Source organism: Camelina sativa, chromosome 16, assembly GCF_030686135.1.
Source record: "Camelina sativa cultivar CO46 ecotype springtype chromosome 16, ASM3068613v1".
NCBI lineage: Eukaryota > Viridiplantae > Streptophyta > Magnoliopsida > Brassicales > Brassicaceae > Camelina > Camelina sativa.
In genome coordinates, this window is record NC_141895.1 from 9,115,151 (window position 1) to 9,176,098 (window position 60,948).

General features: G+C 34.5%; 8 protein-coding genes, 1 long non-coding RNA gene and 1 pseudogene across 20 annotated transcripts in view; 5 read left to right on the top strand and 5 right to left on the bottom strand.

The window, feature by feature from the left end:
• The window catches only part of LOC104759021 (putative disease resistance protein RPP1), a 6,451-nt gene extending 2,709 nt beyond the window's left edge, over positions 1-3,742 (bottom strand). For 4 of the 6 annotated variants that reach the window (XM_087493094.1, XM_087493093.1, XM_087493091.1 and 1 more), the window contains exons 1-4: positions 3,069-3,691; positions 1,859-2,981; positions 1,540-1,767; positions 1-457 (exon numbers count right to left, since the gene is read on the bottom strand). The exon at positions 1-457 is cut by the window's left edge. In XM_087493094.1, the coding sequence (XP_087349220.1) occupies positions 1-457; positions 1,540-1,767; positions 1,859-2,981; positions 3,069-3,664 (2,404 nt within the window). In that variant the 5' untranslated portion in view covers positions 3,665-3,691. Of the gene's footprint in view, positions 458-1,539; positions 1,768-1,858; positions 2,982-3,068 lie in introns of all 6 variants that reach the window. The other 2 variants (XM_087493092.1, XM_087493090.1) reach the window with 2 other exon arrangements.
• A 1,797-nt stretch (positions 3,743-5,539) lies between these two features.
• Positions 5,540-7,655, bottom strand: LOC104759020 (transmembrane emp24 domain-containing protein p24delta4). The gene is made up of 4 exons (XM_010481996.3): positions 7,215-7,655; positions 6,094-6,306; positions 5,902-5,978; positions 5,540-5,816 (listed from the first exon to the last, which is right to left on the bottom strand). Exons 1-4 carry the CDS (start codon positions 7,425-7,427, stop codon positions 5,672-5,674), a joined length of 648 nt encoding a protein of 215 aa, XP_010480298.2. The 5' UTR covers positions 7,428-7,655; the 3' UTR covers positions 5,540-5,671.
• Positions 7,656-15,833: 8,178 nt separating this feature from the next.
• On the bottom strand, positions 15,834-16,957 carry LOC147925334 (uncharacterized). Its single transcript, XR_015583514.1, has 2 exons — positions 16,828-16,957; positions 15,834-16,524 (listed from the first exon to the last, which is right to left on the bottom strand). It is a non-coding gene; the product is annotated as an uncharacterized LOC147925334 (long non-coding RNA).
• LOC104759018 (calcium uniporter protein 2, mitochondrial) lies at positions 16,174-17,904 on the top strand. Its single transcript, XM_010481995.2, has 2 exons — positions 16,174-16,962; positions 17,052-17,904. The coding sequence occupies exons 1-2, from the start codon at positions 16,591-16,593 to the stop codon at positions 17,562-17,564; spliced, it is 885 nt and encodes a 294-aa protein (XP_010480297.2). The 5' UTR covers positions 16,174-16,590; the 3' UTR covers positions 17,565-17,904.
• Positions 17,905-21,862: 3,958 nt separating this feature from the next.
• LOC104759017 (membrane-bound O-acyltransferase gup1) lies at positions 21,863-26,127 on the top strand. 4 transcript variants are annotated; one of them, XM_010481992.3, is made up of 19 exons: positions 21,863-22,177; positions 22,263-22,321; positions 22,414-22,595; positions 22,697-22,745; positions 22,904-23,007; positions 23,105-23,169; positions 23,261-23,331; positions 23,609-23,668; positions 23,755-23,868; positions 24,057-24,181; positions 24,281-24,332; positions 24,435-24,497; positions 24,750-24,859; positions 24,939-25,031; positions 25,121-25,202; positions 25,462-25,539; positions 25,626-25,701; positions 25,792-25,841; positions 25,942-26,127. In XM_010481992.3, exons 1-19 carry the CDS (start codon positions 22,060-22,062, stop codon positions 25,990-25,992), a joined length of 1,602 nt encoding a protein of 533 aa, XP_010480294.2. In that variant the 5' UTR covers positions 21,863-22,059; the 3' UTR covers positions 25,993-26,127. The 4 variants fall into 4 exon arrangements, with proteins under 4 accessions (XP_010480294.2, XP_087349222.1, XP_087349221.1 ...); XM_087493096.1 differs by having other exon boundaries at positions 21,869-22,177; positions 23,112-23,169; XM_087493095.1 differs by lacking the exon at positions 22,263-22,321 and having other exon boundaries at positions 21,903-22,177.
• A 924-nt stretch (positions 26,128-27,051) lies between these two features.
• LOC104759016 (pectin acetylesterase 2-like) lies at positions 27,052-29,751 on the top strand. 2 transcript variants are annotated; one of them, XM_087493098.1, is made up of 12 exons: positions 27,052-27,252; positions 27,421-27,675; positions 27,757-27,839; positions 27,913-28,042; positions 28,121-28,194; positions 28,278-28,489; positions 28,583-28,643; positions 28,792-28,845; positions 28,946-29,023; positions 29,115-29,220; positions 29,314-29,459; positions 29,533-29,751. In XM_087493098.1, exons 2-12 carry the CDS (start codon positions 27,453-27,455, stop codon positions 29,641-29,643), a joined length of 1,278 nt encoding a protein of 425 aa, XP_087349224.1. In that variant the 5' UTR covers positions 27,052-27,252; positions 27,421-27,452; the 3' UTR covers positions 29,644-29,751. The 2 variants fall into 2 exon arrangements, with proteins under 2 accessions (XP_087349224.1, XP_087349225.1); XM_087493099.1 differs by lacking the exon at positions 27,052-27,252 and having other exon boundaries at positions 27,288-27,675.
• A 4,691-nt stretch (positions 29,752-34,442) lies between these two features.
• On the top strand, positions 34,443-36,700 carry LOC147925335 (uncharacterized; annotated as a pseudogene).
• Positions 36,701-38,224: 1,524 nt separating this feature from the next.
• On the top strand, positions 38,225-41,189 carry LOC104759015 (alpha-humulene/(-)-(E)-beta-caryophyllene synthase-like). Of its 3 annotated transcripts, none has more exons than XM_010481991.2 (6): positions 38,225-38,489; positions 38,597-38,876; positions 39,333-39,705; positions 39,794-40,151; positions 40,242-40,490; positions 40,658-41,189. In XM_010481991.2, the coding sequence occupies exons 1-6, from the start codon at positions 38,367-38,369 to the stop codon at positions 40,949-40,951; spliced, it is 1,677 nt and encodes a 558-aa protein (XP_010480293.2). In that variant the 5' UTR covers positions 38,225-38,366; the 3' UTR covers positions 40,952-41,189. The 3 variants fall into 3 exon arrangements, 2 of the variants coding, with proteins under 2 accessions (XP_010480293.2, XP_087349226.1); XR_015585150.1 differs by having other exon boundaries at positions 38,290-38,489; positions 39,333-39,649; XM_087493100.1 differs by lacking the exons at positions 38,225-38,489; positions 38,597-38,876; positions 39,333-39,705 and having other exon boundaries at positions 39,779-40,151.
• Positions 41,190-46,950: 5,761 nt separating this feature from the next.
• Positions 46,951-48,059, bottom strand: LOC104760094 (putative F-box protein At1g57580). The gene has a single exon (XM_087490564.1). It carries the CDS (start codon positions 47,447-47,449, stop codon positions 46,952-46,954), a length of 498 nt encoding a protein of 165 aa, XP_087346690.1. The 5' UTR covers positions 47,450-48,059; the 3' UTR covers position 46,951.
• Positions 48,060-50,728: 2,669 nt separating this feature from the next.
• On the bottom strand, positions 50,729-52,196 carry LOC104759014 (transcription factor MYB61-like). The gene is made up of 3 exons (XM_010481990.3): positions 51,859-52,196; positions 51,635-51,764; positions 50,729-51,562 (listed from the first exon to the last, which is right to left on the bottom strand). Exons 1-3 carry the CDS (start codon positions 51,989-51,991, stop codon positions 50,890-50,892), a joined length of 936 nt encoding a protein of 311 aa, XP_010480292.1. The 5' UTR covers positions 51,992-52,196; the 3' UTR covers positions 50,729-50,889.
• Between the last annotated feature and the right edge of the window lie 8,752 nt (positions 52,197-60,948).

Below are 60,948 nucleotides of genomic sequence, written 5' to 3' on the forward strand. Positions count from 1 at the left end.
ATAAGTACCAGAGTCTAGTTAAATTCCCAATAGAGGAAGGGAGCTCCAGTAGACTTGAACACCCACGAAGATTTAATTCGAAGAGATTAGTTGCATTCCCAATAGAGGGAGGGAGCTCCACCAGACTTGAACATTTACTGAGATTTAACTCTTCGAGATTAGTTGCATTCCCAATAGAGGGAGAGAGCTCCACCAGACTTGAACAGCCACTAAGATCTAAATTATGGAGATTAGTTGCATTCCCAATAGAGGGAGGGAGCTTTACCAGACTTGAACAGTTACAGAGATTTAACTTCTCGAGGTTAGTTGCATTTCCAATAGAGGGAGGGAGCTTTACCAGACTTGAACAACCAATAAGAGATAAGTTCTTGAGATTAGTTGCATTTCCAATAGAGGGAGAGAGCTCCTTCAGGTTTTTGGAAGAGGACAAATCCATCAGCTTGAGATTTGGAAGCAGCTGTAAAGACAAATACACAATTACGTTGATACACTTAGAAGTTGAACACATAAATTAAATGAATACGTATAAAAATTTACATATCCATGCTAAAAACGGAGGGGCAAGTAAAATATATTCCTTCTGTTTCTTTTTAATTGTCGATTTAGAGTTAGATTTTTGTTTCATACTGTAACTTGTGGTTTTGTATTTAGGATGCAATTTTATGAATCAAAGTTATCCTAATTTTTAGCTTATTAATTACTTACAGTAAACCATCTATAAATTAATAATCTCTTAAAATTAATAAATTTTGTTTGTCCCGTTGGATCAATGTAAAAAATAACAAAATTTGATAAGATAATAAAATATTTTTTTTTCTGAAGTCTCCATGTAAAATATGATCACAATAATATCATAAATTAAAATCATGTATATATATATATATATATATGTATGCTTTAAAATTTTGAATTTTCTTATAGAACTCATATCTATAAAATAATTGTTATATTGTATTTTCAAACTATAATGATAAAGAGTACTCTATAACATGTCATAAATATAGCTAAGTTTTTAAAAAGTTTTCAATTTCTACATAAGTACCATTTTCATTTTGATAGTTTTATAGAGTATTTGTAATTTATTGTTAACAAAGTTTTCTAAATATTAAAAAATCAATTCTAATTAAACTGATAACATCCTAAAGTCTAATCTTATTTTGCTAAGATTATCTCAATTCATAATTTTTAAAAAATTTAAACAATTTTAAATATATATCTACAAATTAATAATTATTAATTTACAATATAAAAATTATTAATTTATCGACAAAATAATATTACTATAAATTAGTAAAATGTAAAAATTATTAATTTATAGAGGTTTTAGTGTATATCAAATGATAGTGTATTAATAAGGAGTAAAAGGAGAGTTTTAATTGTTTTCTTTACTATGTGTGAAATTGACTACAAGAATAAGTAATATAAACAGAGGGACTCATAACTAAAGTTAATTTTATGTACAAATTAACAGCCCAATGATTCACTTACTCTATACCATTGAACTAAAAACTGAAAAAAAAAAAATATCAAATGACTTACTTTAGTTTCGTCCCACAGCTTTTCAAGCTTGCTGCCTATCATCCTTATCTCAACAAGGAACTCCAGGTTATGTGTAAAATGCAAACATGTCATCGGGAAATCCGACCAATAAAGTAATCGTAGCTTTGGAGATACAAAGTTCAGATCAGATCCAGGAGAAGAAATAACGTCTAGATGATTGTTGTTGACGTTTAAGTACTGGAGATTATACATTTCTTCAAAGGCTTTCTGAAAAAAAAGACCCAAAACTAAGTAGAGATAATAAGATAAATTCACGTTGTATATAAAAAGTGCATGAAATAAAAGTGCCAAAACTTACCGTTGTATATACTTCACAACTATCCTCAACGCTAAAAAAAATCTGACGTTCAGTGGCAGATTGTTTACAAACGATTTCCTTACCTAGTTGGACAAGCAAATTATGCATATTTATATACGCATTATATTCTTCTCCAAACTCGCCTGACCAAGAATCGACAATAGATATGAGGGATTTCATCTCTAAACTGTAAAGCCTTTGACTCAAATACTTGAATTTTTCCGCAAGATATGTTTTCACTATCTCTATATCTCTATCGTTGAAAAAGCAAGCTATATGAAGGAATAAATCTTGATCTTCAGCACATAAAGCATCATAACTGAACTTCAAAATGCTCATAATATCCCCATTAAGGTTAGTTCTTAACTTTGATACTTCCATTGGCCACTCCTCCTTGGACAATCCTCGAAAGTGGGATCCAATAACCTTTAGTCCTAAAGGAAGTTCACCGACAAGATATGTAATTTTACGAGCAAGTGCATCGAAACCATCTTCAGGGGTTTTTTGGTTAAAAGCATACATGCAGAACATTTGAAGAGCCTCATCATTTGATGGAAAATCCACCTTGTATATATGCTCGATCCCGTGTGCCTTCAAAAGTCTTAGATCTTCTGTTGTGATGATAATCCGACTTCTAGGACCAAACCACTCAACATTTTTTGCCAAGGCTTCTAGTTGTGCTAACCGATCAACATCATCGAGAACGAGAAGCCCTGTAATGTGTCTTAACCGTTGTTCTGCAACTCCTAAATGAGAAATCACGATATCTTTCTGGTATATCATCTGAGACAACATTTCTCCTTGTAGTTTCAATTTTGCACTGTACTCATCAAGACATGGTCTTGGATAGTTTACTCTGATATTCACCATGAATGCGCTATTTTGGAAACTGCCAGAGAGTTGGTTAAACAGAAACCTCGCGATGGTGGTCTTCCCAATCCCGGCCGGACCCCAAATCCCAATCATCCTCACTTCATGCAAATCTAGACGCAAATACCCATTCATCCTTTCCTTATGTGCTCCCATCCCAATTAAATGGTCAAAATCACGTGATGGTGTCAAATGGTTAAGCATTTTCGAAATATCAGTAGCAATATTTTCAATCATGGTTGCTTCATCATTCCTAACAAAAAGAAAGATCAACTTATACAGTTCGAATGCTACAAAGATATATTAAAATAAAAAATGAAATTAAGTCAAGAACACGAACCAGTTGTTTGAATGGTAACCTGCGATTGTGGCCACATCCTTTAAAGCTTTGGTCCATGTCTGAATCTTCTCCTCAGTTTTACCTTGACAAGTTTCTTTGAAGGCCTTCCCAAAATCTCCCTTCTGCTTCTTTACATCAGTTGGATCTACTTCATAGAAAATGGTAATCACCGTTTGACCCAACTTTTTTTTGTACTTCATAATCTTCACCAATTCGTCAAGACACCACGACGAAGAAGCATAATTCTTGGAGAGCAAGACAACAGCAATCTTAGATCCTCTGATCGCCTGTTTGAGTTCAGGACCAATGAACTTGCCTCTCTCCATCTCGTTATCAAGAAAAAACTTGATTGCTTTCTTTTTGAATTCCTTGAGAACGTGGCTGAGAAAGGATTTTCGTACATCTTTCCCATGGAAGCTCGTAAAGACATCGTGTTCCCAGGTTGGTAACAAAGAAGATGAAGTAAATGAAAGAGATAAAGAATAAGAAGAAGAAGCCATTACTGCGATAGAGAGAAGATTTGAGATCAGAGATCTAATAATAGAGCTATGAGGGAAGTATGGACTAACAAAGAGACTTTGTATGTGTAATGACATAGAACGTTGACTCCATTGACTCAGATGGTTCACACAATTTTGGATAAGAGATAACTTAAGCTTAATTACTGTAAAATAAAGTTTATATTTTCACAGTCTTAGCTGTCTAGTAGTTTGTAGGTTCCACCATTCTTGCAATTTCTCTGATATTTCCTCTCATAAATTTTATTGGTCCTTCAATTTTTCAACCGAAATTTCTTTGTAAAGTTCATAGAAGAAGACATACCCTACCGTCTCTTTCAAGTCTCTCACTTGTAGAAGAAGTATAGGCTTTGATTGGTAACATGAGTTACCATTGAGTTAAGTTGAGTTATGGACTTAACTCATAGATTATTCAAAAATGTTACCAATCAACAACAAAACTAAAAAAATTAAAGTTGAGTTTGAGTTACAATGTGTTATGGTTGACTTACAATTTTGAGTTATATCCTTTGTAAAATTGTTAACTCAAAACATTATTCAACATCATGGAAATTTCTATGAGTTAAGATGTGGTAAGTTGAGTTATCTTTTTTTTGTTAATTAAAAACGAAAATTCAGTTATATAATACAAAAAGTATTGTTTTTGTTTTTATTTAATTCATATATCAATAAAAATAATTTTTACTGTTTTTCTTTTATTTAATAACTTTTTTTAATTAGTTATATTATATTTTTCCTAAATTATAATTTTTATTATCATTTGAAATGAAAATAGGCATAGACCTAACTATGATAAGATTGTAAATATTATGGCATGCATGTAATTAATTTTTTAATTAAAATTATTTTATTATTTATTTATTTTTCTAATAAATTTGTGAAATATATTCAATAATATTTTTAATAATTATAATCAAATAATACATACTGCAACATCTATCACAAAAATGTCACCAGTCAGTAATTTTGATAAGATTAATAAATCATATTTTTACAGCGATGCATTACATCAAACTGTTGTTTTTACCTCATAATTTTTACTGCAACTTACATCGAATTATAATATTCTCTGCAACTCAACTTCAATAAATCATGTTACCAATCAGAGCCATAGTAACTCAGAAAAATGGTTGTGGCACTCTAGTTCTAAGAAGGAAATAGTAATGATATGAAATACACAAGCAAATTCATTGAAAGTCTCCATCAAAATTCGAAGTCACACATATTCAGTTTCAATGTTTGGACTCAGTCAGAGCAAAAAAGTTTCCATAGACTAGTCTAAGTTCACACGTACACGGTTTCTACTTCACATCCGCCGACGAGATACTGCATCAGACTGTTTTGTATGGAGGATATATATTCATGTCGTTATGAAAAAATCCAAAGAGTATAAAGATCCAATTTTGTGTTTTGTGTTTTATAATGAACAATGGGAGACACATGGAGAAGGTGAATAAATGGTCTGATATTGACCTAACTGAGTAAAGAACACAATTATATCTTGCGTCCCAGGAAATCTCCTTATTTCATCAATGTTGTCAGATAAATTTATATTTCAAATAATACAACAACGTGTTTTAAAGATTCGTGTACGAAAGGATTGATTTCTTCAGATTCTTTTTTTTTTCACACAGTCCTCTGTTTATACTATGAGACTTCATACCAACAGAGTGCTCTGTTTTTCACAACTGTCAGTTGAATGTTCATAGTTTGCAATACAATAAACACGCGTACCACCAGGAGTTTATAGCCAGGCATCTTACAGCACAGTAAGTTTAATTTTATTCGATTGCATTCATCCTTATTCCTGTATGAAAATTTCATATTTACTCGATTGCATTCATCCTTGAAAAAAGTCAAAAATGCCAAAGAAATTTAGTTTGATTTTTATCAAATGAATTTTTAGGTCAGATTCTTATAATTAGAGTCTACTTAATAAAGTCTACGTAGAAAGAGACAAATTACAAGTTAAATAAGTGAACAAAAATTTTACACTAACAGTTCCAAAGAGAGTAAGAGAAAGAAAGCAGAGAGAAGTGTTTGGTTCTAGTAGTAATATTCTTCAACAAGAAACTAATCCATGATCTAAATAAGCTTCTTCTTTTCAAAGTACTGCTTCAAGTACAATATCTGTAAACCAGAGACCACAATGCAAATCCCCAGCGACATTATACTATACCATGCCACTCTCGAGTTTGTTTTTTCGCTCACAATCCTCATTTCTGCTTCTCTGCGATTGTGAAAACAATAGAATGTGTTATTTGTATATCTTTTCAGTCTCTTCAAAGAATGTAGCACTTAATGAAAGCTTTTACTTGTTTCTGAGGTAAATTAGATTTTCATGGATGGCCTCAACTGCACCTTCAAGTTTCTTAAGCTCCAGCTCTACACCCTACGGATTGAAGGCATAATCGGGTGTCATATAGAGAGACTAACTTTGTTGCGAAAACACTTTTTAAGTAATTTGAAGACTATTATCTCAGAGACATGAAAAATAGAGAGCTGACCTCGATCTTCTCTTTTCTAGCAATGGAGTCCCAGTCTTTGGCTGCGATTCCGGTTTTCCAGTCAAGGTTGATGCTAAAATCTTTGTTACCATGACTATGGCCATCGGCCTCAAAACACGCCAAGTAGGTTCCTGATTCTTGGGTTGTAAACGCAAACTGACCATTCGTTGTGTTTTCCTTGTGGTGCAAAACGCTGCCATAAGGTGCTGTAACCTGCAATTACAACATATAAATTTCTGGTCATTTTCCTCTTCAAGGAGTTGAGATCCCTCATCAACCTATATGCATATACTTGGTACACATCTTCATAACAAATGTGATTAAATTTTCTACAACAATCTATCAAGCTATGTCAATAGCTACAATCTAACTAATAAAGCATGGAAGAATAGAAGCCTATCAAGCATCTTTGCAAGAATATAGAGAACTTGAGGTCGTAAGTAATAATCCTCTGTAACAAACATATTTACTCTTTTTCTCTCACACCTCCTTAACGTACCAAGCTATTGACACGAGAAATACGTCTACGTTAAACACTCAAAAACATATGAACATTACTAAACAATACGTTCGTTGACATAACACACATGTGAGTAAACTTTTTACACCAATCTATCAAGCAGTGTAGTAGCCGGCTAGCCTCAAGAGTCAATGGCTACCATCTAAACCGTAAAGTATCAGAGAGAGTTGAATTTAGATAAGATTACATAAACATTTCCATACGAAGTCATCAAGATAATATCTTTGTAAGCAAATAGAGAACATCAACTCCTTAACACACCAAGCTTATTGACAATGTCTCTTCTCATTCAATTAGCTCTGAATCAATGCTTAAGATCCAAAACTTGAGTATACATAACAACAACCTCTTACCAGTTACCACATCCCTTTGTGCCAAAATCTATTACTCTTTATCACATTCACAAAACATATCTTCAATTCTATGAATCAGCTACTCATCTGTAACATTGAATGCACTCGAGCATCAATGCTTCAATCAATGCTATACCCAAAATCCAAATGTGGTAACATTGACAAATTTAGAAAGTTTCCAGATTTCCAAATCTACAGGACAAGGCGAAGAAACCAAAAAAACGATTCGAATCCAAAATAGTTTATACCTTAATGGAGACAGTAGGGAAGATTGAATGTTCATCGGAGATAACGAGGTAATCAGCTAAAACGACGATGTTGCTTTGTATCTCTTCGGAGACGCATTTTGATCCGGTGTGAGGTATGGTAAGCCATACAGCTTCACAGATCGGTGATAGGAAGATAATTAGAGCTGAGAGTATGAACGTCGTCGGAAAGCTTCGATTCATCTTCTTCTTCATCGACCTTTTTTTTTTTGAACTTTTTTTTTGCTTCCGATTTGTGTATTTCGTCGAGATCGCTCTCTAGTCTCTCAGTCTCTCAGATCTTGTTAATTGTAAATGTGGCTAAAGTAGAGAGTGAAATTGGTTTAATTCAGACAACAAGATTTATATATAATTTATTAATTTGGATCATTTGATAGACCAGTTAGCATAATTTGATCAACGAAGTGAAATGAATGGTTTGTTGTGATTATGTGGTTTAAAAAAAATGTAATCTAGTGTGATTTTAAAAATATTATATTAGTATAGAACAAAATAAAATAAAATTTTGAGATGCTAGAGATTTTTAGATTTGTTAATGATTTATGATACTAGTTAAAGTTTGATTGACTTTGTTCAAAAAAAAAAAGTTTGAATGCTATGTTATCGGTCATTTATATTAACTCTGAATATTTCACCTTCTTAGTTAAAATTAGTTGTTGTTTTAGAAGTTATTTTTTATTTCAAACTAGGATAGTAAGATTGTTAACTACACTGCAAGATTGTTTTTGGTTTTTTTATATTACTTTTTAGATTTTTTTTGTATGGTGTTGTCTGTAATTAAAAATTATTATTAGTATAGTTTTTGACAAAATGTTAATTGATTATTTTTTATGTTGTCTTGCTTTTTTGTTATTATTTTTAGCTGTTTTTTATTATTATTATTGTCATGGAATTGTAAAATATAATCAATTTTGTTTTTTCTTGTATTAGGATTTATTGAGACCATTAGTATTGTTAGTTGTTTTGTTTTGTTTTAATTTTGATTTTAATATAATGACATCTACTATGTGGGTTTTTTTTGTTTATGCTTTTTATTATTGGTAGAATAGCTAAATCGCATTGTTTATGTAACGTAAAATATCTTTTTGGATTTAGAATAACTATTTGTTTTTTTAGAAATTCCTCAAAATACCACTAAAAATGTTTTTCTGAAAATAGATTTTAGTGTTATTTTTGGAAAAAACTAAAGTATGATATTTTTTGGAAAATACCAGTTGAGAATTGCCATTGTTTTTTTTACATAAGACCGTAAATTATGAAATAATTTTTATAATCAAAAATAGTTGTTTGGAAAAGGTGAGATTTTATTTTTTTCCGACTTAATTTTTTCTTTCATGGTTATTTTCACCTGCATTATATTTTTGTTTCATTTTGGTTAGTATTAGATATATTTAATGGATAAAGTATTACTATTATGTTTGTTTTTTCGGAAATACATGTGTCTGTGTAGTGGAGATTGTTGAATACCTCTTTATAAATGACATTTTGGATTGATGTCTTCTTTTTTTGAGTGATTCTTGATAATTATCCCTATACATGTGAAATGATCCGACCCGTTTTTTTAAATAATAAATAATAATAAAAATATTAATAATAATAATAATAAATACTCTACAACTATTGGTCTCATACCCACTAGTCATCTAACCACAACACACAACCGTGAATAACATAAACCATAACAATAAACCAATCATATCCAATAAATAAATAACCAATAACCAAGACATATCAATTCTAATATCAAACAACAAGAAACAAAGAACGAGCAACCTAGAAAGTCCTAAAGACTCAACTCTAGCAACCTAACAATGTCAGACAACATCCAATCAAGTCCCTAGAACATCCTCTTCTCCATTCCCTTGATTTCACGATCACACTTTGTTTTTACCTGCACCACATACACAAATTGAGATGAATGAGTATTTGATAAACACTCAGTGAGGCAATCCTCCCATGTACTGGGCTATATAAACAAGCAATAAGATCTCTCATGCCACAAACAACAACAATAAAACAAACCAGGAACATGCAAAAGCGACCCGACACAATCCAGTTACTGTCAGAAGGGTGTCGACCGATACCCGAAGGTGTCGACCGACACTGGACATCTGGTGTCGACCGACACCTGCTCGACACTCCCGAAACCCCAACGGTGTCGACCGACACCTCCACATGGTATCGACCGACTCTCGTTAAGTCCCCGATTCGTCCTCGCGTTGGTGTCGGTCGACACCAACAGAACCTCCGAATCTCGCCTCCAAACTTCTCATTTTCGTCCCACACGATCCCATGAACGAATCCAAGCCTCATGAGCTATGAAAACTCACAAACAACCAAAAGAAACAACCAAACAACACACACTGTCATAGAAACAAAGATCTTAGCTTAGATAAGCTATGGTCATGCACTCACCTTAGCCAAACAACGAGATCTAAGCCCAAACAATGAAGCTACCACCACAACAACCTTCCCACCACGTCCTTAGCCTTGGATCTCTCAAGAACAACCAACAAAACTCACTCAAAAACGCCTTGAAATCTCACAAACTCTCATAAAAACCTTTAGAAAATGTTTCCCCTCCTTTTCTCTCTGTTAAGCGGCCAAAACAACAAAACTCCAAGACCTAGGTCGACTTGCCACTTAAATAATCCGGTTGTATGGTTTTCCTTAAACCAAACTGACCAAAATCGACAATTAAATCAATCTGGCCGAATCAGAAATAAGTGGTGTCAACAGATACCACCTTGGTGTCGATCGACACCCTCCCCCAAAACGCACAGTTTTGGTTTGCGGGTGTTACAATTCTCCCCCACCAACATAGATTCGTCCTCGAATCTCGAACAACCATCAGTCAAGGACTCCCGTGCAACCGTCTCTCGACCCGCACTCCTCTGACAGATCTACAATATACCACCTTGGTGTCGATCGACACCCGTTTGCGGGTGTTACAACATGTGTCTTGTTGGGAGGCACCTTGTAATCATCTATATATACATTTTTGAAGTACATTTTGGGTTCTATCCTTTTATTTGTACTTATTTACTAAGTTAATCCCTAAAAAATTCCAAAAAAGCATTACTTCATATTTTGTTTCCTAAATATTTTACATACCATTCCAACTAAAAAAAATACAGTAGAATCAATATGAAAACATAAACTATGATATATTTAACCACACATTCTATTGTATATCGAAGATATTTTATCTCTGAATCATTTGCAAACAAAGAAAACAACAATTTGATTCCTATTTTTTTTAATGAACTTCGCAATATCATCATCCATATTATATGAATAGCTCAAACAAAAATCTAGAAAAATTTGGTATTAACACGAACCGAAAACACAATTAATTCAATCAAATCGAAGACCCCTTTAAAAAGGGAAATAAAAACAAAGCCTAAACCCTAGAAAGAATAATATGAAGAAAAGACAAAAAGGCCTCAAATTGAACAAAACCCAACTCTGGAAACTAATCATCAAAGACGAATCTGGATAAAAATCAAACATCAAAATGGAATTAAACAGAAACACAGACAAGTAAACGAACCCATTCTCGATTCGTTTGGTGAATTGTGTAAAAGAGAATCAAAAAGAGCAAAACAAAATAGGTAAGAAATAAGAAATTGGATCAACTTAATGAAATTGAGAACTAACCTGGTAAATGAGGGTGTCAGATTGGAGGTGAGCTTGCTGTTGTTCTCTGCGAGCGGTTCGCTCGTCCAAACCAATGCAGAAGAAGAGCTCAAAAATTTATTTTTTAATTTGAAATCTTGAATATTTCATAATGTTGCCAAGTAAGAAAAACCTAGGCTACACAATATTAATTGTTTTATTTAATTGATCACATGATTTAACTGATGATTTGTCACCTCTATAATTGTTCTCAATGCTGATGTGTCAGGCTCGCGAGAGAAACCAAAGACTATTATTGTAGTGATTAGTTGTACTTTTATGTTTTTAATACCGTTTTCACAAACTTTCCAATTATATCCATATTATTTTAGCTTATTATTTGATGTTATTAGAAAGATTAACACAATAGCTAGGGATTTAAGAAAAACAGAAAAATAATATATGTAAAAAGCTTAAAAAATAACTAATTTGAAGTATTAGTTACTTAAACCATTAATGGTTAATGTTGAGCAAGGCTCTATATGTTTACTTTTAGTAAAAGTAAAATGATGTCACTTTGGACAATTTGTAATCGAGGTAAGAAGATAGCAAAACCACTTAGTTTTGTTATTTTTAAAAAATATTAGGAACCAAAACTACACTTGACTCGTTTGTTCCCGTCACAGAATAATCCATTCATTTTGCGGTAACTACAATTTATAAATGAGTTAAGCTATTTTTTTTCTTGAGAACTTGGTAGTTTCGGTTTGCCTTTATATGATTTTGGTACATTGTTTCTTTGTTGAGCTTTATACCAAAATTTTTTTTGATAGTCAGATAAAAAATGTGTGTTTAGATGGATATTATTAAAAAAAAAATCAAAAAAATATTACTACTAATAAAAGTTATTAGGGACAATTTGAGGCTTCTAAAGCCATCCACATCATCAAGTTAAAGACTCCTTAGGAGAAGCCACCTCAGCTAATTAAAATTTCTCTTTTCCTTCTAATTTATTAGAAATTTTTCCCAAAAATATCTATAAGCATACATACAAATCGACACTTTCGGCAAAAAAAAAAATTGAAAAAAAAAACTAACCTCTTCACATATCACATGTTAAGATTCTTCTTAAAAACGTTTTGTCCTCGCCTTCTTGCATCTCTCTCAAATCCGGCTGAGTTTGTATCCAAGGTTGAGGATTGGAATAATTCAGTTTTTTTTGTAGAATTTGAAATCAGGTCCGATTGGTATTACTATTTTCTCACAAGTTGATTGTCAAATGAGAGCAGGAAACGTTTTGTTAAGATGTTACCAAAATTTGAGATCTGACGACAAGAGAAGTGCGTACTAAAGTAGAAACAAGTGAGAAGGCCGTTACCATCATGAAGCCTTGATGACCAGGAAACTACTATAGAGATCGACATGGTAAGGTTACCATCATGAAGCATTTTAGCCGAATCCGAAACCCGAACCCGAACCCAACCCGAAATAAGCAGTTCGGTTCGGATTCGGATAGTATTAAATACCCGATCGGATTTAGTTTATTTGAAATTCGGATACCCGATCGGGTTCGGGTATTACCCGATATCCGAAGTAGATCCGAATCAACCCGAAATAAATACAAAAATGCATCTAAGTGGATTTGAACCCAGTATCTTAGACATTAATTGATGCATCATAAACCATTTTGCTTCCTTAATTATTCTGTCGTAGAATAAAAACATTAAGTATTTATATATATTCATATATTCTAAAATTGACTTATTTTTTTCTTTCTCAATCAACATCAACAGAATCGATAATTGTTTTATCTTTTTCCATACCCAGATCAATTTTACTAGAAACATGACAAACAAATCTAAAAAAAATATAGTGATATTTTGTGGGGTTTGAGGAATGAGTGAATGAGTGAGGTTGGAAGATAAATATAAATCATAACATATAATTTGGTATAGATATTGTTAGATTTGGTTGAGAAAGTAAATGATTTGATTATTGAAGTGGTGGCAATGGATAAACAAAATTAGGGTTTTTGATTGAAGTAAAGAGAGATGAAGAAGAAGGAGACAAGAAGAGGGAGGTAGAAAGTTTTTTTTTTTTAATGAATTCGGGTATACCCGAAATTACCCGAATCCGAAGCCAAATTACCCGAACCCGACCCGATATCATAAAATACCCGATCGGATTTTATATCTCTATATCCGAAAATCCAAAAATCCGAACATCCGAACCCGAATGCCCAGGGCTAGTTTCCCTCTCTGTTTTCAGTGTGATTTGAATTAGTAGAGACTTTGTTACTTGCTTCGTATGTTTAGCACTACTGTAAACAATTTACGAATGCAGGCCTTAAAACTTTTGACAAAACCCTTCCTACTTTTAAGAAGGACCAACTATTATAAAGGTAACATTTACTCTGCTTTAGCTCTTAGGGTTCATTTAGGTTGGTAGAAGTTATATTCTAAATCAAAATAGCCTATGTGGTTGTACACACTTGAGATAACCTATGAATACTATTACTTACAAATTGGTAAAAACTTGGTGGTCGCCAGACCATGTAACTAACCTATGAATACTATTACTTACAAATTGGTAAAAACTTGGTGGTCGCCAGACCATGTGAGTTACATTTGGTTGTTAGTGCGCCTACATCTTGAACGTTTTCTAATTTGGAATATGACCAAAAGTATACTCGATTATTCAGATTACTTATGTTCTCTAACTGTTATGTTATTTGGAAATGTCATATTTGAACTTTTATCCAAGATTTTCAATGTCAAACTTTGTCATCTCTGAACTTCTCAAGCTGTTGGCAAAAGATATATTAATTAAAGTGATGGTGGGATTAATTTACATCACTGCCAAGTATGAGGTACTTCTCTGATATTAATTGCTGAAGACTATTATTAGAAAACATTAAGTTTGATTCTAAATATGAACGTCGGGTTTTCACAGCTTCATGAACGAGATAGGCAATTTTTCAAGTATATGTAGAGGATGGAATCGCCAGCACGGCTAGAGACAATATATTTCATAATTTCAATGTATGTTTTTCCAATTCATATACTAAAATCATGTAGGTCTAAACTCTAAATACAGTGATTGGTTCTTGCACAACATTATGAAATTATTTGCATATAAAATAGGCCTCAAAACAATGACTGGGATTTGCCCTTTTTCTTTTGCCGCCCATGATATATTTCAGAGATTCATACGAACGACAGAATTTTTCCAATGTATTGGTGGCATCATCATTAGTTCAAAGGTTTTGCATTGTTCAATCTATATTGATTTTACGTTCGGAGTATAGTTTATGACTAATGATAGGATCATCAGATCATTTATATACTTATTTTATATATGGACCACCTACTTGATAATGTAAATGTAAGTTTACATAATGCTGAACACACAAGGTTATATATCGTAGCGAGACGCATCAATCTGTAATGTCCAGAATATTCGTCGACCACGATTATATGTAATCTTAGATAACTATTTTTTTTTTGTTTAGCTTATGTTTTATTTCCAGGTTTATGCTTTTTGGAGAATACACTTAAAGTGACTATATGGCATTTTCCAATATTCTAGCCTAACAACTAACAAATAATTATGTTGATGGGGTAGTAAGCACTATGGGCAAGACTGTGTGACTTCTGTTTCCAACCAAGGAATAATCACGTTGGTTTTTTTAGCAACAAGTTTATTACACATACGTTGATATGTTGATAACAATAAAATTATCAATTGTCAAATCTGTAAAAGGAATAAGATGAGAAAAATTATACAAATAAACATTCAACATTTAAAAAAACATTTAGTACAATACCATACATACTTTTAAAGTTAAAATGTTAAATACAACATCACATGTAGCATGTATGTAAGAATTTATTTTTAAAAACTAAGTTAACTAATTTTAAAATATATCAATTATTAAAATACCCGGGCGTAGCCCGGATCTGTCCCTAGTTGTACAGTAAAAAATCTTAAATTTAAAAGATAAAGGAAGTTTCTCCCAACTATGACACATCACCATTTAATAGTTATTAATCAGTTTAACGCAACTAATACATTTTTTTAATGTGTGTCATTATTTATACAAGTTACACCCTAATCTCTTCCGCGCTTATAAAAAGGTTAATATATTAACAAATCCCAGTTACAACTTGCAAGCATACTTACAAAATATTCTTGAACAATTATTGGAATTTTGCTAGCAATCGGTGATTTTGATGTTTTTGTTCCTCTTGAATTAATAGGAACTTAGGAAGCTTAAGTTAATTAGTTGAAATTAAATGTTAAATCGTCATGTAATTTAGTTAACGTTTCTTTAGTTGCAGTCAAAAGTTTATTAGTAGCTGAAAAGACGTTAAACTCATGTCAGTGTGAACTTTATAATATCAACACTTTTTGATTGGAATATTCATAAATGTTACGTGCAATTTTTTTTGTCTTTGTTAACGTTTCCGTTATTTTTGAGATTTGACTGTAAGAAACTGACTATCCACTACACACATTATCGTGATTCGTGCTAAACATTTCATAAGCTGTTCTGATTCTTATATTTCCTTTGTCAGCTTGCATATTTCTCTCTTGTCTCATAGCATCTACAAATCGAACACAACCAAAGTTCTCACCCTCACAATTTTATGTCGGCAATGACCATTACTAATGATCCAAATCAGATTCCAAAATTCGACAATTCTCATTGCTTCTCTTTCTTAATTCGAACAAGTTCTTGCATCGCTTTCTCGGGTTTATCCTAATAGACTTACCACTTTATACGCGTCTATTTTGAAATTTTTGACTATCATTAAAAAGTCAAAAACCAAGTTCAATTTTGACTTGTCTTTTTCGGTTTAGCTAAAACCGAACCAAATCAATTTTACTTTGTTGTATTAAGAGAATTTGAGAAATTTTTCTTCTCTCTATTCTCTTTTGTACGACAAACATAAAATACAAAGAGGAATGAATCCTCAAAAAGGCAAAAACCCAAGCTCCAAATTTGAATTAATAAAAAAAAAAGTCAAAAACAAAACAATTTCTCCAGTTTAGCTAAAAGCCTAAAACCAAACTAGATCAATTTTACTTCGGTGTTTAAGAGAATATAAGAAATTTTACATTTCTCTATTCACTTATGTACGACAAACCAAAGAGGAATCAACCTTCAAAAAGGCAAAAACCAAAGAGGAATCAACCTTCAAAAAGGCAAAAACCAAACTCTAAGATTTGAGTAAAAAAGTCAAAAACCAACCAATTTATCCGGTTAAGCTAAACCGAACCAAATCCTTTATTTACATTTTCTGAAATTTTCTTCTTCCCCAGGCCGGCCTGCCCTAAGTGCCCCTCTCCTCTCAAACCTCTCTCTGACTCGACTCTCTCCTTTATTTTGTATTTAAGGAGAACCAAAAATAAACGAAGAAAAATAAGAATTAGGGATTTCGAAAAGCCATGGCTCTTAAATTGTCAACAATGGCTACCCAACTTTTCTGATTCCTGAAAGTTAGCAACTTTAAGCTTCTTCCTCCTCCTTTTTCTCTATTACATTACCATTTTTTAAAATCAGTGCGTCAGAATCGAATCTCACACCTTTTGTTTTGGTTTCTTCCTCTTAACCCTTCTTCACCACTATCTTCAAAAAACCCACCTTTTTGATTTTCACAAAACACCAGATCTGGTTTCATATTAGAAACAAATTTAGTGGGTCACTTTAAAAATTCGATTTTTTTGATCAAAAACGATGTGGTCGGTGGTGGGTTTAGTGAGATGTACGGCTATGTCCTCAACCGTGAGTAAAGCTTCTCCGGTTAGGACTTTGCTTGGTGGGTATAGGTGTCTCAACGTTGAATCTAAGGAAGATGATGAGAAAAAGGTGGATATGACTGTTTCTGAAGCTAAGAAGCTAATGAGATTAGTGAATGTTGAAGATATGAAGAAGAAGCTTATTGGTATGGGTGATAAAGAGATGGTTACTTACAGTACACTCATTGAAGCTTCTCAAGGTTTAGGTATCGCTAGATCTCTTGATGAAGCTCATGCTTTTGCTCGTGTTCTTGATGATGCTGGTGTGATTTTGATTTTTCGTGATAAAGTCTATCTTCATCCTGATAAGGTTCGTGAAAGGAAAAAAAAAGACCTTTTCTTTTTGTTTAGTCTCTTGATGTTTCGTTGTTGAATCTGTTTTTGTGGATTTGTTTGTAGGTGGTGGATTTGATTAAAAAGGCATTACCTTTAGGTTTGAATCCAGATGCTGGTTCGATTAGAGATGAGTTTGATAAGATGAGAAGTATGAAAGAAGAGATTGATGTGTTGGCTCATCAACAAGTGAGGAAGATTCTTTGGTGTGGTCTTGGTTACTCTGTGGTCCAGATTGGAATATTCATTAGGCTAACTTTTTGGGAGTTTTCTTGGGATGTGATGGAACCAATCACTTTTTTCACTACAGCTACTGGGATTATTGTGGGTTACGCTTACTTCTTGATGACTTCAAGAGACCCAACGTATCAAGATTTCATGAAAAGGCTGTTTCTTTCTAGGCAGAGGAAGTTGCTCAAGAGTCATAAGTTTGATGTTGAGAGGTTTAAGGAACTTGAGAACAAGTGGAAGGTAACGTCTTGCTCTTCTTCTTCGTGCCACGCAAACGCATCGATTCGGAATCGTGTTGGTGTTGATCTTGATTTGGAGGATTCTTTGCAGAGTCGTCACAGAGATTGATTTGGCTTTAATCATCCCATCAGTTTCTGGTTTTCCTAACCATTTTTCACTTTTGATTTACATACTTAACCAAAGATTTCTTCTCTCTTGGAGGTTTTATCAAGTTTGATTATTTGGTGTTAATTGAGAGCCAAAGAATAGAAGGAAGTAGTCATTTGATAATCTTCAGCTACTGTTATCTAAATCAGCTGATGTTTTAATCTTTTTTTTTTTTTTTTTTTTATGGTTATAAGGATTTTGATGGATTATAATAGTCTAGTTAACTATGATTTGGAGGCTTAGATGATTCTAAGGAATTTTTGTTATCATACAATCAATGAACCAACAAAGCAATTTCGTAGCTTAGTTTAATATCGATTTGAATTCTCGTTTCAAAGGTTTAAGCATTTGAGGATAAAATGGTACAAAGAAGAGTGAAGGTGAATAATATTATTGAATGTCCAACTCCAACACATGGGTCGATTATTCAATTCCTAATTACTACCTCGTGTCCACTAAAAAATGCACGCCACAGCTCTTCGGTCAATGTGACATTTGACCGACCACAAAAATAAACAAACTGAAAAAACCTTTTAAGAATTATTTTTATTTTATTTTATTTAAACGTTTAAATTCTGAAGTACTTTTTTTTTTGGTCGTGTGAATTTTATTATTGAACACAAGAAAGTTAAAATTACAAGAGGTGATGGACAACTTGATGTTCTCGTGGTCATTAGACGACAAACTACTGAATGTCCCCGCAATTTTAGCCTACAAGAGGGAAACAAACCTCAAGAAACGAGTATACATATTAAGAACAAACACAAATCTAAAAAGCAAACTCATGGGAAACTAAAACCTAAGCCTAATAATTGAACAATGGCACGAGAGACTCTCACAAAAATTTCTTATAGAACCACTAAACGTCGGGAGCACCAATAAAGTCGGATAGACCTCACACCGAAGCCAAACCAGAAGCAAAGCGATAGGGAGGAAATCAAGATACCAACGCGACCAAAGACACAAATACAACTCCCATAGCACCTCACCAGCCAGACGGAGAGAGCATGAAACCCTAGAGTCAAAGAAAAAACTTTGATATCGACCAGAGACAAACCACGCAAGATCAGCTGTTCTTACACGCGGATACTCGTCTACCACAGTTTCAGCCACCTACAGACATAAAACTGGTGATGTTCTTGCAAGAGAAGAACTAAAGACCGATTCTACTGCTTCCACTAAAACCTGACTCGAAAGATTCCAAAGAACTTAAAGAGAGGCTAGTACGTGACTCAACAACAAAATCCCTCCAAATGGCTCACACCAAGAACGAATCTAGAGCAAACACACAACCACAACCAGTAAGAGGACTTGAAGGAGAGGTAGAGCAAAGATCCAATTTCAAACCCAACAACAAAGCCATATCCATCAATTTAAGCCTCACATAAAACAAACAACCCTAAATATGAAACCATGGTCACACCACACAAACCCGCTAAAATATTAAAGCCACCATCAAGCAAACATGGGATATACCAGACACGCTTAACTTGATGAAATTGACATCGATTACCAGTAAGAGAATCAACCACACCTCCCCATAAGAAGAAAGCCCTTGAACATACAACCACCGAGCATCACAAAGACCAGATCTGGATCTTCAAAGGAGAGGCGAGACTCTTCCGAAACAGCAAAAGAAACCGATCGATGGCCAGAGATAGAGATACACAAGAAAAAAACACAAATAAAATGACAAAGAAGGCACAACGCCGGACCTATAAAGCCACCAGACGTTGGTCGAAGAGCGGCGCTGTTTTGTGTTTTTAGAGAGGAGAGAGGTGGGAGAGAATTAGGACAACAAACTGCCTTTGAATTTATACCGATTTTACATCAAATTAATACGGAAGTACTAATTGTGTGATTTAATATGTAAAAAGTAGGGGTGGGCATTTCGGTTTAAGTTTGGGTTGGGTTCGGTTTGGTTTATTCGGTTTTGGTAAAACTCTAACCAAACTCAACCGAAGTTAGTTTGGTTTGGTTTGTGTTCAGATCGGTTTATGTTTGGTTTGGTTTGGTTCGGCTTTAATTCGGTTTAAAAAACAAATAATGTAACAAAATAATTATAATAGTTAATTAATCAAATAAATTAGAAAAGCTAAAAAAATAAAATTAATACCTAATATTAAATGTAATTAAATATATATTTAAATTTAGTTAATTTTATTAGCAAATTTAAAATAAAGTAAAATAGAAACCAAATGCAAGTGGTAATAGGTAAGATCACATATTTATAATTTTCATAATATTATTAATTAATTTAAGAAACACATTGGATTATAAAACCGAACCGAACTGAACTATTTGGGTTGAGAATAAACATAACCGAATGGTTGGAGTGTATAATTGAGTTCGGTTGGTTCGGTTTGCTAATGCCCACCCTAGTAAAAAGTAAATACTGCACTTTCTAGTTTATATACTCACGACTTCATAAGAAAACTAACATTTTGATTTTCTCTTTATTATTTAAGTTAGCAATTAATTTAAATGACGTGGCGTTCATTTTAATTTTATTTGGAAAACAAAAATATTTTAATTATTTTGTGTTTAAATATAAGTGTTAAAAAAAAACTTGGATTCGCTCTTTGTTCACCTCCTCCTTGCTAAACCATTGAAAAGATGACAAGTAATGCTATATTAAAAAAAAATATTAAAATTAAAATCATAAAATCAGAAGAAAGTAAAAAAAACAAAATATGTAGACTTTACAATAAATTTAGTGCATTTTAAATATCAATTGAATTTAAAAATAATACTAATATCTTATTGATTTTCGATTTATTAGGTTCTATGCCAGTTTAGATTTATAAACAAAGTTAAATTTTACGATTAAACGAAATTATATGGCAGTTTGGATTAACAATGAAAGTTAGGGTTTAGATTTTATAATCAAAGAAATTACAAATCGGTTTGAGTTGATAAATGAAAATATTCAAACTACACTAAATTAAAAATATAACAAAATTACAGAGAACATCATTCATTAGGAGTGAAAGAGTATTCATTAGCAATAAAAAATATAACATCAAGTCATTTTAACATCTCGACTGAATGGTATGCAAATCTACACATAATCTTTAACAAAATATTATATAAATAAGTTAATAAATTACTGTCAAAAATTATAATAACAATAGGTTTATAAATAATTAAGCATAGTGAATATATTACACCTACACATCGTTTGAAAATCTCTAAATTGAGGATGCAATCATCTAAGCTCATGTATTTTGGTTGATTTAAAGAAAAACAGATATCATATATTCGAACTTACAAGGATCTTTGTCCGAAATCCACCATTTGGCCTTATTGTTTCGATAACATATTTGAATTTCAAGTAGAAAACAATTTTCATAAATAAATTATTGTTGATTTCATGAAAAATCTTGGTTGTATTCACATAATTTAATTATCGCTTTTTCTAGTAAACATAATAAAAAAAATATTTATTACTTAGTCATGGAAGTAGTCTAAACAGACATCAAAAATGTTCTTAGCGTTTTAGAACTTTTATTTTAACTTTGATTTAACATTATACATAAATAAAAAAAATTTGAAAATAGTTCATATACGTCCACACATAGAGCGTTCTTTATATGGTTGATGAAACATTGGGTTGAGACTTTTTTTTATATGAGTTAATTTATACCCTTTATTCAAAACATTCAACAGTTGGTTAAATAATGGTTAAATAAAGGTAGTTGTCCATCAAAATACTTTGCAATCAATTTCTAATCTTAGTTGGTTACTAAAAGTAAATCATTGACTCAAAAATTACACATTTCTTTTATGAATTTATTATTATTTTTAAATTATTGATATCAATTTTCAAAGTGTACAAAAACTGCTTGAAGCTCATAAAGACCATTGAAAGGACCAACATCTATTTGGAAGAAAAAACAAAACTAGGATTAATTGTAATTCAAAACCAAACCAAGCCTGAAAAAAAAAAAACAAGAATAACTTTTAGTTCATTTGTTGAAATAGCTTCAATTTTGAGACAACCAAAAAATATTATATGTGTTATACTTGGAATCATTCTTAGTAGTAGCCTTGTAAAATTATGTATTATATTATTAAGCTTTATTCTTGTAACCTAACAAAATATATTATTATACAATTATGTGATTAAACATTTTTTTGAAAAGTAAAATTAATTTGATTTTAAGAAAAAAAATAATTGGGCTTTGATGACTAAACATAATTGGGTTTGGGCCTATGTGGCTAAACATTAAGAAACCAAATAACATACAAACAAAAAAAAACCTAAAACGCACGTGGAGAGAATCAGTCGTCTTCTTCGTTTAGATCTCGTTTTATGAACCCACCGGAAGAACCCAACTACGTTTCTGTTTCCGATTGGAGCTTCACCGGCGCTTCAGTGCTCGCTTCTCTTGTCGGTTAAAAACAAATTTTTGAGAGCTTCATTTCTGGGGTTTGATTCAATTACAGAGAAGCCATGAACACTCACAATAGTCGAAACGCAAAATGGAAACAGAGAGAGCTTGTTCTTCTACTCTTATACGCTATTGCCTTCTATGCTTATGTCGTATGGAGATCGCTTCGTCTCTCTCACGGTAACTCCAATTTTTTTATTTGTAAATTTCTAAAATCTGGGTCATGTGATTGTGATTTTGGTTGATAAGAGTTTTGAATTTTTAGATCATTACTTCAAGCTCTATGGCTTAGCTCCTGGCTGGCTCATTCCTAATCGACGTAATGTAATGTGTGATTCCTTAAATTATCATTTTTTTTTGTTTTTCCAAATTATTCTTATTGCTTTGAAGTTCATTATCTGTGTTTTTGGCTGTAGGATGTTTCTGATGCTCAATGGAGAAATTTTCGTGGGAATTTGCCGATTCTAAGCTTTGTTTTCGCGGGATTCACTGTGATTGCAAATGGGGTTAGGTCTTTTTTCCAATTGAAAGCTAAAGGAATGGCCATCTTGTGGCTTTCATTGTCGTTCATATACTTGATTTACTTACATGGAGCTTGGTAAGTGCTGATTTCCATATCTTTGTTGTTTGCTTCCTAGCATCACATTGTTTCTTTAGTTTTCTGAATCTAAGCTGAGTTGTTTCCGCATTCACTTCCAGCGTCATTTACATTCTCTCGATTGCAACAGCCAATTTCCTTCTTGCTAAGGTATGTTTTCCTTTCAATATATCTCCCTATAGTAATCTTGGTATATTGGTAGTTTCGATCGTAAGAGTATGTTAATGAAGGGTAGAGCATATCTTCGATTCTTGTGGCATATACTCATAATGTCTACTTCTCAGTTCAGTTGATATACATTAATGCAGGTTTTTGCACGGACAAAATACTTTCCTTACATGCTTTGGACATTCAATATATTTTTTCTCTTCTGCAATCGCATTTATGAAGGATATTCGTTCTCCATTTTCGGGTGAGTAATGTACATCTCATATTTGACATGTACAGTTGGAGTTATTGTATGGTTGCTGTGAAGTCTAACTCTTTGATTGTTCCTCTCTTTGTCCAAGGCAACAGTTTGAATTCCTGGACAACTTTAGGGGCACATTTAGATGGCATATATGCTTCAACTTTGGTATCTAGTTACCCTTGATTACATTTTTGCTCTCTATCTAGAAAAACAAAGTCTGATTGCAGTATGTTGCCCACTTATAATTTTGTCGCAGTTGTTCTGCGCATGATAAGTTTTGGATACGATTATCACTGGGGCCAACTGGACTCTCATTTTGATGAGGAGGTGTGTTGCCTTTCTTGATATTTATTTTCTTCCTTCTCGTAGTAGTTTTGGAATAGGTGTTCGTGGTAATTTTGCATTCTCTTCGAGAAATAAAATATCACCCACAAAATCATGTCCGTATGTTCTCCTGACACATATAGAAAAGAGCTGCTGATATTCGTAGCTGCTTGTTAATTTTTCTAAGTTTTACATCTTGTGTATTTATACTGTTTCCCTTGATCAATGGTTAACAGCATATGGTGTAGCCATCTCTTAGTTTGTTATTTTGTTATTGCAGAAACATGTAACACGCTGTTCCTTATGTAAGTTGGGGAAGACATGCTACGTACTTCGACAGGTTGACTGCATGACACCACTGTTTAACTTCTATAATTAATCTCTTTCTCTTGCATAACTCATCTCTAACATTGTATAACCTATTAGGAGAGAGGTCTTGCAAGTGACAGCTGCAGCTTTTCTCTATACCTTTGTTATTTGGTGTATGCACCCTTGTACCTTGCGGGGCCAATCATAAGCTTTAATGCATTTGCTTCTCAGGTCTGTGGTTCTTGCCATGCCTTCACTTTTGTATTCCTTTCATGTCTTTGTTTGTTTTTAGAATCCGAACTCTGGTTCTCTTGTATAAACTTCCATTTACTGTAGAAAAGAGTTCACAAAGAATCAACACCGTTTTTTCATAGTGGGTCGTCTTCATGATCTCTCACTACAAACCTATATTTTTACAGCTAGATATGCCACAGAATACTCATTCATTCAAAGATGTTGCTCGGTATGGAGTGCGTTGGTTATTCAGCTTCTTGCTGATTGAACTTATGACACACTTATTTTATTACAATGCCTTTGTGATCAGGTGAAACTCTTTCAGACTAGGATAATAATTACACTTCATCGTTCTGTTTTTCAAATCTTTTAATTATACAAAATGCTAACTTCGTTGTGTTTGTGACAGTGGTCTGTGGAGAGAACTATCTCCTGTGGAAATATTTATTGTCGGATATGGAGTAAGAGGCTCTTGGAAATTTTAGTCGTGTGCTTTGACTTTTTTTATTGTAGAGAACGAGAATACCTGAAACTGATCTGTAGTGCTATTTGTACTGCTGCAGGTGTTAAACTTCATGTGGCTTAAGTTCCTTCTTTTATGGAGATATTTCCGCTTTTGGTCTCTGGTATGCCCCTTCAAAGTCTTGAGATCGTTTTATTATTCTATGATCGTTTAATGGAATAAAATTCTAGCAATTCTATGGTAGTTAACTTATTCCTTTGTACTGATGACATTCTGGTCTATGAAATTTCAATAGCAAGCAATTTTCAAATTGTTGCTGCGATCATGGCTACAAAGCTAGAAATTCGGAGAAATATGGCCGGATGAAAAATTAGTATGCAGTTCTGAATGTAATATTGTAAACATTTTCTTTTAGGTGAATGACATTGAAACTGTAGAGAACATGCCAAATTGCATTAACAATTGCTACAGCCTGGAATCGTTTTGGAAAACCTGGCATGCTTCATTTAATAGGTGGCTTATCAGGTAAGAATGTTTAACACTAAACCTGGCATGCTTCTTTTAATGCCAGCTCGTATAATAGTAAGTTAACATCTTCCTTTAGGTATATGTATATTCCTCTAGGTGGATCACGAAGAAAGTTTCTGAATGTGTGGGTTGTATTTACATTTGTTGCCATGTGGCACGATTTGGAATGGTAATCTATTGCCTTCATATGATTCCTTTGCGTTGTATGAATTATTTGATCCAACTTCTCATATGGTTGACTGTTTTATTTGCAACCAGGAAGCTTCTTTCATGGGCATGGTTAACATGTTTATTCTTCATGCCAGAAATGTTACTGAAATCAGCATCCAATGCATACAAGGTCAGTTAAACAATGGTTGTTTTAGTCTGTCTATAAGTTCCAAGTCTTTACCATGCCAACATTTGAAGAATGAATGTGATATAATATTATCGCACATTATTGTGATGGTAGAGACTAGGCAATGCGTCTGACTAGCATATGATATGTTTTGGACCCGTCTAGTTATCATATACCCCAATGACAAATAGAACCTCCTTTTCCTTTTTAATTTGGTTTCGTGTCCGTAGTAATGGTAGTAACATGAGAATTACTGTTGCAGGTTGAGAGTGCTTTAGGAGAATTCCTCCTACGTGAACTTAAGGCGTTGTCTGGTGCCGTCACAATCACATGCCTCATGGTAAATAGCTTATGCGGAATATTCTTATGTCCCATTCTTGTAGTCGCCTTCATGCTGACAAATAAGATTGAGTCCCTCAATCGCAGATTGCAAATCTTGCTGGCTATGTCATTGGACCATCAGGTATAAACTGGTTGGTCTCCAGCTTTCTTAAGAGAGAAGGTATATATAAACACAACGGTCATCAGTCTTGATTTAAAGTTCTTTCTCAGACGCTGCAATTTAATAATGTTCATTCATTCGATATCACAGGAGTACCTGTTCTGGGCGGAGTGTTCTTTAGCTTGTACGTGGGTACAAAGGTAGTGCATTAGATATTCTGCTACGCTGTTTAGTTTACTTTTCTCCTGGAGCTTTAGATGTTGTTTGAATGTTCCCAACTTTCATTTCTTTACTTGGCAGCTGATGTTCCACATCCAAGACTTGAGAAGTAGAGCGCATAGTCCGAAGTAGCTGAGGCAAAGAGTTGTAGTCTCCTCAGTTATAATCAAGTAATGTCATTATTGTTACATTTTGTATAAAATTTTGGTCGGGCTAACTGAGTATGTCTATGCTGGAAGAATAAAAAATGAAATCAACTTTGGCAAAGGCTTTTGGATGGATGATCACAGACCACCTGCATATGATATAAGCATATTGAATGCTGTTGAAAAGGTATCTGGTAAATGAGTGACGATCCATTTATTATCATAACCAAACTAGTTAGTGCGTGAATCCTCTGGCATGGACGCAGCCAAATTGGCCTAACTGACAAACTTCATGCATTATGAACGATTTTGTGATGACTCAAGCAGCATATTCATCAATTCAGCTCCTTACTGGTACTGTCTACATTCCTTAGGTAAGACTTCTTAACTATTATGATAACAATCAAATTCATCATCACCACCACTTCGATTAGCTCATATATCTGCGTTCTGCAAAAGTCAAGCAAAATTCTACATAGGGCAGGATTTTCCTTATCTTAACTCTGATGACTAGAACAACCAGGCGGTGTGGCGGTATTCTGTTTAGCCCAGCCAGTACACATCTCAGGTTGCGCATTCCGTAGGGTGTATAGATTTGCCACGATTGGTGTACATACTCTTAGGCACCCATGTGATGTTAAGACACCAGTCTCTTTGTGGCTCGTAGGCGATATAAGATAGGTCTGGTAAGTTTTAAGCAGCATAAATCCAGTTTCTGAGAAGCTTGTAAGGCGAAAGAGAGAGAAGGTGAAGAAGAAAGGAAATCTAGAAAAAGTGCGAAAAGTGAATACAGTATTCAGAATACTGATGCGAGTTCCATTACAGAATTTTTTGATAGGTTAAAGTGCGATTGAGACCACTGAAGAAGACCATCAATGTCACACATTTGTCCCTTCCCAACCCAACAAAAACAGGTTGGGACAAGACATTGGAGGATTAAGACACACATCTGCTTTTTAATCATGTGGCTCTAAACGGAAAATTTCAGTCTTTCAGACGTAAGGGAATTGTATAAAGTAGCGATAGTGACGATTTTTAACACACTGAAAAGGATTGTCGTAGGAAGATACACGAAATAATTAACACTGGTGTCCAAATAATATAATCATCACTAGTAAGGACAAAAATGATGGCAGCTTCATAAGAATCTAAAACTTAATAATTCTCTAAAAAGATATCTTAACCATTGGTCAGCTCTGAAATAATTGCAAACAGTCTGCTAACATTCTGCGATCTGATCTCTAAGGTAACCAAAATTATATTTTACTTTGTCAAGATCTTGATCTGGAATCTTTTTTTTTTTGTCAAAAGGCTACTTAACTATCTCAGTTAAAGCACACCTTAGTCTGGTAATAAATATTAAATAAAACGTTTGGTAATTAATGTTATCTCTCTCTCCTCCATATAAACCAAGGTTTGTGAACAAGTCTGAAATCATCCATCCATATGATCAAGAGGTGGGAAATGAAGAACCATCTATGGAGTTTGTTTGGGATCATTCTCTTAAACATCTCTGTAAATGGTATGATGATGGAGTTTGATGAAACAGAGTGGTTCACAGAGTTCAATGGAACAAAGATGTTTCAGACTGAAAGTGCTGTTTATTCTGAAGCTAAGTTTCCTATGGTTGGACTCACTCTCATTCAATCCGCTGCTTCTAAAGGAGCTGGTAACATCTTCTTCTTTACAACCTATCTCCTTCTTGGGATATTATATGTTCCTTGTTACACAATTTTCGATTTCTTGCCAGTGTGTCTGGATGGAAGTCTCCCTGGATATCACTTGCATCGAGGGTTTGGCTCAGGAGCAAACAACTGGCTCGTTCAATTGGAGGTTTGTGCACCTAAAACATTCTCTTGTAAATATATATATGACAATGTTTAGTCACTAACATGATGGTTGATAGGGAGGTGGATGGTGTGATACCGTTAGAAATTGTGTATACCGTAAGACCAGTCGCCGTGGATCGTCTTCGTATATGGAGAAACAGATACCATTCACTGGCATTCTAAGTGATAGAGCCGCTGAGAATCCAGGTTCTTTTTTCTAAAGCTCCCATACATCACTCTAGACGATATGATGTTTATGTTTCTTGGTAATGTTCTGCTTTGCAGATTTTTATAACTGGAACCGAGTAAAAGTTCGGTACTGTGACGGTGGATCGTTTAGTGGAGATAGTGAGGATAAGGTTAGCTTCTTCTTGAAAACACTTAGAAGGTTAGCTTGTGTTACATTGATTGTTATATCATTTTAATTTTTGCTATAAATTAGGCTGCAAAACTTCAGTTTAGAGGAAAGAGAATTTGGTTAGCTGCTATGGAAGAGTTGATGGGGAAAGGAATGCGTCAAGCTAAGCAGGCTCTGCTCTCCGGATGTTCTGCTGGAGGTCTGGCCGCGATTTTCCGATGTGATGATTTCGGGAAAATGTTTCCTCCTTCCACTAGAGTGAAATGTTTGAGTGATGCTGGTTTCTTCCTTGATGCGTGAGTGATTTGCTAGTTGCCTTGACTAACAAGTATCTATCAGTCATGATTTTGGTGTAAGTATTGACTGGTTTCTTAATTTCTTAACTGAAGCATCGATGTATCTGGAGGCCGAGCTCTGAGGCGTTTATATGCTGGTGTGGTAAAATTACAGGTTAGAACACATAATGTTTTACACACTTTGTCTCAAGATTTGTGTAATTTTGTTAAGTTTCGACTCAAAAACAATTTGGAAATGAGTGGATCGTCTCTATCCTTTTTATATATTATTTTTTGTCGATTCTAACATTTTTTAATCACAGAATCTTCAAACCATGCTTCCTCGAGACTGTGTAGATCGTCTTAACCCAACTTCGGTATGTGTTCTCTTCTTTTAGCTATCTTAATAGTGAAGCAATTCCGAATATAATGAGCTCGATCGCCTTAAACGTGTACTCCATGCTTTAATACTTGCAGTGTTTTTTCCCACAAAACTTAATCAACCAAGTCAAGACTCCATTGTTTATTCTAAATGCTGCATATGATTCGTGGCAGGTTAGTTAAAGTCCCTTCTTTTAATCCTCAGCTTTATCAATAAAGGGAGAATATGTCTTTTTTTATATGATATGTATTGTAATTGTTGCAGATCCAAGAGAGTTTAGCTCCTAAATCTGTAGATCCAAAAGGAAGTTGGAATGACTGTAGACTTAACTACGCTAAGTGCAGTCCATCTCAGATCCAGATCTTGCAAGGTGAACCATGAGCTATAATTAATGTTCTTGATTTTGAATAAACCAAAGCTGAGCTATATTATATTTTTTGTATTGAAAATTTTGTGTTAACAGGATTTAGGACGCGTATGGTGAATTTGGTAAAAGGTTTCGCGATGCCGAGAAAGAACGGTGTGTTCCTTAACTCGTGCTTTGCTCATTGCCAAACAGAGAGGCATGACACATGGTATGCTAAAAACTCTCCTGCCGTTAAGAACAAGGTAAGGCAAAATAATAACCTCATACAATGCAAAAGTGTAACGTATTGTGATTCCCAAGTGTTTTATTGAACAGGGTATAGCAGTAGCTGTGGGAGATTGGTATTTCGAAAGAGGAGGAGCAAAGCTCATAGACTGTGCTTATCCTTGTGACAAGACTTGTCACAATTTGGTCTTTAAAGGATAAATTTAGTTTTTTTTTTCCTTTTGTATCAAAATGCTATTTTTTCTTCCTCAAAAAGAGCATTCTTTTATTCAGGCAAAACAGTGAAATAGAATAAAACCCATTTGATCACTTCTTCTCTTCCTACATATATCTTAACTTTGTGCCTAAAAATCAATTACTTATATAAACTATGCATTTTTTATAAACTTTTTTTGTAAATTGGATATCACATTCTGGTTTAAATCATATTGTAAAATGCCAAAATGGGATTATTAGTGGTCATGATTATGGACAATGAGCTTATTTCGCCTTATACAAGGACTTTTTATTCTTTACACGATAATATTTTTTTTTTCTTTGAATTTAATTCTTTTGAGTTTTAAATTGTAACAACACCAACTGTCTCCTTAATTGTTGATGTTTTGATCTGCATGACTTAACATGGTACCATAAATAGAGCATAATATACACATAAGTAAAACTCAAAAAGCGCCGGCCTTCATCGGTAAACAAGATGGATTACTTAGAATAGAGCCGGCCTTCACAAATCATGGGCTCCAAGCACCACAAAAATATTGGTCCAATAATGATTTGATCGTATGTATAAAACAATTACAAGTCTTTTTTTTTTTTTTTTGTGTTAAATAACAATTACAAGTCTTTGTCGAATTAGACATAAACAAAAAAAAATTTGATGGAGGCTTTTTCACATTTTCCTCTAGCAAGTCATCTTCTTTTTTCAGGTTCGTTCTCTCCGACCAAAACGTGGAACTCTGATCCAAGCATTTCATGTACGTCAACATTGTCCATGTTGCTTAAGTTAACATGCAGTTTCCATAATCACTTCTAGAGTCACGGTGAAGCCTAGATTAGACAAGACTTGTATCGCGTTCCGAATTCTGAGAATGCTTAGCTTTGTGAAGTGACTCGAGTCTCGAGTTGTAACACACCTCTCCGCCAAACAGTGGACTAGGCATACCACATAACCTTCTCAATAAATGCTGCTCACCAATATATACCACTATATATACCAGCTACTTTGCTATATAATATCTTTGGAAAACGTACCTACATCCAATTTTTGGGATGCGTGAGTAAACTCGTTAACTCAGTAAAGATGATCCTATCTGCCCATATGACCCTAAAAATTCATCTTGTCCAAGGTGTTTGTGGATGTCGGATCCCACACTCAATTATTTTTAGTGGGAAACGTAGGGTTTGATTCTACGAATATGAAAATGTATAGAACAATAACAAGTTTGAAATGTAGTACAAGTATGTTCGTCGAGAAATTCTGTGTATCATTATCAAAATAACCGATTTCTTTTAGGTGTACATGGTCATCTATTTTTTTTTTTGTTAAAATAGATGACCATGTGCACCTAAAAGAAATCGGTTATTTTGATAATGATATACAGAATTTCTCTACGAGCATATTTGTACTACATTTCTTTTTTTTGTTGTTGTTGTCGTCACTTGTATATACCCAAGTTGGATTGTTTTAACACCGAACTGTAGATGAAACGTGTTCTCCTTCTTCCTGTGTTTGGGCCATTGGCGAAAGATCCAAGCCAATTGGTGAAGGCTTCGGGCCCAACATTGTCCCTTCTCACAAGTCCATGATCAAACAACATATACATCATTCCTCAGAGACAATCATCATTATATATGCAGATTTTACTGGTTCCAAACCAGACCAGACCGGAGTAGCCTGATTGGCATGCCTAGTTTTTTTTTTTTTTTTTTTTCTCTTTTTAACCCAAATCTATATTATTAAGATAACCAACTCTCTCCATATGAGTGACACATCAATAGTGGAGAGAGTACCACCTGTTTGTCCTTCTTAAAAACAAACAAACCTAAACTAAAAGGAATACGAAACATCTTTCATGTCTTCTATTTTTTTTTTCATATCACAAACAGTTTCAATATTTAACTAAAGAATTTAGAGAGGTTTAGAATATGTCTTTAGAAAATAGATGCATCACCAAAAAGCAAAAAAGAGTATTAGGAGTGAATTAGAGCTACTTCTTACTCTTACCGTAAACCATGAACATATGGTTAACACGTTACAATTTTGTCAATAGTTTGAAGAGTTGCAGCAGTGATCGTGATATTAGTTAATATTGTAGAGAAATTCATGAAAGTTTGTCCCTAAAAAAATAAATTTTTATATATGAGGAAGAATGGAGTTTTGTTCACTATCAAATGGAAGATAGTTGAATAAAATTGTAGAATGTTAGTTTAGAAAAATACAGAGACAAAGAGGAAGGTAGTTGAATAAATTTATGGATGTTGGTATTTATATTATAATATTTAGAAGTTGTCAAAAAGAAAATTATATAAACTTCTTATAAAAAAAAATTCTAGAGTTATATTCAAGAAATTGAGGAGCTAACATGAATGTAAAATTTAGTTCACCAAAAACCTATTTGTTACAAAATATGCATCCTTATCAAATTTTATTTGATATATTTCTTTTGACGTTTTAGTCAAGAATTGTAGAGTGATTAAATCTCTCAAAACAAAGTTGTTCATGCATGTATCTAATCATTCAATTACAAAATAAGAAAATTTATGTGAAGTATTAGAAAAATAAAAATCAAATTACATTTTTCAAAATTTTTACAATTTAAGAAAACATTTATAATCTTTACATATATTAGAAAAACGATAGCAAAATTATTTTTAAAACGGTAAGTCATAAGCCCGCGCATAGCACAGGTATTCATCTAGTATTTATTAAAATAAAACTCCAAAATTGTTAGCCTAAATTGGAGAAAAGTTGTTTATAAAGATAGTCTCAGTCTCAGAGACTAGCAATCTGAAAGAACAAGCAAGACAATGCATTTCAAATTACACGAACGGGGGATCTCGGACAGAGGAAAGAGAGGGAGGGAAGTGTTAAGTAACTGGAACTCATCTAGAAGGTTAAAAAATGCCTGTCAATCTTCAGAAGTTTGTACCATGGTAATTAGCTTTGTAGAGAATATACTCTACGCGCATGCCTAGTTTTATATATGTATATATATAAAAAATTGTACTAATGAACAGAAGTAGCAGTATTCTTGATGATAAAATACAATTCTATCTAACCAAGATCACAAAATTCTTGTATGTTCTAGGTCCTGAGCTTAGAAAATGCCTATTCATCGCTGGTAAATTTTGGATGATTAATTAATTTGACGACATATGATAACTAACAATGTGATTAGGTATTGCAAGCTGGTGTTCAAAGCAATTTGTGGCGACAAACGAAAAATAAAAATAAAGCAATATGAAGTCGTTTCTAATTATCAAATATACCCAATCATAGAAGAGACTTCTTAGCTTGCCTTACTCATCTTATAAATTTTTAGTAAACAAACAAAAAACGTTAAGACGTGTAGGTGTAGCTGAATATCAATGCCATGCCTGTAATATAATTAGTTCAAATTTCGTTTTTAGTATACGAGATTACGACCTTTGACATGCATCGCACACTCTCTCCTTCTTCATATATATTTTAATTGTGTAAAGAAAGACGCAACGTTTTTATAGTTAATTTTGGTTAATCAAAATATGTTAAGCTTATACTGCATTTCTAATGGTTTTCTCTATTTTTACCTCTATAATAGAAGTGACTTTTGCTCCAATGGATACCTCTATTTTTTCCTATGAAAAAGAATATTCCGTAGAGATTCTTTTTTATTTTACTATTAATACATTTTACTTATAAAAGTTGCAAACTAACCCATTTATTTTAGTAAGAGCTAAAGGAAGAAAACAAAATTTTTATTTTGTGACTTGAATTCCGTACATCCAAATGTTCGTGGATATCTTCAGGCTCAACAAGCGCAAATTTTACAAAAGCAGAACGATCAACAACAAAACCAGCAAGCTCCTCCTCCATCTACGTCGTTTGGTTCGATTGGACAAATTTTTAGGGATATTGGTGGATCTAGAAGTAATTTACCATTAAATAATTAGTCTTTGTTGTATTAAAAATAATATTATGGAATGAATAAAAACTAAAATATTTAAGTTATTTATATTTAATAAGATTTTGTATAAATTTTCTTTTGCAAATAATAGTCTCAAATTTTAAAAATGTTTTTCTATACAAAAACCTTTAAAATTTTTCTATACGAAAACCTTTAAAATTTTTAAACCAAAATATTTAAATTAGTCAAATTTAACTTTATAATCAATTGTCCTATTAATATACAAATTAAATTATTATTAAACTATTTAAATATATATTTTATTTATGAGTTTTGTTAGCTTCCAAGGATCCAAGTGACTGATCCAATCGCAAGATACTTCGGACTAAAACGTGGGCAGGTCGTGAATATTTAAATTATTACTAAACTATTTAAATATATATTTTATTTATTTTGATCATAAATATAAAAGTGTTAAAAGTTCAAGGACCATTTTATAAATAAAAAGTTCAACTCTATTATAGAGGAAAAATAAAGTTCCTCTATATATAGAGGAAAAAATAGAGATCTCTATTATAGAGAGAAATATAGATGGGTTGGAGTAGATTTTACTCTAAAATAGAGTTAAAAAGCAAATATAGAAGTGAGTTGGAGATGCCCTTAAGAATGAGATATACTCAATTCCATATTTAAATTATATTGTTAATATTTGATTGTGTGTAATCCCATTGATTTAGGGAATCACCTTAATCTCTGTAATCTCCACTACTATAAGTGGGACTGTACATCATTGTTGATAGGTAAGGAATGATATTCACTTATATGGTATTAGAGCTAAGAATCTGTTCCAATCCCCTTCGTTTTTCTTTCTCTTTTCCTTCTCTCTTTCTTCCTCTCATGGCTGATGCCAACAATCCCATCAAACAGGGTTTTGGTGTGACCAACATCAAACATCACATCCGCTCATTCTTGATCTCGAAGACCACAATTATGATGCCTGGAGAGAGTTGTTTCAAACTCACTGTATCACGTCTGACGTCTCCGGCCACCTCGATGGGACTTTTCTTCACACCGGTGCTGCTGATATGACATGGTACAAACGTGACGGTCTCGTCATAATCTGGATCTACGGAACCCTTGCTCCGACCTTGTTTCGCTCGTCATTCAAAACCGGCGGATCTGCTCATGACATTTGGCTTCACGTGGAGAATCAATTCCGTAATAATAAGGATACTCATGCAATCCAGCTTGACAATGAGCTACGCACCATGGAAATCGGAGATCTTACAGTTCGTGAATATTGTCAGAAGATCAAGTCTCTTGATGATCTCCTTGCCAATGTCGATGCTGCTGTCAATGAACGAACCTTGGTGATGTATCTCCTCAACGATTTGAATGAAAACTTTGATAACATCCTCAATGTTATCAAACACAAATAACCATTCCCTTCTTTTGAGTTGCCAAGTCCATGCTCGAACTCGAAGAGAATCGCCTAAAGAAGGTGCCTCGCTCCTCTACTGCTCACAATGACCACTCCTCCTCCTCCACGGTACTCACTATGACTGCTCCACAACACCACTCTGTTTCAAATCGCTCGCGGTTCAACAACAACAACAGAGGTAAGCAAATTAACAACCGCGACAAAGGCGATCATGGAAAAAACAACGGCTCCAATCGTCCCTCTGGGGGTCTCAATGTGGTCGCAACCCTACTGGTTGTCTCCTCCACCGTACTGGCCCCGATATCCACCATGGACTCAGCCGCGTCAAGGTCACTTCTCCCCGTCTGCATCATCACAACACCAACCTCCACCTCAGTCCAACTTTGTGGAGTTCTAGCAGCCGATGCAGTCCTATGTAACCGAACAGCTCAACGATCCCTCTGCCTTCGACTGGTTCATGGACACCGGCGCCACCACACATCTCACACCAACTGCAGGTATCCTCAACTCTACTCTTAGTAAGAGCACCACTAAGTTTGTTATTGTTGGTAACGGTTCTTCCATTCCCATCACTTCCTCTGGCAACACCACCATTCCCACCAAAACCAAACCTCTCTTCCCCAAAAATGTTACTGTTGCACCCAACATTGTCAAAAAATCTCATTTCTGTTCACCAATTTACTCAAGATAATTGGTGTTCTGTTGATTTTGACCCTTTTGGTTTTACTGTGAAGGATCTTCCAAGTCGGAAAATTCTGCTCCGCTGTGAAAGCTCTGGTGATGTTTATTCTTTACCTGCTTCTTTCAATAAGACACCAAACTCCTCTCCAACAGCTCTTCTGGCTGCAACTCCCGAGCTATGGCATAAGAGACTCGGTCATGTCCATAATTCTTCTCTTGCTTCTGTTTTGAATTCCAATCCTTCTTCTTCACAAAATTTTCACCTCGCTCAACACCCTGTCACTTTCTTGGTTATCCAACTCAACATCGCGGGTATAGGTGCATGGATCTTAAAACGAAAAAGATCATCATTTCTCGTCTTGTTGTGTTTGATGAGACCAAATTCCTTGCTGCCGAGCCTATCACACCACTTGTATCAGACACGTTTCTTGATGACAATGATGATACCTCTCCTCAGCTTCAGTCCATTCTTCAAACACCTTTCCCCACACCACAACAACCTGCCCTTACAAACCTTGCCCCTACCTTTACTCGTCTTGTCCCTCTACTGCGCCATAACATGACCACTCAGTCCAAAGCCGATATCTCCAAACCAAAACAGGTCCTTTCCCTCCTAACAAACACCAAATCACCTCTACCTAAAAGTTACTTACACGGCCTTTATGATCCCAACTGGAACCCATCCTTGGCGGATGAAGTCGGTGCTATGATTAAGACTAAAACTTGGGATTTGGTACCAAGACCTCCTAACGTTAACATTGTGCGTTCCATGTGGTTTTTTAAGCATAAATATAATACATATGGAGTTCTTAATCGACACGAGGCGCGTTTAGTAGCGAATGGGAAATCTCAAGAGCGGGGACTTGACTACAATGAAACATTTAGTCTGGTGGTAATGCCCGCCACCATAAGCACCGTACTCAATGTCGGAGTTGCACTTGATTGGCCCATCCAACAATTGGATGTCAAAAACGCCTTCCTCCAAGGAGACCTCCAAGAAACAATTACATGCATCAGCCACCCGGTTTTGTAGACAAGAGTTGACCGTCGTACGTTTGCAAGCTCAACAAAGCTATCTACGGCCTGAAACAGACTCTCCGTGCTTGGAACTCTTGATTCTCCAGCTACCTAAAGCTCATGGTTTTTGTGCAAAGCCGAGCTGACTCTTCTCTATTTATTTTCAAGCGTGGCCGTGATTGTGCTTACTTACTGCTTTATGTTGATGATATTCTCTTGACAGCTTCGTCAACTCTACTGCTTCATAAGATCATCTCCAAGTTGAAAACAGAGTTCCCAATGACCGATATGGGCAAGCTGCATCATTTTCTAGGTGTTAAAGCGGATTTCAATGCCAAAGGTCTGTTTCTCAGCCAATCCACATATGCGCAGGACATCATCACTCGAGATGGCATGGAAGGTTGCAATCCGCTTGCAACACCAGTTGATCTCCAATCCAAACTCTCCATTGATGCTGGTGATCTTATTGCCAACCCTACATTCTATCGCAGCCTTGTTGGTGTTCTACAATACTTGACATTCACGTGTTTGGATATATCATACGCTGTCCAGCAAGTCTGCCTCTACATGCATCAACCTCGGGTACCTCATCTTCACGCTCTTAAACGCATAATCCAGTACTTGTAGGGCACTCTTCACTATGGCATTCGGATGACGCGCGGACGCATTGATACTCTCACCGCCTACTCTGATGCTGAATGGACCGGTTGTCCTGACACTCGACGATCAACATCCGGTTATTGCGTCTTCCTTGGTCCGAACCTCGTCTCATGGTATGCAAAGCGGCAACCAACACCGTCACGTTCGAGCACGAAAGCTGAATACAAAGGTGTTGCCAACACCGTTGCTGAGCTAACCTGGATACAGAATTTATTCCTTGACCAATATCCTCTGCCTCCATCGTCTACTGTGACAACGTCAGCTCTGTTTACTCTGGTCCAACATCAACGCATAAAACACATCGAACTGGACATTCACTTTGTTCGAGATAAGGTTGCTATTGGTGAGGTCAAGGTTTTCAATGTCCCAACATCGCTCCAATATGCTGATATATTCACAAAGGGATCCCTACCTCTCTTCATAACAATTTTCGATCTAGTCTCACAGTCCGTCCATCCGACGCTGCGACTGCGGGGGTGTTAGGAATGAGATATACTCAATTCCATATTTAGATTATATTGTTAATATTTGATTGTGTAATCTCATTGATTTAGGGAATCACCTTAATATGTGTAATCTCTACTACTATAAGTGGGACTGTACATTATTGTTGATAGGTAAGGTGATATTAACTTACACATAGAACATACTTGGTTCATTTTTCAAGTTTTGGTGCAAACTAGCGCGTGGTCGTTCAAGATTTTCATGATGATTTCTCATTTAATCAGTCAATTATCATATAAGCTAAGTAAGCTATCTTGTTTTTGTTCATTTTAACTCATTATATGAAATAGGTCAATAGTGGACAACTCATTTTAACATCTCGACACGAAACATACCCCTCCAAAAAGATAAGATAGCACTGCATGAAAGAAAAAGAAATAAATAACAGGTTAGGCAGCCCATGTATCATTATAGACTATATATATACATCTAGTGCAACCATGTCCATAGTTGTAGCAAGCTTTAAGAAAACATTAAGCACTGATTTTATTCGCTAAACAAAAAACCTTCAATTATATATGGAGCTGAGAAATCATGCGTCTGTGGCCAAGGTCAAGAGTGAGGAAATTGATCGACCATTAGCTGATTTCCCAGTGAATATATGGGAACATCCCTTGACCACTTTCTCGGTTTTGGATCTGGTATGTAATAACCTAACTTACATTTTCAGATCTTTTCACAGAACATAATGATAGTATTCTAAATTATCGCTCTCTCTCTCTCTCTCTCGTGCTATTGATATGTATAGGATGGTGACAGAAATAAAGAGAAGCTGAGTTCACTAAAGGATACTGTGATGGAATCTTTACTGGCTTCAAGAGAAAATCCAATAGAGAATATCAAATTCATTGATGTTCTTTGTCGCCTAGGAGTTTCTTATCACTTTGAAGAAGAAATCTTTGCGCAGTTGGAGGCAATGTTTGCTTCCCATGATTTCATGCACATGATAAGAAACAATGAATTCGATCTATACACCGTTGCTCTTGTCTTCCAAGTTTTGAGGCAGTTCGGCCATAAACTTGTTTCTGGTAAGTTGAAAAATCGGTCACAACGTAGAAGTCATCTCTCACTACACGAATAATTAAAACTAATAATCTTCACTTTGTTATTATTAAAAAAAAGACTTAGTAATTATTTCATATCAAATTTATTTAAGTAATACATGTATAGTACTTCAAATTATAAAATTTGATTCAGTTACATCTTTCCACATCATTTTATATTAATCTATCTAGTTACTACAAATTTTACTTAACTGGTTAACTTCGAAATAATATCAAAATATTAAATATAAGACATAGGTGAACAGTTAATATTCTACTAATCACGTTCTCGATCAGACATTAGATGAGTTCTCAACATGAATATGGCAATAAATGTAGCCCATACAGTATTTCTTATGTACTAATTAGGAAATCTATCAAAAACATTGTTAATTCATAATTTTCAAGCTCTGTATATTCACTAAAATTTCCTTGTACCAGATGTATTTGACAAGTTTAAGAACAAGAATGGAGAATTCATGGAGCACCTAGCTGAGGATGCAAGAGGTCTGTTATGCCTCTATGAAGCTGCACACTGGAGCACCCATGGTGAAGACATTCTCGATGAAGCCCTCGCTTTTGCTAGGTCTAATTTGGAAAAAGTCGCTTCTCGATGTAGTCCCCATCTTGCGGTCCGCATCAAAAATGCACTCAAACATGCATACCCTAGGGGAATCTCAAGGATAGAAACACGACAGTATATTTCTTACTATGAAGAGGAAGATACGCACGATCAAACTTTGCTAGAGTTTTCCAAGGTAGATTTCAATCTTGTGCAAATGTTACACCGCAAAGAGCTTGACCAAGTCTCTAGGTATCATTTTGAGCTAGATATCTTATCTATCTAAGAAACTCTTTTATTGGACGTGAAATAAGGATTGAATTTTTTTTTTTTTATCCAGGTGGTACAAAAATCTAGAGCTCGACCAAAAACTACCTTACGCAAGGCAAAGGACTGTCGAAGGTTACTTGTGGGCAGTTGGGGCGCACTTCGAGCCCCGTTATTCACAAGCGAGGATTAAATTTGCCATATTTATCAATTTATTGTCACTATTTGATGATACATATGATGCGTTTGGTACGATCGAAGAACTTGAGTCATTTACAGATGCTATGCTGAGGTGGAATTCTAGCGGTATTGAAGGACTCCCAGAGAGCATGAAATACCTTCACCATGTTGTGTTAGACTTTTTTGACAAACTTGGCGAGGAGACAGAGAAGGAAAGAAGGCCAGGATGCATTACTTACGCAAAAAGATCGGTATAGCAAAATTGACAACAAAAAATAAAATAAAAACATATGAAAAGTAAAATTAATTTTAATGGATGAGTTTCTTATTGGTTGCATCAGATGATGGAAGTTGCTAAAGCCTATCTTCAAGAGGCCAAATGGTTAAGTGAAGACTATGTAGCCACATTGAAGGAGTACGCAGAAAATGGAGCCAAGTCCTCGTGTTACTTATCACTGTTAACAATAAGCTTTCTAGGAATGGTGGATGAAGGCACACTTGATGTTCTTGAATGGTTAAGCACTTCCCCGCCAATTCTTATGAATTCTTCGTTGATAGGCCGTTTTTATGACGACCTTACAAGCTGCGAGGTAAGCATTAATCTTCTTAAGACTCAACAATATTATGCCAAAATAATCTCGATTCAGCCGTGAGTAACATCCTATATACAAATCTATTTTTTGTTGCAATGTTCATGCAAAGTATAACAGTTAAAAAAACAAAAATGAAAAATATTGTGATCTAATAATTCATGCAGTTTGAGCATAAAAGAAAGCATGTCGGGACAGCTATTGATTGTTATATGAAACAATATGGTGTTTCATGGGAGAAAGCCAAGGAAGAGATCCAGGTCATGGCATTGGATTTATGGAAGAGTCTGAACCAAGAACTGATGACCAAGCCTCACCAGTTTCCTTTCCCTATCACAATGCGTTTCTTAAACCTCTCGAGGGTCATAGAAATTTTTTACAAGTACGCTGACACTTACACGCATTCTGAGCTTCTCAAACATCATGTGGTTTCTCTATTCATCGACAACATACCCATATGATCAAAATTGTAAAACAAGTACAACTGGTTTTTACGTTCTCGGTTTTATGTTGTGTGGGAATAAGTGGCTCTCTTGGGTCACATCACTCTTTGTTGTGTGATTCAGATCCTTGATAAGAGGATGAATTCATTTGATATATCTCCTCTTTAATTTATCAGTATGCTTTATGAACAATATTGGGTGGTTTGCTGTAAGAAAATATTATATCTTTTAATTATGAGAGGTGATCTTTCTCGCATTTTTTCTCTGTTTTTACCTTTTGGAACGAAAGATATCTTCTTCTTTTTTTGTTACGTTGGTTTTAATGTTAATTAGAAGGAACGAAATTGATAAAAGATTCGTCTTTAGTCCGGACAAAATTAAAGAACTTGAGCAAAATTATACCAGACGCTACCCGTAAGGAAGCTTCCACAATGCTTATTTTATGCATGATGAAGACTACTCGATCCAGAGCGTACAAGTTTGTACCGAAAATTATAGACTAGCTAGCACTAGCGGGATAGGGTTTTACTCTCTTGTCGAGCAAGGCAATAAGTAACAAATTCTTTTGGTTTATCCATAGCAAAAGAGAATACAATGATTAAGGAGATTGTAATCCAGAAAATAGTCTTCAAGCAAGAAATATTAAAAATGAACTAAATAAACTGACCAGAGAAGATTCAGATTAATTGCGGGATTATTTAAACTAAAAAAAGATTTAAGGTCAGTAGATAAAACTCGCCTTATGCTGCAAGGTATTTTATATAAATTAATTTTGTTTAATATAACCTCTACTATTAACTATTAAGTTTGTGTTAACAGGATTAGGACGCGTATGGTGAAGTTTCGCGATGCCGAGAAAGAACGATGTGTTCCTTAACTCGTGCTTTGCTCATTGCCAAAACAAAACCTTGTAGGGGGAATTTCAACTTGAGTAGCTCTCCCATGTCGAGCTGTAGAAGGGATTCATGGATAGATTACTCTTATTGTTTAGAGAGGAAGAGACTAGCAAAGTTGTATACTTAACTTAGACTAATGTGCCAAATCATATCACCAACCTTGCCATACTTGTGACTTAACGCTTTTAGCTCCAATCTACCATCACGGTGAATACATCCCACTTCGGCCTAGTAACAAAGAACGAATCAGGTCATGTGTTCAAAGATGAAAGATAATTAGAGATGGACCATATATATCACTCACACAAACGACATCATCTTCTACAATAATGTCGCGCATACTGAGTTCATCCACAGAACTTTCAAGCTTCTGCCAAAATCGAGAAATTCTTATATCATTGAACCTTCACAGACAATGTGGAAAAAAAAACAAACAATTGAAGAATCAAATTGTAACCTGAACAGCATCAGGCATATTCGTGGAAGAAAGCTTCAGTACTCCATCTTGATTAGAGTTTAGATCCACTCTCCAACAGCTTTGAGAGACCTAAATAAGAAGAATCAATCAAAAAAAACCCTAAAATCTCTCTCAATCTGATTTCAAAACCCTAGTCACCATAACAAAACTCTTACCTCAATCACACGTCCTACCACAACATCGTTAACCTCAGGTTTGTACTTGGCTCGCAAGGTGCGTACATAGACAAGCTTGTCGACATGAACCACAACTCCACAGACCGTGGCTAGCAACTCACCATCTACCTCGGAGGTTCCATGTCCCCTTTTTTGAAAAGAAAAAAAAAATCAATACGAAGAAAACAAAACTTCAATCCAGAATACAGATAAGCTGAAAAAGAATGAGATTTACTTAAGGAGGAATGCATCTTCGTTGATGGAGTCGGCAACGATTACAGAGTTATTTATGGTTGACGACAACAATTGTAGCCGCTCCATAGATCTCTCAAACCGGACCTTCTGCGTCTGGTTCAATGGTAGCTCTACCTGAAGCTTTCTCATCATCCCACAAACAATAGTGATTAAAAATTTGAGAAGAGCAAAAACGAAACTGAAGATGTTCAATTAGGGTTTTGGAGAAAAGTGAGAAAATTCTTCTCACGTCTGCGGGACTCGGGAGTTTTCTGTTTGGTTTGTACTATAATAGTTCATTGAACTGGCCGGTTTAATATAACATCAGTTTAGCGTTTGGTTAGCGTTCTGGTTTCCAGTAATTGATTCTACGGTCAATCATCGTAATAGCGTAATGGTTGTGTGATCGTTTCGACTTCTTCTATCTTGGGCCTTGTTTAGATTTCATGTAAGCTGTTATGGTTGTACTAGGCCCTTCTGTTGACCTTTGTTTGCAATGGTTTGTTGATCAATAAAGTTCATTTGTGAAGGGGAAAAAAAAAATGATTCATTAGCCAAAAGATACATACATGTTCCCCCCACACATACATAAAGCAGCCCAGCGTCAATAAGGCCATCTTGGCATTTAGACATAGAAATGTGGTCAAGCCAAATGTTTGTTGCCCCAAAGATAGAGATCCCATCTCCATCAGCCTGTCCTCTTTGCCCAAAGTGGTCAATCGAATCTCTTATCAAACCGCCACTGCTTGTCACAATGTGATGGACGTGAAGCCCATGAATGATGATATTGTGCACGTACTGCATCGTGATACCGGCACCATATGCGATGTGCACGTTAGCGCCACGAGCATCGATCGTCTTGTGACTAGCAATCATTAGCTCTTGGCTTAACCTAATGCTCATATCGTGCTTGAAAATGATCCAGAGCGGTTCTTTTTGTATCACAGCGTGACGTAGTGTTCCGGGTCTAGGGTTCACCGTATCATCGTCTCTGGGGCTTGTGACAACATAGATGCGACCGCGTTTGCCTCCTGTGGTCCTGTAACCAAACCCACGGACGCAACGAACAAGCCTCTTACGACGCTTGGCCCAATCTGGCTGGCAACGCCAGCATTTATCAATCGGGTTGCTTGCAGTGCAAGGTCCCTTTAGCTTGCTCCATTTTCCTCTTCCCCTGCGCTTGCCACTTAGGCTCCGCCTTGTGCTGTTTGTCGGACTAGAAGTCATCTCAATGACGTCCTCATCTTCCGCGGAATCGACCGCCGTGTCTTCCTCGGTCCCCTCGACATCAGTCGAGTTGCTGAAGATAAACACCAACCCAAAAAACTATCATAACGATATAACCAGAAGAAAGAGGACGCGCGTGGGGGCCAGCATGTCTCATAGTATATGTTTATTTGTAAATTAGTGAGTCGATGAATAAAACAAGAGATCAGCAAATATTGGTGTTTAAAAGAAAGAAAAAGTTGCAACATGTAATTTATGTCAACAATATCGTTGAATTACACCATCTCCAATGGTGATTTTTAACAGGTTTTAAATCAACTTTTTCAAACTCAAAAATATTAAAATTAAATCAAAATATCCAACAACAAAAATAGAATTGGTTCTAAATGTAAAATTTTGGAACTAACTCTAAGATTTTGAAACCAAAATTTTAATTTTATATTTTTTCAATTATAAAAAGAAATAAAACTTCCAAATTCCCTATCAAATTTGTATATTTCATGGTTTTCATATAATAGAAGACAAGTAAAATCACTCTAATATGATATGGTTGTTTCAGACATAAAAGAAATGAAAGGTAAAAAAATTGGAAATCGTGGTAATTGAATAATTAAACATCTGAATTAAAAGATTAATCTATGCATTGCATTGATATATATGTTTATTTGAAGAAAAGTATATAAGTATATAATTTGGGATTATGTATTAATCCGTTGGTTTGAAGCCTTGAAGGGCTATATATTATGTATACTTGACAACCACACCAACAAAGTATATAATTTGGGATTATGTATTAATCCGTTGGTGTGATTATATACTTGATAATCACACCAACAAAACAATCGGTACCGATGTTTATCAATAGAAAAAAGTCTAAAACATAGCAAATACACATAATTCAAGAATGATATGACTTTAAATTAATAATACAATGTCTTCCAAAATGAAAAATGTGAAGTGACAACGGCACAGTGTGTATGTCTGCGTGAAGGAGAACAAAACCCCATTCTAGAATTTATAATGTTTTTAATATAGGGTCCATAGTTCCATGTAGACTGTACTGATTTTACAGTCATATTCATATATGTGGCCGGATATGCAGTAAAAAAATACTTACCCTTGATTTTTTTACTTTTTAAACTGTGGCATACAGAGAAAAGGACAAATATTTTTGTTTTTTTTTGTTCACTACTCTTGCTTGTAACAGAGTTATTATGCTTAAATACTATACAGATCCTGGTTCGTGCATGTCCCATCTATGCTTAAATACAGATCGTGGTTCATGAATGTCCATACCGATCCTGTAGTATACCAACGTTTTTTTCACAATCCTATACATCTAGTATCTACTTTTTTTTTTTTTTTTGTCAAAAGTTTCCATTAGACTTAAATCTTTAAAGATGAGGTTACAAAGCTTAACAGATTACAAAACATAAAGAGATATTGGTTCCATGAGTTTTCCAAGAAGGTGCAAGTCTTTGTGAGACTAGCAAAGCTTGAAAGATCTGTTGGAACCATGGTGGAAGCGCCTTTGAAGACAAGCTTCGCGACTTCCTCGATCAACAAGTGATCAGCAATAGCTCTAGCAATATATGCAGTGGAGCATTTACAAAGGTGGTATATAGGTGGAATGAGGGAGGGTGCTCTAGCAAATGCGAGAATCTTCAAGACAAATAGATCAAAGTTTACAGCAGTTTCTAGCTCAATTCTCATAGCATGAGGTGAAACTACATCTGGGACTCTAGAAAGATATGTGCAATATTGTAACAAAGCAGGTGGGTCCTCCCTCTCATGAAGCCAATGGCCATGGAGGTTAAGGAGTCTCACACAAAGCTTGTAACCAATATTGCATTGAGATATTAAGACATACCTGAGCTTACATCCTAGTGTTAGTTGAAGGAGATTGAAGGATAAGATTGTTTTAAGGTTGAACCTAGGGAAAGGAAAGGAAGGTCGTAACAGAGCAGGTGGGTCCTCCCTCACATGGAGCTCATAGCCATGGAGGTTAAGGGTTCCCACACAAAGCTTGTTGTCGGCTTTGCTTAGATGCACTAAGATAGACACTAGGTTGGAACCGGGAGGAAAGTGGTAATGATACAAATGATACAGATTAAAAGGTTCGGTGAGCGTTTGGTATACATTTTCCAACTGATCTTGACAAAAGGATTTAACTGACCAATCTAGACAGGCAATTACACAGCTATTTGATTGTTTGCGGCCAACCAAGATAGAGGTAGAGTGACCTAAACGAGATGGGTTCGATAAACTTCTATATGGTCGAAATAGCTTCAGGATCAGACATGTAACCAATACTAGTCGAAGAACTCTATCTACCAGGGTTTGCGGATAAGAGTTGGGCTCAAACCTGGATTGAGGGGACAAAGGAGGATTTGATAGGGATCTGCATTGAGAGCGCAAGTCGTAAAAACTCATTCCAGCAACAGGATCGGCATAAATCAGACTGGTCTGATTTGTGAGGCAAATCTTCATTGGATAAAGCGGCATATCGGAGGAGAGCATAGCCAAGACACAAACTAAAGAGACCAAAAGTGCAGGAGGGGGATACAAGGTCACCATGATTGACGCTTTTATCGACCAGATCTCGCGCAGTTCCGGCGTCAAAACAGAGCTCATTTCTAGCATTGGCCAAGTAGAACACTTGGTGATGGGGTAAGAATCCAAGGAGGAAGGAGATGATGAGATTGACATCAAGGGGAACCGGTAAAAGAGAGGTGATGGGCATAACACACATGGAGCCTAGAAATCTCAGATTTATCATCGAATGGCTGTAGTCTCGGGAGAATCACCTCGTTGAGACGAAACACCGGTTGAGCAGAGGGGTGAGAAAGGAGTTGAAGCTTACGCATTGCCGGAGTAGCGTGACAGATCGAGAAACCTCCGGTGGATTCGAAATCGATCCAGAAGCAGTGCTGTTACAAGAGGAGAGAACCACGGTGAACATAAAGCAGCCCAGCGGCGCCGATTTGTGAAGGGGAAAAAAAAAATGATTCATTAGCCAAAAGATTCATTAGTCATCAAGTCCTATCACCGAAGACAACGACGGTGTAAACTGATAAAAGTCTAGAACTGAATGGAAATACACTGGAGTCGAACCTATGACCTCCCACTTATTAGCTCTCATCTCGTACACATGAACCACTTTCTCGTAGTAGCTCTTCTTAGACGCTACGTCGCGGCGCAAGACTAAACACTTTCCATCGTAAGCCTCCGGGTACCACCTAATTAGCCTCTTAACGTCCAGTACTCCGTTTGGAATTTGTTTAACGAGGACCCACTTGGGATCACTAAGAATGTTCTCGAGTGCATAAACGTAAGTTACTTTTTCAGTCGCCGATATCAAGGTTAAATTATTATCTGCGGCTGTGAACAACGTTCTAGGACGAAGTTCTTTGGGGAACCTGATTGGAATCAGTCGTGCTTTCTCTGTTTTAGGGTTGAAAGCTACGATGCTTCCGTCGGTTCTTAACCAGTGAAGAGATCCCTCCAAATAAGCAGGTGTTTTCATACGGTAATCGAGATAACTTGTTAAGCAAGTAATTGCCGTTTCCGATAATTTCCATGAATCTCCTGCGTTAATCTCAAACTTATACGTTGTTTCATTGCCACTTGTCACCTCGTTTATAATGACGATTTTGAAACTCTTGGGTGGTTCGATCAATCTGATCAACCGCGAATCCTAGCTTTTGTTGAGGACGTCGTTGAAGAGGGTCAATATGTGACCTACAGTTATTCAACAATCGAAATTTTTTTGTGAGAGGATTTACGACGTAGAGGCCACCGTAGTAGAAGAGTAGAAGAAGGCCAGAGGAATAGCCCAAAAGATGACACTTCATCAAGGTTTCTTTTCTTCTCGGTGACCTAGAAGTGCCGTAAATGTGGTCGTAGCAGAGAAAACGGGATCCATAGTTTACTGGGCAAACGCATAGCAAACTGGATCTGACCCGGGTAAAGTATTCGTAATCAAAGTTAGGGTTTTTGGATATATGAGATTGAAGAGATCTATTTGTGCATTGCATCATGGCCAGAGATCTGTGGTCTATTCTGAAGAGAATCTCTTCGAGTAGATGCCAAGGTAAGCTGTCCATGATCGAAGAAATTAGGACTTTTCTTATTTCCTTGATGTCATTTATAGACGTAATTAAGGAGACAGATAGTGAGATAGGGCAAAGATAATAGTTATTAATTTTAATTTAGTTAACCTTGTATTTGTTTTTTCTTTATTGATTATGTTTTGCAACTTTTTTAATAAAAAAACATCAATGTAAAGTTAAAATTGCAATAGATGTTAAATTTCAATATATTGTGAAATAAATTAAAATTGAAGGGAAATTAAAAACTAAAAAGTAAAACTAATAAGTGTCAGCAAAGGAAGAATAATGTAAGTTATTTTTAAAAATATGATAAATTTCATATCTTATTATATGAAAATTGAGTTTTGAAAGTTAATAACTTATATGATCGGGATATGTGTCAATTATTTTGATAATTGACACGTAATTAAGGAGACAGATTGAGCAAATATAATAGTTATTAATTTAAATTTAGCTAACCTTTATGTGTTTTTTAATTGATTATATTTGCAACTTTTTTCAAAAAAAAAACCATTAATGTAAAGTTAAAATTGCTATAGATATTAAATTTCAACATATTGTGAAATAAATTAAAACTGAAGGGAAATTAAAAGCTAAAAAGTAAAACTAATAAGTGTTAGCAAAGGAGGAATAATGTAAGTTATTTTTTTGAATGAGATAAATTTCATATCTTATTATATTAAAATAGAGTTTCGAAATGTAGCAACTCATATGATCTCAACACTTGTCAATTATTTTGATAATATTTTGACATGTGTAAAAATTAGAAATTTCTAGATATGTAAAAAATTTCAACCAATAAGATTTTGAGATGATGTTAACATAAATATGGAAAACTGTAAATCTTTTTTGTACTTAGACTTACAGAAAAGGTAAATAAAAAAAACTCTTTATTTTTAAATAAATTATGCAATCAATTACTAATCTTAGAAAGATAAGGAAAATAGGAAAATGAATTCAATTTTAATTTATTTTTTATAAAGTAAACTAAAAATCCTATAAATAAAAATATTACATTTAGAAGGGGTCATTGGCTCATGGAGTTTGATGTATTTGAAAATCCAAATAAAATCATGTGTTATTCAATTATTGGTTTTAAAATAATTATCAAAATCATGAGTTATTGGTTATATGATTTATAAATACTAGTTAAAATCTTGGTTAATCCAGTTAAAATTGATGGGTTTGGTTATATGATTTATAAATACTACTTTATGAAGCTTAATCCAGTAATACTAGTAATCGATGAAAAAATATATGTAAAGTTAATTATTAATATATATATATATATTGTAATAAATATAAAAATTTCAATATAATGTGAAATAAATTAAAATTGAAGGGCAGAGTGATTAAAAAAAACTAATAAGTGCCAGCAAAGTAGGAATACTGTGAGTTATTTTATTTTAATATGATAGATTTCAGATTCTAAATAAAGTACTTGTAATGAACTTGCAAGAAAAGAATATGAAAAATGGAACCCCTAATAAAAATAAGAAGCATGTGCATGTTCACGAAAATATCATATGATGGAATGAGTCGGAAAAACTTTAGTGGCAACTTTGTTTGAAGAGATTAATAAGAGAAGAAGAAGTTGGGTTAGAAGTGTAAAATGCATAAAAGTCTTTGTAAGTCCTTTTGGAATAAACATAGCTATAGTTAAGGTCTGATCTTCTTGTTGAGTTTTGTATCAAGTACTCCTTCCTCCTCATTCTCCTCTCTTTGTTCAAGTTTGTAAGTCAGTTTCATGATAGTTTTTGTGAGCAAAGTTGTCAGCGAGACGCACTCGCAGGCCCGACCCTTCACCAATTCTAATAAAACATTCGTATTGGGCCTCAAAATTTCGAAGCCCATTTTGAAGGTTTTTTAAAAACTAATAAGGCCTCAAAACCTCTAAAATTTGTAAAAAAGCCTCCTAATTTGAAAAATGTCCAATAATAGACTCCCAAAAAGTCCAAAATTAGTTAAAAGGCCTCATAATTTGAAAATATCCTATAATTAATAAAATAGATTTTAAAATTAGTAAAAAGTCCTCATAATTAGCAAAAAATTCCAAAATTTAGATGTTAATATATAAATTTTTTTGACAGCCCATATAGTTAGCAAAACAAATATTAGCTTTTAATATTTTTTTATTTTTTTTAAATGAGAAAATCCTAATTATATTTTTTCTGTATTGGGCGCCTCGGATTTCACCGGACCGGCCTGCGCACTCGTAGCCATTCGAGAAACTCTTTAAATCAGCTTGTGCAGTTATTTAGCTTTTCACAATTGATTGCATCCAAGATTTAGTCAGTCCGGATCATAGAAGTTTTAAGAGTTTGATCCTCAGCTAGATTTTAGTAGTTGTTTAAATCGAAGGGTAACTTACATTAGTTATATATGTTCTATAATTTAATTAATTTTCAAAATAAATAAAAAGTTCTGTTGTTTAGTGATTTCAAATAGTCGTTCTCTAATTTTTTTTTTGTTTTTTGTCTTCATATTGGTTATAGGTCTCTGAATTCTGAATAATGTTGAAAGAAGTGACTTTGGACCACAATGTGTTTAAGGAAATAGTTTTCTTCTTACAATGATGCATGCATTTGCATTTTTTTTTTCTTTTGATTACTAAGAGGTTCTACATCTTCTCAGACCAGAGACCAGAGCATTTTTGTATATAGTCCCCTACCAAGCGTCGTTCTTGTAACATATTAAGAAAACACATAATTTTTGATTTGTCCATGAGGATCCTGAAATAAAAATAATATCTAACTAAATTTTACAATGTATTAGACACATATTCAAAAGAAAGATGGAGCTCTTTTTTTAGATTGTGACCAGATAGAACATTTGATCCATTATATGTCTAAATCTAAAGGGTCTCACCAAACGAGAAGGCCATTCTCTGAAGATCCTTGGGGAACACGTCACAAGCTTGGTTTTGGTTTTGGCTCCAAGGAAACGAAATGTTGGCGTTGAAATCTGTCTCTGATTTCACGTAAACCGGATTAGAGAGTAACGATTCATTCAGATACTCGTCAGACCATTTAATTTCTTCCAGACCGGGATTGTCGAGGTGGCTTGCGGTTCCACAGTTTGATTCCCAAGTAGGCTCTGTCACTTGTACATGATCTTCCCCAGAGATAGTGTTGTCTGGGGGAGGAAGAAGGACAATCGAGGCTTTGACGCATATCTGTGTCTCAAAACCTGTAGTTGAGACAGAACCATCGGTGTTGAACTGCGTAAGGCTCACGGGCGAGAGCGAATTGACGATTGAAACAGAGTTGGAGTTGAACTTCTCAAACGCTAAGTAGTCCGAGTAATCAGAAGGTTCCTTGACAAAGAAGTCTTGATTACTTTTTGAGGAGAAACTTGTGGAATTGTGGTTGTCGCTTATGTTTGTGTCTTTATAAACATCGGAGAGAGGTTTATGTGTAATAGGGTCGATACCTTTTTGCCTCAGCTTCTTCTTAATACACGAATTCCACAAGTTCTTGATTTCATTATCTGTTCTCCCAGGAAGCCTCGCAGCAATTTGTGACCATCTGATAAAAAACAGGGGATTTCAGAAAACAAATACTCTGTTTTAGAAACAGAGCATAAATTGTGATTATTACCTGTTTCCAAGAACAGCGTGAAGCTCGACGATGAGATCCTGTTCCTCTGAAGAGAAAGCTCCTCTTTTTAAATCAGGTCTTAAGTAATTGGTCCATCTGAGTCTACAGCTCTTTCCACATCTCTCGAGACCTATAGGTTTAGACAAATCCGGTTCTATAAATGATTAGAGGAAGAAAAACACAATTTTAATAAGCTTTTTTGTCGGAGAAGAGAGAGTTTTTACCGGTGAGTTTAGGGACAGAACTCCAGCAACCATGGCCATGTTTGGTGATGTAACTAAGAAGCTTCTCGTCTTCTTCAGGAGACCAAAGACCTTTTCTCAGCTTTTGTTTGTAACAGCAAGAATGTCTCTTCATGTTTTTGCAATGCTTTGGAAAGGAACAATGGAGAGAACTTTTGGTTTTTTGGTTTAATGGATTGAGAAAAAGGTTTTGAGAAAATGAAGTAAGAGATGTGAAGAGACTAATACATAAATAGAAAGGCTAGAACCGACGGAAATGAAAAAAAGGAAACAAAGTCATTTTCAAAGAAGACTTTTGTTGAATTTTTTGTTTTCTTTTTCTGTATGTAACTTTCAGAGAAAAGGGACAATATAATGTGCTTAGCTGGGACTATAGACTATTCATTGTTAAGTCATGAGACTCGTTTTTTTTTGTTATACAAACTATTCGTAATACTTTTGTTCAAGTAGGTTTAACAACCGGTCCTGTCTCTATATGCTATCCAATTTAATTGTACTCGAACTGTTCATTTTCTTTAATCTGATAAATTTGTATAACTGTTTATTTTTCTCTTTTAGATTTGGTTTGGGATTACTTGATGTTCTTTAAGAAATTGATTTAGAGTTGATTTTTGACAATTTATCGACATATATTAGCATTTGAGGCTTATTAGTTTCCACAAAATTTATGATAATGTGAATGTTAGAATTAACGGTTATTAGTTTTCGACGAGATTTATGATGAATATACGAATTATCTGACAAATAAAAATATCAATCTTAACATTTTTGAAATACATTTTTGTGTCATCCTCTCTTATTTTTGTATCCAAACAAGTCTTAATTAAATTCTCTACAATCGTTACAACCAAACACAAATTTTTTTTATTTGATAATATTAATTTCCTAAAAACTATCTACCTAATTTAAATCAATATGTTAGATTAAAATATATTTAATCTTATATTTAATTATTTTAATTACTATTTAATACATAAAGTTAATAAAATTTTAGATTTTTTTCAGCATATGATGTAATTTGAATTTTTATAAACGGATATATATTTTAAAATTTTTCTTAGGATATTTATAAGCAAACAAGTATATTCACATATAGAGCTCGAAATACATTTTTAAAGTACAATAGGGTGACATCACTTTTTGGCTTTTTGCCAATTTTGGGTCAGATTTTTAATTAAAATTATAACCGATTCAATTATCCGGATCCTCCTTAAGATTACCGAATATTTTGGGCCGGTTTTAATCCATAGCGTACTTATTTACATCCAATTAATGCCCATTGTATCTTAGAAAATATATAATTTACATGCCGAATTTTTAGTGCTGAGTTTGACAAAAAGAATTGATAACACAAATTCTGTAATCACATCCTTATAATATAGCAACTAATTTAAGATTAATACATCTTAGAAAATATTTAATTTGTGTTTAATAAACGATTACATATTTGCTAAGTTCTTATTAGCTTTAAATATACATTATTAATCCAATAATATCAATTGAGAATCAAAATAAGAATATGTCATATCATTCATTCCTAAATCATAACTAACCAAATCATAAAATGTATATTCTCAACTTGCGAATCAAAAGTTTATACATAACGTATCTACAATCGTTAACAATATATATATATATATATATATATATATGCAATTCACCATCGACTACAAGCACACCACTAAACAATTACAGTGTCATATCAACAAAATAATAGACTCGTTGTGTACCACGGGGTAAAACCTAGTTTAAAAACATTCATTCAGCAAAAATCCTCTATAATTTTTTTGATCGGCTATGTTAATTAGAGTGGGAAATAGAATTTGAACTTATTCCTTTGGATGGCTGGTTGAATTACCATTCACTGGTTGGTATTTTATTTCTCTTGGTTATTAGATGTTTTCTTCTTTATTCATTTAAAATAGGGACATTTACTCAAATGATATACATTTTAGGTAATATCACTAGAATCTACAAAAAAAGATTTTATTATTAGAATATTTCAGGTATTTTCAAAATACTCAGCGTGTCCTTGTTTTATGTTACCGGAAAAAACGTTATTACAAAAACGTCATTGCCACGTCAGAAATCGCTGATGTGTATTAAATAACTCAGCCGTAAAACGTAATAGAGGTAATGACGGCTGAGTTATAGGTATGTTGCGGCTGATTTAAGGAAAAAATATTTGAGTAAGATCGGACGGCTGACTTAGAGCATAACTCAGCCACACGTTACGGCTGAGTTTTCACTGGATGGTTGAGTTGTCAAAATTTTGGCTAAGTTAGAGCATAACTTAGCCGTCCTTACGGCAGAGTTAATATCCGATGGTTGAGTTGTCAAAATTTTGGGTGAGTTATCAATACGACAAGCTTGAGTTATCGTATTTCCGACTAGCTAAGTTATGAAAAACGGCTGGCTTATGAGATGTAGTTTCGGCTGAGTTATGGTTAAATTCTATAACTCAGCCGTTTAAGGCTGACTTATCGTACAACTCGACCATTTGACGGCTGACTTAGAAGCAAAAGATTAATTACTAGAATGTTATTAAGTTACGGCTGACTTATGAAACGATACGGCTGAGTTACATATTTTCAGTTGACGCAGCGGCTGAATTTGGCAGCCATTTTTATGTTTTTTAATTATTGTAATGTTATTTATGTTGTGACTGAGTTATAATTTATTTCATGGCTGAGTTATATTAAGGCTGAGTTATTATTTCTTTAATGGCTGACTTACCACTTCGGATGCATCATCCATGTCAGCATTCCATGTCATCATCTTTTTTCTCTGGAAATACGAAACGTCGTTCCTAAACGCATGTGGAGGAGAGAATCAATTGTCTTCTTCCCTTACTTTGGATCTGGTTTTCTGAAACAAGCCAACGACGAACAAAACCAACTACGATTCTGATCTGTAAATTAATCACGCTTCCAACACAGAATCGTACGATTCTAAAACGTTTCCAATCACCTTTTCTGAGAATCGCGATTCCGTTACGATTCCAAGAGATTTCGGCCGCTTCTGTTTCCGATTCCGATTTTAGAGCGGGAATTGGAGCTTCACCGACGATTCTGTGCAACGTAGATGAACAGTCAAAACTTTTTAGTTTCTCTCTCTTTTGATATAAAGAGAAATTGTCGATGAGATTCTGGAAAAAAAAACTATGAAAATATGATGTGTATTTTAATTTGCTGATGTGTAATTTTTTTTTATTTTTTTACTCAAAATCGAAAAACTAAACCCAAGGGGTATATTGTAATTACACTCAGAACACTAAACATTTGAGTAATTTTCAAAAGATTGTTAGATATGAGTAATAAACCAACTTTTGGATAACATTTCAGTAATTTTTTCTTTAAAATAATTGACTCTTGAAGAGAGGGAATCTCTTGTACAGTGACTTGTTCATGCAAGAACCAACAAGAAGAATGAAGTAGCTAGACAATTTTGTTTTTTGGTTTTAGAAAAATACCGACATGGAATGTCCCATAATCAAACTCAATAATAAATAAATGGGCTACTCAATTTCCATTGTATAATATCTTGCAGCGAAGCTGTCGATAAGTTGCTTCGTATTAATTTTTTTTTTATATCAAATGATTGATTTACATAGAAAGGCGACTTTCAAACATACAAGCTTTTGACGAGCATCTTTTGCTTATACTAATATAATTTCTTCCCAATAATCATTATCATGATTCATATGATTCATGACAATCATCCGCCGCCAGCCTTTCATTATATGAACACGGTCAGATTTTGTAGAATGTGTTTTCTTTAATGGAGACAAAAGTTTTGCTATACTTTTTTCCATCTTTAAGAGGATTCTTATGCTGAATTACAATTTCATAACTAATATGAAATTATGGTTTGTTTTCTAACCTAAAACTAAATGGTAACTTATATCAGCATTTTATATTTTGTAAGGTGATAATTATTTTGGCTTTTTCAATTCTAACCGAGTCCCAATTTTTTTTGTGTTATATATAAATATCAGTTTGAGGATCTGCAGGTTAAATTTAAATTTCAGTCCCAATTTAATATGGTTTTTCCCGGCTCCAGAAAATTAGTTTTTGAGTGTAGAAAACCTTTAGAATTACTCCTGAATTATCAAAAAAAAAAAAAAATAGTCGTGTGTACGTATATAGGGAAAACCACCCCTTAATTGATACTATGGATCGGATGCTTCAACCGTTCATAATACCATATTAGTATTAGTGAATGCTATTATATTGTATATCTTCATGAATCAGACACCGGAATGGGTAAATTAGTCTCCTTCCAAATAAAACTTAAACTAGTATAGTCTAGCTAAGACGACTGACCCTAGAATTTCATAACTAGACAGAGCAACACTTGAATATTATTGTACTTCAATCTCTAATATGTATACTTCTATTTTGAATGTGTCAAATACTTCCTTTTAAGTTTTTTTTTCTTCTGAATAACTAAGAAGTTATAGAACGAATTCCGTAAATTTTCTCAAGAACGAAACCAAAATAGGTGATATGGTTTTGTTCCAACCAATAACTTTTCGGTTTTGGTATTGTGTAACTGTACGTGTACTATACTAGCGGGAAAATGGCCAAAATCAATTCCAACTATTTGCCAAACGCTTTTTTATACCTAAACTTCAACACCCTGCAAATAACAACCTGAACTGTATTAAAAATCAAATTTGCTACCTAAACTATATAAAATGTTGTCAATTTCAACCTAATTTCGAATAGTGTTAAATCAGAGTTTAACTATGTTGAGTCAGACGATCTGTGGCATCCACATGGCACTGGGAATGGCCAAAACTAAGTTGTTTTGGTCATTTTTAGGTGTGTTGTGGCAAGAAACAAAACGTTTGACAAAAAATGGAGTATTAGAGTCTGTTTTCGGGTGTGTTGTGAGACTTTATTTTTGGTCATTTCTTGCTATAAAATACCCAAAAATGACCAAAACGACGTAGTTTTGGTAAGTCTCAGTGTTATGTTGAAGTCATAGACCGTCTGACTCAACATCATTAAACTCTGATTTAATACTGTTCGAACAGAGGTTGAAATTGACAACATTTTATATAGTTTAGGTAGCAAATTTGAATTTTAATACAGTTCAGATTGTTATTTGCAGGGTGTTAAAGTTTAAGTATATAAACGCGTTTGACAAATAATTGGAGTTAATTTTAGCTATTTCTCATGAGTCATGTATGTCATGTATTGACTTATTTTATTCATTTATGTAGGTGCTTCAACGTTTAGTGTAAATCCAAGATATCATCATCGTAACAAAAGAGCTAGAACTACTGTCATTGGCGAGGGTTGTTGACACTTTGTAAATGACAAATTTCTCGTTAAAGATAAAATATAACTTTATAAATGTATTTAAACTAGAATCTGAGACTAAGTAAATGTTAATATTAAATCTAAGTAAAAGAAAGCTTAATTCCAACTAACTAACTATATAACATTAAATGTTAATATTCTCCCTTCAACCTGAATTCATAGAAACCATGAGAAAGGTTTGAGTATAAGGATGAAAGACATTGGTGTTGAAATGTAAGGATATTATTTTCTATACGAAAAGAGGTTGATGGAAAAGAAATAATACCAGAAGTGGATTGGACGGCCATAATACCATGTTCAGTAATAGATGCAGCAGATGGAGAGGAGTCGGACTCTCTGAAACTTGAACATGTGATGTTAGATTTTTAATGAGATCTTGTACCTGAGCAGTTATCATATTGCTTAAATCCAAGCTAGAGACAGTAGAAGCAGACACAACTGAAGAAGAATTTGTTATGGGACCACAAATCATCAGAATATGTCTCCTTATAGCATCATAGGACTCATTAAACCCCATAAGCAACTTTGTTACTCTACCCCTCTGTTGCAACTTCTCCCACAAAATAGCAGCATTGCATTCCCACTTCCTGCAAGTACACACTGGAAGATCAACATAGTTCTTGTATTCCTTCCAGAGAGTTACACAAGACGAGTGTACAATAAGTACTAACATCAGACGCACCCTGTTGAACATTATTAAGACGTTGGTCAATCTCAAATACTCGTGGTGCATCATCTTGTTTAAAGCGAGCCAACACATTCTTCCAAATACCTTCAGCCGTAGGTATGAAAAACAAGCTTTGACTAATCTCTTTACTAACTAAATTCATTAGCCAAGTAGAGATCATTTCGTTACATCTGGACAAGATCCAAAATCACTATTATCAAGAGATGGTTTCAAGATAGTACCATCAATGAACCCGAGTTTATTGCAAACATTCATTACCATACACAGTGAACGATGCCAAGAATTAAACTCTACTCTGGTATTAAGACGATCCAAAACAAGTATGATCCCAGCGTGATCCAATTTATTGAGAAAATAAGGATTCTCATACTGATCCATTCCGTAGTTCGTACTAGAATTTGTAGATTCCATTAGATAAGAAATCGATCAACTAATTTCATAAAGTAAGAATTACAAAACTGAAACCGCGAATGCTAAATCAGAGATCAATGAACTCAAACACCTAACCGATTAAACAAAGATACCTACCAAGATTGCAACAAATTACCAAAAATAGGCACTAACCAGCTCAACAATGGCGATTAACAACCCCACAAAAAAGAGAGCAATGAAACAGGGATGTGAGTTACTCATTGATACGAATCGGTTCTCAGAAAAAGCTGAAAGATAGATCGTTAGATGTGGAATCTAGAGGCGAAGCTGAGACAAAGACAAATTAAAACAATTCGAAGAAGCAGAAGTTCAAGAATCACGAGAATTTTTTTCTATTAGACGTTTTTTCGAGAAACGAATGAAAGGGAAACATTTTCTCTGATACCATATTGACACTTTGTAAATGACAAAGTTAATTTCTCATTAAAGATAAAATGAAACTTTACAAATGTATTTATACTAGCTAGGAGCTGAGACTAAGTAAAAGAAGCTTATTCCCAACTAACTAATTATGCTAATAAGTGTCAGTTTGGTGGTAAGAACAACACTAATGTAGCAACTGTACGATGATTTACATTAGTCAAAAGAAAATTATAACGATAGAATATAATAATGAAAAGAAAATTATGCATGAATATAAGAATCCATTCATATGATTGCTCCAAAAAGTCACCTTTCTGAACACGAACGAATAGTTTCCTCCATGCTTAACATGCATTGCATTGGACTTGTCAAATAGAGATGCTATGAATATATATGAGCTGTTCGATCAAGTCAACTGTTCAATAACTCGTTATTATAATATTTTTTTTTTTGCTTTTTCTTGGTATATTATATGTAATTTGTAAGCTAATCCTCACTATATCGTTTAAGATTGTCTTTGTCATATAAGATCGGCAGAGCCAATAAATTCTGAAGAAAGATTAATAAATTAAATATATAAAGCAACTAAATATTGAATATTCATAGCTTTTGAACTGAATAAAAAGTTTTACGTAGATACATGAATGGATCGTTGTCAATATCACTACCACAAAACTTTAACATCATTCACCGACAAATGGAAAACATCGGGCTGTTCACTTCATTAACACGTATTTCATGTCTTGTTACTCGTATGCATGGTTGTTCAAAGAAAAAGAAAAAGAAGAAGTTTTTCTACTCGTATTTGTTGCATGATTAATCCTTCCATTCAATTTTATAGATAAGTTTAGGTTTACGCATACTTTTATTTTGACGATTTAAGTTATATATATTAGGCACTAATAATATTTACTGGTTAATTTTTTTTGTTCCTTTTTTTTTGGTAAGACAAAGGGAGAAACCTCCCTAAAAATAAAAAAGAAAAATTACAAACAAACCCATCTGGCAATCGCATCTCCTCTCGCATTCTCCATCAAAACAGAAAGAAGATTTTCCGGGCAAGTATCGAACAATTGGAAGCCTGATGGATGAGTAAAAGCATAGTTTGCCAACCCTTCTACAAGACGATTAGCTTCACGGTACACATGTGTAACCCAGATTGACCAGTCTTTTAAAAGGAAACCATAGCACAATTGTACTAGGAATGAGAATTCAAAATCCCTGTCTTTAAGAACCCAACTACTAACTCTGAATCTATCTCCAGCTCCACATGAGTGATCTGTCGCACCCATGCGAGATAGAGACCATAATAAACCCCCCCATAGCTCCTCCAATGGGGCCGTACAATAACCTATGTTCAACGCAAACCCATGGATCCATCGTCCCTCACTATCACGAATTACCCCGCCAGCCGGTGCAGAGCCTGGATTACCCGTGAGGCACCATCCGTGTTCAGTTTAAACCAGTTCTCCCTAGGTGGAACCCATGAGATCTGCCTCTCTACCCTTACCCGTTCATTCGATAACACTTGACAAGCCAAATTTGCACGATGAACTTCCTTTGACATATCCTTCACAAACTGAACCCTGTCCCTACATTTTCCCACCACACCAAACACATTACCACACTTCCATTTCCATGCCCACCACACACAAATACCGAACAGGATAGCCCAAGGAACATCAAACCGAACTGACACATCCCCTAAGTTCTCTGACACCCACTCTAACAGTATCTGACCAAAGAATTGACCCCTTTTCTCTGGACAGACAATACGACTCCAAAGCCCCGACATCGCTGGACAGTCTTTCAAGACATGAATAATGGTTTCAATTCCTTCTTTACACACTTGACACACACCAGAATCACACAAATGTCTCCTATGCCTCTCTGAATAAGTCATGATAACCTGGTTCACAACCAACCAGAAGAAAACTCGCACCCTTTCTGGAACCTTTAATTTTTTTTTTTTTTTCAACCATGCAATTGAATAAAAATATTTTTATGATACGTCTATTCCGGAAAGCCGAGTTTACCACAATTTCATCTTTAAATAAGTTTTGACTAAGCAGTAAGCATCATAAACGTTTTATTTATTTGGAAAAGTCTTCCAAATGATTTTTTCTTATTTTTCAAAAATTATAAATCAAACATGCATAGTTGAATTTAACTCGCAATATAACATTCTGTCACAATTATTTTTTTTTGATAATAATATATCAAACTAGGTAGTAACCCGTGCTGCAGCACGGAACAAAA

Coding starts and splice junctions, on each gene's coding strand:
- LOC104759020 (XM_010481996.3), bottom strand. CDS start 7,427: ATGAAGAAGAAGATGAATCGAAGCTTTCCGACGACGTTCATACTCTCA. Junction 6,307..7,214: donor TCCCTACTGTCTCCATTAAG/GTATAAACTATT, acceptor TTGTAATTGCAG/GTTACAGCACCTTATGGCAG. Junction 5,979..6,093: donor CTAGAAAAGAGAAGATCGAG/GTCAGCTCTCTA, acceptor TTCAATCCGTAG/GGTGTAGAGCTGGAGCTTAA.
- LOC104760094 (XM_087490564.1), bottom strand. CDS start 47,449: ATGAAAACACCTGCTTATTTGGAGGGATCTCTTCACTGGTTAAGAACC.
- LOC104759016 (XM_087493098.1), top strand. CDS start 27,453: ATGATCAAGAGGTGGGAAATGAAGAACCATCTATGGAGTTTGTTTGGG. Junction 27,840..27,912: donor ACTGGCTCGTTCAATTGGAG/GTTTGTGCACCT, acceptor GATGGTTGATAG/GGAGGTGGATGGTGTGATAC. Junction 29,460..29,532: donor CTCCTGCCGTTAAGAACAAG/GTAAGGCAAAAT, acceptor TTTATTGAACAG/GGTATAGCAGTAGCTGTGGG.
- LOC104759014 (XM_010481990.3), bottom strand. CDS start 51,991: ATGAAGAGACATTCTTGCTGTTACAAACAAAAGCTGAGAAAAGGTCTT. Junction 51,765..51,858: donor TTCTGTCCCTAAACTCACCG/GTAAAAACTCTC, acceptor CTAAACCTATAG/GTCTCGAGAGATGTGGAAAG. Junction 51,563..51,634: donor CACGCTGTTCTTGGAAACAG/GTAATAATCACA, acceptor GTTTTTTATCAG/ATGGTCACAAATTGCTGCGA.
- LOC104759017 (XM_010481992.3), top strand. CDS start 22,060: ATGAACACTCACAATAGTCGAAACGCAAAATGGAAACAGAGAGAGCTT. Junction 23,008..23,104: donor TATTCGTTCTCCATTTTCGG/GTGAGTAATGTA, acceptor TCTTTGTCCAAG/GCAACAGTTTGAATTCCTGG. Junction 23,170..23,260: donor GCATATATGCTTCAACTTTG/GTATCTAGTTAC, acceptor ATTTTGTCGCAG/TTGTTCTGCGCATGATAAGT.
- LOC104759018 (XM_010481995.2), top strand. CDS start 16,591: ATGTGGTCGGTGGTGGGTTTAGTGAGATGTACGGCTATGTCCTCAACC. Junction 16,963..17,051: donor TCTATCTTCATCCTGATAAG/GTTCGTGAAAGG, acceptor ATTTGTTTGTAG/GTGGTGGATTTGATTAAAAA.
- LOC104759015 (XM_010481991.2), top strand. CDS start 38,367: ATGGAGCTGAGAAATCATGCGTCTGTGGCCAAGGTCAAGAGTGAGGAA. Junction 38,877..39,332: donor CGGCCATAAACTTGTTTCTG/GTAAGTTGAAAA, acceptor TCCTTGTACCAG/ATGTATTTGACAAGTTTAAG. Junction 39,706..39,793: donor GAGCTTGACCAAGTCTCTAG/GTATCATTTTGA, acceptor TTTTTTATCCAG/GTGGTACAAAAATCTAGAGC.